Source organism: Akebia trifoliata, chromosome 4, assembly GCF_017979445.1.
Source record: "Akebia trifoliata isolate Shusen 1 chromosome 4, ASM1797944v1, whole genome shotgun sequence".
Taxonomy (NCBI): domain Eukaryota; kingdom Viridiplantae; phylum Streptophyta; class Magnoliopsida; order Ranunculales; family Lardizabalaceae; genus Akebia; species Akebia trifoliata.
Genome location: NC_141378.1, coordinates 14,600,250 through 14,663,874, shown reverse-complemented (window position 1 = coordinate 14,663,874; position 63,625 = coordinate 14,600,250). Strand labels below are relative to the sequence as shown.

General features: G+C 34.6%; 4 protein-coding genes across 5 annotated transcripts; 2 read left to right on the top strand and 2 right to left on the bottom strand.

Moving 5' to 3' along the window:
- Positions 1 to 4,958: 4,958 nt before the first annotated feature.
- LOC147404029 (acetyl-CoA carboxylase 1-like) lies at positions 4,959 to 24,092 on the bottom strand. Of its 2 annotated transcripts, XM_086439828.1 has the most exons (33): positions 23,660 to 24,092; positions 22,609 to 22,984; positions 21,896 to 22,102; positions 21,666 to 21,827; positions 20,950 to 21,042; positions 20,746 to 20,841; positions 20,403 to 20,576; positions 19,295 to 19,388; positions 19,013 to 19,200; positions 18,868 to 18,918; positions 18,739 to 18,778; positions 18,120 to 18,244; positions 17,907 to 18,023; positions 17,706 to 17,780; positions 17,548 to 17,604; positions 17,333 to 17,437; positions 16,107 to 16,193; positions 15,632 to 15,823; positions 15,363 to 15,551; positions 14,742 to 14,852; positions 14,560 to 14,655; positions 14,291 to 14,467; positions 13,850 to 13,927; positions 13,574 to 13,696; positions 12,008 to 12,277; positions 10,793 to 11,130; positions 9,599 to 9,836; positions 9,147 to 9,499; positions 8,399 to 8,612; positions 7,994 to 8,173; positions 5,733 to 7,886; positions 5,357 to 5,417; positions 4,959 to 5,225 (listed from the first exon to the last, which is right to left on the bottom strand). In XM_086439828.1, the coding sequence occupies exons 2-32, from the start codon at positions 22,954 to 22,956 to the stop codon at positions 5,361 to 5,363; spliced, it is 6,789 nt and encodes a 2,262-aa protein (XP_086295954.1). In that variant the 5' UTR covers positions 22,957 to 22,984; positions 23,660 to 24,092; the 3' UTR covers positions 4,959 to 5,225; positions 5,357 to 5,360. The 2 variants fall into 2 exon arrangements, with proteins under 2 accessions (XP_086295954.1, XP_086295953.1); XM_086439827.1 differs by having other exon boundaries at positions 4,959 to 5,417; positions 23,660 to 24,091.
- A 9,275-nt stretch (positions 24,093 to 33,367) lies between these two features.
- LOC147404028 (chlorophyll a-b binding protein CP24 10A, chloroplastic-like) lies at positions 33,368 to 36,774 on the top strand. Its single transcript, XM_086439825.1, has 2 exons — positions 33,368 to 33,697; positions 36,010 to 36,774. Exons 1-2 carry the CDS (start codon positions 33,459 to 33,461, stop codon positions 36,557 to 36,559), a joined length of 789 nt encoding a protein of 262 aa, XP_086295951.1. The 5' UTR covers positions 33,368 to 33,458; the 3' UTR covers positions 36,560 to 36,774.
- Positions 36,775 to 47,868: 11,094 nt separating this feature from the next.
- LOC147404027 (putative disease resistance protein At4g19050) lies at positions 47,869 to 50,778 on the top strand. Its single transcript, XM_086437635.1, has one exon. The coding sequence runs from the start codon at positions 47,869 to 47,871 to the stop codon at positions 50,776 to 50,778; it is 2,910 nt and encodes a 969-aa protein (XP_086293761.1).
- A 10,891-nt stretch (positions 50,779 to 61,669) lies between these two features.
- LOC147404026 (FCS-Like Zinc finger 6-like) lies at positions 61,670 to 62,962 on the bottom strand. The gene is made up of 2 exons (XM_086439824.1): positions 62,557 to 62,962; positions 61,670 to 62,005 (listed from the first exon to the last, which is right to left on the bottom strand). The coding sequence occupies exons 1-2, from the start codon at positions 62,889 to 62,891 to the stop codon at positions 61,888 to 61,890; spliced, it is 453 nt and encodes a 150-aa protein (XP_086295950.1). The 5' UTR covers positions 62,892 to 62,962; the 3' UTR covers positions 61,670 to 61,887.
- Between the last annotated feature and the right edge of the window lie 663 nt (positions 62,963 to 63,625).

Genomic DNA, 63,625 nt, shown 5'->3' with positions numbered 1-63,625 from the left:
CAAAGTGCATTAGCAAAGAATTGCTTGGCAAATAAGATGTTTTCTCTTGGTGTACCTTTGTTAGGAATAGTAGCCCCATAACTCTCCTCTTTTTGAGGACATGTGCCACCTTCATACATGGGTAAATATTTCAATGCCCCTATGTTTAAACTCGTGATATCCTTTGACATCAATCTTCTCCCATAGATTAAAACAAAGGGCATAAAATCCTTCATTTTTCTTTTTAATTAAAACCAATCATCTTCAACCCTTTTGATAAAATAATATGACGATACTGATGAGGATGATGATGATAATAATAATAATGTTCATGTTAACGATGAGGATGGGGGCATTGAAATCACTTTTCTTTTGTTTATAAGAGGAGACCAAATTAATTTTAAATGATTCTCATGTTTTAATTAAGCTCAAAAAAGGGAAAAGATTTAAAATTAGACATGCATCACCTAGATTGTATATAATACTACTAAATGTGTACCGTGTGTACCCGAGAAAGAGAACCTAACTCTTAATCTAATTTGTATGTCTCACGTTGTTTCATTGATTGATGGACACAAAGACATCTACAATGAGGCAATTGTGGCTTACGTGGCATGTATTGAGGTGTAGGAGGAGGGTTTCAATCCTCAGGGTGTCCATGATCTGGACTCGATAACTTTTAGCCCACATATTTAATTGTATCTAAATCTTATTTTACACACTCGATGAACTAAAGGTGATGACATGGAGGACCTGAACACAAAACTACTAAGTTTGGCCTCTCTCGACTCCTCGCCATCGAAACGAATGAAAGACATAGATAAACTTTTAAATATAATAAATGATGAACGTATGGTAGATCTTCTGTCCATCTTAAAGGAATCTTGAAATCTTTGAAGTCATCGTCCGCCACCAAAAGCGATATAGACCTGACCCGTGTAACATTTTTGAGACATTAATAATGCCCCTTGATCTTAGTTTAAAAAAAGGGAGATTGTTAGAATAAGTCATTGTAATGTGAAACTAAATGATGATAATGACAACCATACATTCATCACATGTGATTGTTAGAATAAGTCTCTGTTGAACTAAATTTTAACTTAGGTGTCAAGAGTATATAATAGAGACACTATACCAAAGTTTAAAAAAATAAAAAATGGAGAAGAAGATGAAGAGCACCACAGAAATCTATTTGATATAACTTTATCGGCAATGGTTACACACCAACAGTTGGTCTAATCATGTTATGGTGATTTAGACTTTCATAATGATTATTCCCATAAGAGGAGCAGTGTGTGGAGAACTAAAAGTGGGAAATGTATGGAAGAACGAAGAAGGAAACAAAAGAGCAAAAAGCATAGATAGATTTCATATTCAATGAACCTGGACGGGATTAAGGTATCTCTTATAGTGATTCACATTTTTATAATAATTATTCCCATGAGAGGAACATCAAGTGCGTCGAGAACATAAAGTGGGAGGTGTAAAGGTTCCTCCCTTTTTTTTTCCTTTTTCAATTTAATACATAATATAATGTGTTCTTTTAATATTATGCTGAATTTTAAATATTTTACTAAATTTTAAGCAGATTTTGATCTAAAGTTGGTTTTTCTTTTTAAAATAGTGGACACATTTTGTAATCGGTCATTGTTGATGGCTTTCATGTAATGGTGTTGTGAATTGAGGGAAGATTCAGCGAGATAGAGCTCAATGTAACCTTTTGTTACTTCAGTAAATCAAGTAAAGTAAGGTCCAACAACAACGCCTTATTTCAAACATTTGTTCAAAGTCAAATTTTCTATTAGTGAGAGTGAGTTCTTACATATGTTCACGATAAACTAAATAATGGCCCATTATAACAAAATCAGATTAGAGTTTTGAAAGTATTTTTGCTTTCTATTTTTTTCCTAACCTCAATAGATAAATCAAATTTATTTTCCCTTTTTTAGAATCCCTTACTATACTTAGGGAAGTTTATTAAATTTTCAAATTGAGAAGATAGCCAATGTTAAGAAATCATCAATGGTAGATTTAAGTTATTTTTATGAACAATTTTTAACCATTTTTAAGAAGTGAATGATGGTTGGTATTATAAAGAGTCCTTTTGAATAAGCAATATTCACTCCTCCCACTTGACTCCCAATTTGGTGTTAGATGACTAGAAATCATCAATCATATAGGTATTTTTATATTGTATGTCTAATCTATAGGTATGATTCTCAGTGTACATGCGACCACACTACCAATCTCAAGAACATCTTATTGGTGGAAAAGATGATATAGAAAAACTTCCGAACATTAATTAAAGGATGAACAAATAATGGATCTTCCACGGACCTTAAAAAGAGTTCCCAAATATCGATTTCATCATCAACAATTAAGAGTAACTTAGAATTACATAAGCATTGACACACAAATCATGTCCCTACATTGTATCTTGAAAAGAAAAATTATGAGAATTTGTTCTTTGACATGACCCTAAATTGTGATAATAATCATTAGACATTCATTAAATATAAAAAATTCAATATATTATCTGTCAATCACCTCACAAGTTATTAGTCACATTAATACTCTAAAATCATTTATAAAAGAAATACAAATAAAAATCTAATATTCAAAATTTTTCCTAAATCGAATAAATCAATATTCTATTAGATTGAAAATTAATTTGGACATTGGAATATAATTAACAGACAACCTAATTGAGTGAACAGAGAAATTAGAGCACAATTGATCATAACTTTACTCTCAATGACTAACCCAGTCGGGCATTTTTGTTGCTTTCACACACTAGCAATAAATCAAATGACATCTTTTTTCTAGTTAAACTTCTTCGAGCAACGAGAGAAGAGTCCTAATGATGAACAAAGATTTGATGTTTTGAATTCATGTGCTAAGATGATAAATCAATGGCATGACGTCATGTGCAACGTCATGTGCAAGTACTTAACCTGTTAGGAAATTTTCTCACCGCTAACCAATCCCTCTTATTTTTTTAATACATGTGGTGTCATGCCGTTGATTCATCAACTTAGCACATAAATTTCGAAACAACAAATCTTTGTTCCTCAATGGTGCTGGTCGCATGACATTTATGTCATTATTGACTAAAAAGATCCAATGACCACAGAATACTTCCATCCATTAATAAATTGTTGAAATCTAAGAATTAAAAAAGGAAACAAAAAGAACAAAGTAATGATGGATTTCACATTCATTGAACCTGGATGGAATTACGATATCACCAATGATGGTTAAGTCTTTTATGATAATTATTCCTAAAAGAATGGGAGCATCAAGTGCAAAAAAAGTGGGACTGTAAAGCTTCCTTCCTTTTCTTTTTAACTTTTTCCTTCTTTTTTTTTTTTTCATTTGAATATATAATTTATTTATTTGTTTTTGCTGAATTTGAAGGAGGTTCTGAGCTAAAGTTTGAATTATTTTTTATATATTAAATGGTAGACCATTTTGTAACAGTCAATGCATGGGCCACCATTGACGGTTCTTATGTAAAGCTGTGTTGGATTGAGGAAAGATTGGGTAGGATGGAGTCCAGCGTAGTCTTTGGTAAACCAAGTTACCAACTATTAAATAACGGGCCCAACAACCACAATAGAAGTATTAAATAGCCCATGGGACTGAGGCCAATCTGTTCAGGAGTCAAATGTCAGGCAGGCCTGGGCTTGGATTTTGGAATCACTGCCCAGTTGGAAATCACCCAGCCCAAAGTATTATTTTGGCAAAAAAAAAAATTGAATTAACATTAAATCGCCATCCTTAAATGGTTATTTTTCGTAATAATACTTATAATGCACCCTCCCCCCACTGAAAGTCCTCATTTTTCTATTTTTAAAATTTACAAATATTTTTAGTTTTCTTTTTAGTTTTTTCAAAGATTTTCTTTAATTGGTTGGGAATTTCTAGAGCTATAATATAAATATTTTTATTTAAAATACCCATGGGCCCAGATTAACTGGAAGCTCACACTCTTTACGGACATGGGTCACATGTTGAGTAAATAATTAAAAAGCCCATGGGCACATCTTGACAAGAAGCCCACACCCTTTAGGAACATGGATCACATTTAAGTTTAAGGATTTTAAATCATCAGCCCCAACTTGGCCCGGCCCAATTTACACCTCTTAAACCTTGTTGGTGATCTCCGGTTTCAATTTTTTTCAATGAAAGTGTTATTCTCCGGATCATTGAATTATTCTGAATAATTCACATATTTTAGGTCAAAAAAGAATAAAATATGGTTTTTACAAATTTTTATAAAACTCAATCGACAAAAATGTTACTGTAACTTATTGTATGTTGTTAGGTGTAATACAAGTTCGACTTTGAAGCAAAAAGATCAATCCACCTTATGTTCATAAATATAAATATAATTGGTTAAATACATTTCTAAATTCAGGTCAAGAAGTCTTCACTAGTGAGCTCAGAATTACAATTATGACCCAAGTATAAACATAAATATAGCAAAAACAAGAGGAAAGTAGAAAAATGGGGACATTTTGAATGGAGTTCACAAGATGGATATAAAAGTAAAATCACAAAAGTGATGGATGTTTTTGGGTAAAATTAAATTAATACCAAAATGGGTATATGCCCTTATAATAAATATTTTTAAAATGCCCCTCCTTAAAAAAATATAATAATAATTAATTAAATAAATAAAAGATGAGGGAATCCATAAAAGAGAAGAATACAACAGAAAGCAGAGGAACTCACAAGGAGACTTCATTCACTGGTATAACACCCATAAAAAGAGTTGCACAATTACAGTATAACGACCATTGCACCGTAGGGTGCAGCATCATTACAGCTATGACGGTCATTGGGAAAGCAAGTCATACTTAGGATTCAACTTTTGTTCAATCGAAGATCAATAACGATTTAATCACTATGATTCATTTGTATAAGATTCTTAGTAGTTTTAACACACTTGGTTTGGTGGAAGACGATAATCAAACTATTAATAATGCAATCTCAAAATCTTATTTATAAATAGAATAATAATCATCCATTACAGGTAACACTAGTATTACCCACCAAAAAAAAAACAGGTGACAGAATAATAAGCATGCAGGCAGTTCATGAACACAACATGCCCGTGGAGGACCCATTGCATCAAAACAATGGAGAGAGACCATACATGAAAATTTTCAAAATCACATGAGCACTACCAAAAAATTTACACTTGAGAAGGCCCCTTCACAGCACTTATAATTCAATTTTGCCTGCAAGAACATTATTAGGTTGGGAGGGTGTGGTTTCGATTGGATTCTATTTCTGAGAATTAGTTATATTCTACAGATGATGCCTAGTACTAAGAGCAATGGACCACATAAAACCAAGTTTTGTGCAGTACCTTATCAACCTAGAATTTTTCGAAGCTCCTCGATCAATTCTACTCGGCTTGATGGTTCCACCTGCATTAGAATCCAACATTCACTTCAAATGGTTCTCGGGGGTTTAGAAAGAAATGTCTAACCCACAAAAAAGAAAAAAGAATTTTTTTTTTTAAATTTAAAAAGAATCAGCATCCAGAACAGTGTCTACGTGGCATATTATGGTATGAGTTTAAGACACATTGGGCTCCTAAATAAGACGTTTTTCTATGTGGCACACAGCCCAATGTGTTTATTCTCCAATAAACATGTGTCGCGTAGACACCATATTTTGTTATACGAAGAGAAGACCGTTATGGATCACGCCTCAAAAAACAAAATCATCTGATGGTTTACCTTGCTGAGAAGAGCGGCAAGACCTTGAGGTAGAGCTCGTAAATCCGATATCGTTTGACCAAGATTTGATAGTTGAAGCAATACTTTTTGGACCCGTAACTCTTGCAACTGTTCCTCATAGTTCTTGGGATCATCCTTCCAAGTAAAGAAAGCCTTGTCATTGACCCATGCATTTTCTTGGTCTTCAGTAGGCTTGGAAGCCAAGAACCACTTCTTGATCAAGTCCATCGCTGATCTATGAGACAACGTATCTCCTGCAGCATCTCTTACGGTCCTGACCAATGACCCTTCAATGACTCTCCGATGTAGCCTCTTATAGAAGAAGAAACGCGAGGTTTCCCAATCCACAACTTCTCTGATTACCCCTTTTGCAGCCATCCTCAATGAAGTATCGTGCAACTCGGCAAATCGAGTGGCAATCTGAGTGTAAAGTGGCAATAGTTGTTTCTCACGGGATCTTATCTGCTGTTGCAGTGCTTCAATGGCTTGTGGGGCCCCACTGCTCCTGGCATCGTGAAGCCTTCCCTTGAGATTGATCAGCTGTTGATCGAGCCTACCCATGCACTCCAAAAGCTCCTTTGTCCGGAACTTGATCTCGATCATCCCTTCTGGCTCGAGAACATTTCCCTTAGCGGTCCTTTCGGCGTACATCTCAATATGATCTGGATTAATCTTGCTGTCCACGACAACCCACGCTCCCCCACGGAGCTCTCCCATCATAGGAATGTACACAAAAACAGGTTGTTTGTACGTGCGGAGATTCTCAACAATGGTTGATCCTGCTTGAAGGATCCCTTCGAAAAGGTCCCTTTGTCCACCAGAGAAGCCTCTCCAATTGGCCATGATAAAGAGTGGAAGCTCTTCTCTGTTGAAATCTAACAGCGCTTGAGATGTCTTGGTTGCAGAATCGGGGAACCATACTTGCCCTGCTTGAGGAACAACCCTCTCATGTGAATCAAGCTGACCAGGGTCTGCTGGGATAACTTGCATCATAGTTTGCGTTTCAACAGCAATAATTCCTACAGGGATGCCCCCGAGTTTTGCCCTTCCTGTTACAACTGTCCTCGCCCAACCATCAAGAGTCTCAACAAAGCTATCCTTATCAAAAATACCCCCAAACCATCTTCCATTATGATCCTGAATGCCACAAATAGCTGCACGAGGATCACAAGAGTTCTCAGGAAAGTACTCAACAAGCCTTTCGGGAGGGTCTGAAGGACTTGAAATGGGTAGGCATCCGCCTACAAAGGCAGGAACATAGCTAAGCCACTTCAAAATAGCCGAAACACCTTCAAGATCGTCTGATACTGTCAAATGAACAACCCCATTGGTTGCCATGATTTTAGGTCCACCAAGTTGCATGTGAGAGCTATATACTTCCCGCCCAAGAAGTTTGTTAAGTGCAGAGAAACCTGTCAGAATTATGGGCTGATCAAGCCGTTGGATGCACCTCATACCAAGCCGAGAAAGATAGGCACCGATGCCAACAGTACGACCTGTCACATAGGTTAATGTAAAGGTCTCTCTGTATGCTCTTGAATATGCACCGGCTATAGCTCCACTGCCTGTCAAGTTCTCAACCCCTAACCCATCTTCCTTCCCAACAATAGTGTCTATGACCCAACGGGTTTCTCCGGTTTCCAGCTTTAGCTCATGTGCTATCACAGATGATCCAATGCGTTCATTATCTTCGGGGGTTAAATAAACGTACTTAAACCCACGATCAGGGTTCGATTCATCCGACCATCCTACTCTAAAGCAACTTTTCACTTCTTCAGCTACCCCAATACGAGCACCAGAGTTTGCCGCCAAATAAATTAGAGGTAGTTTCTTATCACAAGCAAGATTTGATACTGCAAGGAAGAATGCGTCCTCTCTTGGGCCAAAGGAACCGGCTTTGAAGGTAACATCATTTGCTACTATCAGAATGGTTCTTCCGTTAGGGAACTCGGGAGTAGACATCTCCATACACCACGCCACCATACCCACGTCATTGAGTGCAGGTGGACGCTCCACTGAAACAAGAGGAGTGCCCCAAGAGCCTTGTTTGTTGGCAAACATGAGCTCGGTTACTTTGACAAGACCTTTGTCCTTTAGTTTATTAATACCCGGGAATTGGGTTGCCCATGACCGCTGCAAAGCTGTCTCAAATGCCTGCACACATGATTATTCTTACTTAGCAAAAAAGTATTAAAGTTGCAAAATCATAAATTCCACAGAAATGTTCTGTTGGCTGTAAAATGAAGGATCGTGGGTCCCACCAATGGGAAATCGTAGCAGTAAGTAGTGCTGCTTTTCCTTGCCAAAAGACGTTTCCGATCGAGGAGTCCCAAAGGTTGATAGCGTGCGGTCAATGGCACACCATGCAGAGGACCCAGCTTGGAAAAGGTCGAATGGTAAATCACTTCGTGTTTGATGGTATCCTCCACTTCTCTATATATCTGCAACATAATCTTACTGAGTTAGCATCAAAGAAAGCAAATTTATATGGCGATTACTATGTGGAAGTCCTGTAGTGCCTAGAAAATCTAGACCAATCAATTGGAGGTGGCCCACATCATAGCACATATAAATGCATAGACGCCACAAATGCAGTCTCGCTGCATGGCCCCACCAAGGCCTACAGTGCCTTAGTGTGAACCATCATAAATGGTTAGGAAACTTACGTGCACAGCGCACGTGTGACCAGTCACGTTTGTAACCACAACCCTCCAAGCACCGCTAGCAAGTCCAACTGATGGAATCAAAAGCTTCACTTCCCACTCACAAACACCTAGCCGATGCATTCTTACACCAACAGACTCATGGATCTCATGTGCCAGTTCTTCCAATAACATTCCAACCGTAGCTTCTTCTTGACCCGTAGCTACCTCAACATTCCTGACAACAATTACCCCAAAGTGAGATTCTCAAACGATACACTAAGTCATCTAGAAAGGGAAACTTAGTAGAACTAGGGATGTAACTTGGTTCGGATTGGTTCAGTTTGGGGCCAAATCGGAACCGAACCAACATAGGTTGGTTCCACTAAATAAGAACCGAACGAATGTCGGTTTGGTTCAGTTCTATGGGTTGCCAGTATCTATAAACCTAGTTGGAAGTAACATATTTTTAATGAAATGAACATGAATTTCGTATAATAAGTCATTAATCTATACATAAAAAAGGATCATTAATTTGTGTCTAAACGCCTAAAAAGTAGTAAGTCATTAAGGGTTTGGTTCGGTTCTATACAAGCCTTGAACTGAGTACTGAACTGAATTGATCAGCTCTCCATTTTCTAAACCCAAAACCAAACTGCAACGTGTTCCAAACTGAACCAAAGCAACTCAAAGCTATCGGTTTGGTTCGGTTCTCGGTTTGAACCAAACCAAGTTGAACCCCTAAGTAGAACAAGCATGCACATATAATTACCTTGGATAAGGCACAAGATCATCCAATTGTTGTTCCCGTAAGATACAAAGGTACATCTGTGCATGGTCAGACTTGACAGTGGCATTGTGCCCATGTAATTCCAACTCTTCTAGTGCGGCCATTACAGACTTCAAGATACTATTTGAAGTGAAGGACAAAGCACGCTGTGCTTGGTTTGTTCCCACGTCAAGCCCTTGATGCATCAAGAACCCATCGTTCATGGTGGGTTGTCTAAGGAGGGTTCGGAGAAACATCCTTTGAATAGGTTGCGGTTTGTCCACAACAGTGTATAAATGCCATTGACGATCTCGGGATGGGGTGTACTGTATACTTTCATACCCTTTGAGTTTGTCCTGTATTATTACAAATAACGATGAACATAAATAGATCAGCACAAGGTTGTGCAAAAAATTAGTACAAAAAATGGAAAATATGTGGCCATGATTACAAACCAGTTCAAGAAAAATGGACAGAGGAGGTTCCAAGTGACGTAGTAGAGGCTCTTCTGCATAATAGTTATTTTCAAGGGACCAATGGAAGGAGTGTCGCACGGGGGGCCGCCCTTCGTCCCTCTGTATGATGCAGCTGATAACCCCAACACCCGCAGAACGGAGAGCAGAGCCAACTTGTTTCTCTTTAAGTATCTTGGCTAATTTATTAATTCTTTCCTGAGCTTGATCCTCGTCACCACTGCAAAGAGTTCAGAAAATTTCTAGTGAAGGAGGGAAATGGCAGGTATTCAAGGTTCTCTTTAGATAGATCTGCGTGAGATACCCAAAAAAAACATATATAATAATAATTGAACGTAGATCTGGATCAAAAGTTACACCCTTTTTAAGTTCCAAGTTGCAACAACATTGATGCAGCTCGGCCAGAACTCATTATGATCACTTCGGAAAATATATTCCCTAACTACATCATAATCAACTCGGAAATGTTTTTTTCCCTAGAAATATCATAGTCAATGTCTATTTTCCCGAGCTACACCTATGGAATATCTATCTTTCCGAGCTACATCACATTCTATATCATTCAGAGCTCACAATCCCTCCATCATCGTATATGCTAGTAAATGGATTATGCTATTACTAGAACCCCCAAAAATCATTAGTTTTATAGTGCAAATGATATTATATCCGGGTATGGATTATCGGTAATACACTTTTTGAAAAGGGCAAAACTTTGAGGACATTTTGATCATAAAAGATTACTTTGAAACACTGAAAAAGAATAAAAATTATTTTCATTGATTTGAAGTGCTTTCAAGTATTCAGATTTGAAGGAGAAAAACCACATTTGCCAAATCCTATAATTGAGGAACAAGTCAAACTGAACCAATCTCTTACCCCAAAATCCTGAAGGGTTTTGTTAACATGAGCCCTAAGGGCATACATTAAGATGCATTAAATATACCTAAAAACCTACCAAAAATACCCTCAAATGCTTGTTTATGAGGTGTATTTAATGCATCTTAACATGTGCCCTTAGGACATACATTGACAAAACCAAATCCTAAATTATGTCCTATAACTTTATATATTGATCATTTTATTGAAAATAGTTCACTTCATTCTTCATAGATCTTGAAGTGAACAATTCAAGATTCATAGTTCTAGGAGTGTTGATGGTAGATTGTCCCCACATACCTATCCTGAAGGGTACTCATTTGGTTATTGATGCCCACCAATGCAACATGCAGCATATTACCAGGTCCAGCTGGTTCTAAGGATCCATTTGCCATCATTTCATGAAAACTATGATGGGTCTCCTTCAGTGCAGTACTAATCGCCATGGGCAAAAACTGAAGAGATTTGACAATAACCATGGCTCCCCAATTCCTCTCCCTATGTTTCTCTACCATTGGTTTATCAATTTGATCCTCAGACCTTTTCCTTCTTTCAATATGTTCTTCAGAGAACTCCCACGAAGCAATAAGACCGGATCTGTGCCACTGCATCCGAACACTCCCCTTCACAAGATATGGCTGAGAAGAGATAAGAGTTAGATTGGGGAAGGAATATTCAATGTAGGAATCAGCGACAGATATGAGGTAAAAACCACAAGAGTTAAGTCTAGCCTTACTAACTTAGTAAGATTTGATTTGAAAGCTTACTAAGGGTCATTTAGCTCACCTTGCGGCATCCAAAAACATGGTCCCATGCCACAAGGATGTAGAGGATGTGGACCCTTCAAAATTTTTATTTTTCACCATTAAATTTTAATTTTAAATTTGGGAGTTTAGTAGCTATCCATTTTCAAAAACTTGGATCAAGCCCAAAAAAAAATCTTTTTGGATCTGAGTCTTTCCATGAATTTTTATTTTTATATATAAGCAGAGTCATTCCATGAAATCCATAGCAACAAAGTAAGGGTTCGGGAATAATTCGGCAAGAGAAAGCCTTGGAAAAAGACCGAGAAAGTAGGGAAAACATCGGATAAATTAAAAAATAAAATAATTTTTTAACTACAAAAAATGTATTTCATATACTAAATGATAAATTACTTTTCAAAAAAAAAAAAAAAAAACTAAATGATAAAATAACGCTTAAAAAATGCTAAAAATAAAAATAATGTGAGTTTTTTTCAAAAAATCGTTGATTAAATCACAATTAATCGTGATTTTTTGATAAATTAAAGATTATTTAAAAAACTGAGCAATTTTTTGAAAAAATCATTATTTAATTTGAAAACTATTAAAATTGATTTAGTTGCGATTTTTTCAAAAAATCTCAGATTTTGTCACTATGATGAAATCTAGAGGGCTGGGGTGTTGGATTGCCAATTTGGTAATTCATTTGAGCTCAACGAACCCTTAGTAAGATTTGAAGTTAGTAAGAAAAGTGTTTCTCAAACCATAATACCTGGTACAGCCTGCGGATATAAGTCTCCACAACACGCCTTTGAAGTGTGTGGTCACTGTGATCGAACAAAGCCACAAGAGCGTCTTCAACTGCTAGAGAAGCACTTACTAGATCCTCCATCCTTTCATTAATGGCACTTTTTCTCCTCGGAGTATCTACGTGCTCACCTTCCTCAGTAAACATCTCTAGCTCTGATAGGCTCCTAGCTATGCTCGAACGGAGTTCACTCAGTTTGGTTTGTTCAAGCAATTGGCTTGCCTTAAGTGCCAGCTGTAGAAAACCAGATTCACAATGCAGTTGAGGTTCAGAACTTTCTTTTTCAATAAATTATGAGAGATGCTATTAGCACACCAACTTTTACTTATAACACACCAATCCATAAGATGAACAACAGGTCAATTTCAAAAGGATTGGTGTGTTGTAAGTAAAAGTTGGTGTGACAATAGAATTGCTCTAAATTATGATAGTTTACGAGGAATTGGAAAGGAACAACCACCAATACATACAAAATAAAAGAATGAGAAAACAATCCCATGCGCAGCAAATAAGGCAAAGATATCACTTTTCCACTGAACTACCGTTAAGCCATACTAGAAGGTAGCATATGGAAATGCAAATATAATAGAAGGGCTTATTTGTAATTTAAAATATTAATTGAAGGGTTTTTGAAGATTACATAATAAAAATGATATTTTTGTAGTTTTGAAAACTAACCAGGGTTGTAATTTGCAATTTTCTTGATTTTTTACCAAAATGACCCTAATTATATTAAGTTTAAATGTTATGGTGGGGCATTCTTCGACTTTCAAATTTTGGTGTCGAACCACTTCCATCCCACCTTCTATCATTATAATAGTAATGTGGCATGTGCAAATACACATGTATTTTGTAACTTAAAATATTGATTAAAGGGTTTTTGAAGACTATATAGTAAGAATGATAGTTTTTGTAATTTTGAAAACTAATCAACGTGATTACAAGGACGTAGAATTGCAATTTTACTATTTTTGACCAAAATGATCCTGATAATATTAGGTTTAAAGGGTTTTTGAAGACAAGGATAGTTTTTGTAATTTTGAAAACTAATAAACGTGATTACAGGGACGTAGAATTGCAATTTCCCTATTTTTGACCAAAATGATCCTAATAATATTAGGTTTAAAGGGTTTTTGAAGACTATATAGTAAAAATAATAGTTTTTGTAATTTTGAAAACTAATCAACGTGATTACAGGGACGTAGATTTGCAATTTCACTATTTTTTACCAAAATGATCTTGATAATATTAGGTTTAAAGGGTTTTTGAAGACTATATAGTAAGAAGGATAGTTTTTGTAATTTTGAAAACTAATCAACGTGATTAGAGGGACGTAGAATTGCAATTTCACTATTTTTTACCAAAATGATCCTGGTAATATTAGGTTTAAATGTGAAAGCGGGGACATTTTTGGTCATTCATATTTTGGTGTTGAACCACTCCTACTCCGCCTTCTCTCATTATAATAGTAAAGATATAAAGTAGTGACCTTTCAAAAGAATGGTCAACTCACTGAGTTGAGATCCAAACCTCGGAATAATTCGTATGGTTAAGAGCAGAGAAGCGAATCAATTTATCTCTATATGCTGCAGGATTGGGGTACACCAGGGCTTCCATCAGTCGCAGTACCAGCTTATTTTTATTCCTAACACCCTGAAAGGCAACAATCATGTATTTTTCATCAGCTCCATTAGTTTGAACATCTCTAAGGAGGCCTTCTTCATCACTAATACACATTATCAAAACAAATTCTTTGTCGATAACTAATTTGAAAACCTTGATCAATCAAAATTCCTTTGTAGATACCTGATGAGACAGAACTATGTCCACAATCTTCAGAAGATTTTTCTTATAATGGAGCCGAAGACGTTCAATTACATCAGCCTGAATGAAGCAAAAATATTAAAACGTAGATATCTCCACAAACCAAAATATGGTTCAAATTTTTCAGAGGCCCCAACGTAGGCCCTCACCCGGTCTCAATATGATCAAGCTTAAATACAAGCATGATCCATGAATATAGTCAATCAAGGAACCAACCTTAAACAATATCAACTAATAATGAACTTGCATGCATATAATCAAATATAATTTGCTTTCATGTTTTTCACCTTTTCATCATAATTTTTTTTACTTTTTTCTGTAAATTTTCCAAAATCCCTTGGAATGTCATTTTTAACAACCAAGGATAACAGGAACAAGGCATAATGATATTGTGTTTCTAATGGAAGTATGGGACAAACTTACTTGGATATTGTCACTAAATAATTCCTCAACTGATAGATATTCCTCGAAAAGAGATTGAACAATAATGCGAGCATGACTCTCTCGTCCACCCTCATAAGACTTAACGAGGGTCAATAGAGGTTCCACAAGCCTTTCCAGAGTTGCCTTGTCTTTATCGGGACAGGACAAGAGATATGCCTGAAAAAAGAAAAATATCAACCACAAATTCTTATGTATGTCCTTAAAAAAATAAATGAACAAAGATGGAAGAATGTAAAACAAGAACTAGCCTCGAGAATGCCTCGCAGTAATTTGGCTGGGAAATCAGCATTTTTCGGGGAGTGAGAACTTGAGATCCCTTCATACTCCTTGTATTTTGTGTCCAACTGAAAATTTCAAATTTTGGATTAGAACTTAGAAGCAAATATTGCAATATAAAATCAAAGAACAAGGGATTAGAGCTAGATTGAACCTCGTTTCTAAGATGTTTTGGAAGACGGGTTGCCAAAACAGCCATGCATTCTTGCCATTGAAGGAAAGGGAGTTCAGGACTATCAAGGCAGTTGAGTAAATCTTGCACAACCTAAAATGGATGTGAAACTTGTGATGATAACCAAGATCAATTTTCTTAAAGAAAACAAAGTGCTACACATTTTATCTCATGCAATCATAGTGGTCTTTCAATCTTTATCCAATGAAATCAACTTATTCAAGCATGAGCATCTACCAATCTATATGATAAAACACAATGGTGGGTCCAACTCTCTTTGTCTCAAGATTAATACCCCCTCTCCCCCTAAACAACATATCTCGAGGATATGTTTTATCTTTTTATCTTTTCTCTTCTTCCTCTTTTCAAAAATACCCCTAATAACTTTATTCTCTTTCTTCTTCTCTCCTTTTCTAATATTACCCCCTCCAACTTTATTGTCTTTCCTCTTCTCTCCCCTTTCTTAATAATAACTCTCCATCTCTATTATTTTTCTTCGTTTACTTACCACTTTAACCCCAAAGAGGATGGCTGTGCCTACAGTTGGTAAATATCATCCAAAACTCTACTTCTAGGATTGCAACAATGAAAGCAGGTTCTTACGTCATCGATGTTATGCTCATAGCCCGAAAGAATCATCCGTGCAGCATTTACACTTGCTGCACATCTCTGATGAACCTTTCCAGAAATGGCAGTTGGTGGCCCCAAGAGTGGGAAGGTTCCATGAAAGGGTTCAGCTTTTCTTACTGCTGAAGGATCATCAAGATCAAGCCTTGCTATAAGGTCACCAGCCTGCACCAAAAGTGACTAATTAATCCCAATCTTAGATAGGCGAATTAACATTAAGCCCACTTATACAGATGAAGATTTACCTGCATTGCTAGGCCTTCAGATATCTTGAAATGGATAACTCCCGAAGCGGGTAACAAAAGTGGCATACACATCTTCATAACCTCAACCTCAGCGTATGGCGTGTCACCATCCACATGACTACCATCTGGGACTAGAAAACGGAGTAGCTTGCAAGGTGTCTCTGCTATTAACTTAGATGGGTCATGATCGTTCTGGAAATAACACATATATCCATATCAGAAATAAGTTTCGGTCAGCCTAAACCATGGTTTAAAATATCGTATCGATTGAATGTTTCGGTTAATGAAAAAATCAATACGGTATCGGCCTATACATTTGATACAAACCTATACATACCCGATACATTCTCAAAACATTCAATATTTCGGGGCCAATGTTTCATATCGGGTCTTGGCCAATACTGATACATTCCGATATTTTAAACCATGGCCTAAACATCAAAATAATGGCAAGGAAAAAAATATTTGGCAGTACCTGTAATAAGCAAGTCCTTCCATCAATTAGGAGGCGAGTGCCAGCTGCCTCTTCCTCCGCATATATTACATGACTGTTTCCATCCAACTGCGACAAGAACAATAATCCATCAAAGTCTTGAACTCAGGAGAGAGAGAGAGAGAGAGAGAGATTTGTGTGATCATAAATTCTAGAACATCTGCTCTCTCAGTGGTTTAAGTGCATCAAATTTTGACTAAAAATGCTTGCTATGTTTTCATTTATAGACATTAGTTCACATTGTTTACAACTTTGTGTAATTTTAATAAACACAATGTTATCCGAATACATTGTGTAGCGTAATGTACTAAAACTTAGTTCAAAAGCCATATCACCAAACATATCGAATCAACAGCAGGCCCATTTTAGCAAATTGATTTGTTAGAATCGGTCGAAAAATGTTTCTATAAGATTACATTATGAGATGTTTAAATGTTTGGAAAGTACATTAACCATCATTGCATGAAGTAGAGGCTGAATTGACTAGTAAACATAGTTATATTTAGTAAGTTGTTAAAAATTCAAGGTATCTTCTATTTTTGTCCGCACAAGCTTAGATCTAGAAGATTTGAGCTTGCCAAGTCAGTAAAGCCTGTAGGATTTGATGCCACAGACATGGTTACGATAACCAACCAAATAACTAACCAATAACTTGTTTGCCTTCCAAACAATAGTTGGAATGAAACTGACATAACCCAAGAAAAAACAAACAATGCCAAATTTGAGCACACATACAAGAAGCAACAACAATTAAAATGATAAAGACAAAGATAGGACATAAGTAACAAGGACATGTCAGCATCCGATGCTAGTATGAGGTGTCTAACATGATGCCTTAGAAGCAGAAATACCAACACTTCTATACACAAGTATTGTAGCATAATATTTAGGTATATGTAACTCATAAGTGTTTCTAATAAAAATAAGGAAAGAAATATATGAAAGCAAAGGAAAACATTAATATACATCATAAACTAATTAAACTAGATTTCTAATATCAAACTGTGGCAGTGTTTAACAACATAATAAATTAGCCAATGAGGGAAAAATAACACCAACTCTCTTTTAGAAGTCAGTTTTTAAAAGAAGTCAATAAGGGGTTAAGTGTGATACTACCTTGAGTGTTAGGAAGTTCGTCCAACACGGCAAATATCCTAAAATTGTTGTGGTATTCTTACATAGGAGAATAGGATAAGACAAATGCTTACTTGCATTAGTAGACCACCATCCCGCAAAGTATGTATTTCTGCTTCGATCTCAGATTGGTTCATCCTCAATCTATTGCTTCTTGGTCCTCCCCTTACAATTTCAATCTAAGGACACCATTCCACAGAGTAAGTGAAGCACTAAAAAGTTTCATGAGCTGATAATCTTTAACACTCTTGAAAATGATAAAACGAACCCTTTATATAGAAACAATTACCGTGTATTTGCTTCCTTCTATGTTCAAAGTAACTTGAGAGTGGACAAGTGATATATGCTGCAATTATGAGGCTCATTCATTAACTAGTATGAATGACAAAATTTGAACCCAACAGCTAAACTTTGTTTCTAAGAAGGATATATGGTATGGCATAGTACCTTGGGTGGGATTTGCCCCTTTTCAAGATAACCCACATAATCAGAAACCATGGCTGCGCTGCTGGTTGAAGCTTTCTAAGGAGGACAAAAAGTGAACGGAAAATAACTTGAATAATTATGCTTACCCTTCAAAAATAATTATGTATCGCAAATGCATAGTAATCGTCTTCAGCCAATATAATTAAATCAACTTTTTCTTACATAAAGAGCCCCTCCAACCACTGAAAGGTACCAAGGAGGCCTTTCAGCTCTAACGCGCAAGGCAATTCTGCTGTCCAGCCAACCTGTATGGATTTTATTGTCTCGGTACTCTGAAGCCTGGAAAGATATTTTACTTGCATCAATCGTTCTTTCTAGATGAATGGAAACTCAATTGGGATGAAAGTTGACATTGTCAAAACATGAGAAGCTTACATTTAAAAGGTCTATTGTGTAATCAACATTTGTACGAATTTCTCCACGAATATGGATCTCCTTAAGCCCGAGAATCATATTTGCAATAGCTAAGGCTCTGGACTCCCCAAAAGCGAAAACATGTCCTGAGATAAAAAGTGTAGATGAATGTGTTCTTTAAAAATGTCTAAAAACAAGTAGCCATTTTTTAGAGCTGCTATTGGCACCCCAACTTTTACTTATTAACACCCCAATTCCTTAATATCAACTCCATTTAAAGATTAAAGCACCCCCTTCAAACATTACAAAGATTTGGCTCAAATTATAATCTCAACATTACAAAACATTATAACACTCGTTCAAACAATTTCAGTAATTGTTTACAATTATGATTAGACTCGCATAAAATCCTAAACCCAAAAAAAATGGTAATCTAGCAACTAAAAAACGAGAGAGCTTCTATTGGCACCCCAACTTTAACTTATTCTCAACTATTCATTTATTTTCTTTATTTTTAATTGGGGTGTAATAAGTAAAAGTTAGGGTGCCAATAGCGGCTCTTTTTTTTCCACTTATCAGCTAGTCACCGTCTACAATACCCAGACATATATAATTACTATTCTAGCCACCCAGTACTTACCAAACTGAGAATCTGAGAATTCATGAATGCCTCCTCCAGACTGCAAACCATAAATGCCCATCATGTTAGTGACTATTACATTCGAGAGTATGAGAGAAGGCATCCCATATAATACCTCAGAAGATATACCTTAACAGAGAAGTATGCCCATGCATTTGGCTTACTTTTGAAACTCAGTTCCTACAACAAGTCAAATCACTCCAATTAAGCTCACGATAAAAGCAGAAGATAGGAAAATAAATGGGATTTTCTCAAAAAATACAGCAAATCTAACCTGTACTCTCCCGCTAGTGGGCTTGAAACCATCATCTGGGTCTTCACTAGTTACACGCACAGCAACACAATGTCCTTTTGGCCTTACTGACTCAACCTTGTCGATATCAAATGGGGTGGCAACGATCGATGTTCTCCTCCAAGCATCATAACCTCCACCATGTGGAATTCCATAAAATCGTCTAATTTCTGATAAGGAGCGGGAGAAAAAATGACAATGTGATGAACACAAAGATTGACGCTAAAAATGAGCTAGAACAGGAAATTGTCAACAAGACCATACCAGGAATTTGCCATAGAGGAATTCCCATCCCAACTGAAACTTGAGCTGCCGGAAGATTTATTTCAGCTATCCACTCAGTGACGGGATGTTCCACCTAAAATGTAACTAAAAATGTGAGTAATAATCAGAAAATAACACATAAAGGCTACAAACAAGGGTCACTTGGCCGTTTCTCTCATTGTCTCACACAAGTGATTTATAGCATCACTACCCATTAACTGGGTCGAACCACAATGTGACTTACATACATGTGTGTGTTGTCAATATATATATATATGGAAGTCATTATTCATTTCAACAATATGTTGGTGAACAGGAAAAGTTGATCGAAGTAATAAAATTTCATGTCGCAATTGAAATATTTCAACAAACAATAAAATTTGACCAAAATATTCTTTTTTTAAATATTAATTAAGTTTACAAAATAACAATAAGTATAAATTGTTTGTCAAAATGACTTGTAAATCACACATAATATTCATTCATCAAGAGAAATAAATTATGATTGGCCTGGTTTATACACCATTTTATTTTGATGTATTCCAAGTATATTGGCATGTTCGTATAAGCACATGCATATAATCGTCAATATTGTAATTGGTTGGATGCATCAGCAATTTATTCATACATATTTAGAAAAAAAAAAACTACAAGTATATTAATGTGTGAATGTAGTATTATTAATTTGTTCATTTAATAATGTATTTTTACATATTAAGTGTATTTATGTACTAAATGACATGCTTACGAGCACCAAATTGTGCAAGTTTAAGTTCAAGCCTAACTCTCCAAATTGTACCAGAATATTATGAATGCTATTTATCCTGTTTATTTTATTCCAAATGGTTGTCTATTGTACTATGATGAGAAATGAGTGTATTCTCATGCATGTTCACACAATTCCTAAAATTTGAGTGTATATTCTTTTAAAGATTCTGATAACTTCCAAAGTTTTTACAGAATTTTTAGGGATAAAAAAATTTCCAAAAATATGGATCAAAGTCAAATTGAAAAGCTTAGAACTACCATACCTTCCAGTATCTGAGTCATGTATTATAAAAAAAAATTGTGCAACTTTCTCTGATTACAAGCACAAAGTACCACCAACCTGTAACCGTGGGTTGAGTTCCAAAAAGAAGTACTCTCCAGTGTCCATACTATAAAGATACTCAACAGTAGCAGCTCCAACATAATTCACACACTTAGCAAGCCTTCTCGCTGCCTGCTCTAGCTTCTTCACTGTCTCCAGTGGCGCTACTGTAATTGGACCCTCCTCAATAATCTATTGGATATAAAAAAAAACAAATGCAAATTCCACATCGTGATATATCCTCATTTACTATAAGAGAGAAAAAACAAAGAACCCAAATTCCAAATAGAAACAATAATTATTCAAATGAAATAAGAAGAAAAGTTGTTAGCAAAGTCATCCAAATTTAGGAAGAATTTACCTTTTGATGCCGTCTCTGAACGCTGCAATCACGGCTGTGCAAAGCTGCAACATTGCCATATTGATCGCAAAGTAACTGGACTTCTAAGTGCCGGCTCTAATTGAAGAAAACACATAACTGTCATGATAAAGTTCACACTCCGGAAATTATGGAGAAAATGCACTTCAAATTAAACAAATTGGAGAGTAGAAATTTCATATTCACCTGAGAAGCAACCTTCATTATAAAAATTGGAGAACCAGGAACCTCGCCCTGGACTTGCTTGAACAAAGCCTTCACTTCATCGTCATTATGAACCTACAAAGTTAGAAAGTAGAATAAAGTTAAATTAATAAGGAGCATTAAACCCAAAGAGAATTTAGACCATGTTTCTCAGAAGTACATGAAATAAACATTCATGTGCACTACCAATCAAAAGGTACTTGTCTTTAATTTTTTTTTTGTTGAGTGTATATTTTCCTCTACTCTCAAGTGTGTGTCATACCCCAATTAAGCCCCATGACCCTCTTATATTCATAGTTCTCCCCCTTTTCAACAGATCGATCTTTTGGAGTAGTTGGTTGATTAAGATGATATCAAAGCGCTAGGTTCATACAGGACACGGGTTCGATTCTTTCCACCCTTATGAGTGAGGGGAAATGTTGAGTGTATATTTTCCTCTACTCTTGGGTGTGTCATACCCCAATTAAGTCCCATGTCCCTCTATATTCATAGTTCTCCCCCTTTCTAACAGATCGGTCTTTTGGAGTAGTTGGTTAGTTAACATTTTTTATGGGTAAACTAGACTTGAACCCACAGCCTCAAAGTTGTTTTGCAATGTGTCAAACCAAGCAATGGGTCCAAGCCCAAAAAGTACTCGTCTTTATATTTACAAATTCCAAAATATATTCTTTAGTGATCAGAAAATGTAAAAGACCAACCTTTCTTATGCCTTTACCACCGCCACCCCAAGATGCCTTGATCATTGCAGGGTAACCCACCACCTGACAGCTGGCCACCGCCTCCTCCGTGGTATGAACGCAGGCTTCTCGATAGACATCATCAGGGATGGACTCCAAACAACTTTCCGGAGGAATTTGAACCTAAGCGAGAACAGTTTTAATTATTACATACCAAGTACCTAAACAAAACAAAATATATGAAAATTTACATGTGAACCACTCCATGGGAGGGTTGGTACTCCAGCCGCTTGAGCGATCAGAGATGACCCAATTTTGTCTCCTAGTGCTGCCATAGATGAGGCCGGGGGACCAAGAAATATAATTCCCTTTGCATTCAGTGTATCGGGCAGCTCCGGGTTCTCAGATGCGTGGCCCCATCCAGGCCAAACTGCATCAACGTGTGTTATCTCTGCCATCTGCAAATCACCCAAAAGTCACAATTAAGCATAATAAATTATACAACATGGGTTATCTTTGTTCAATATTTAAATTAACTTATTAAACTCTCAAACCAACAGGGGTCATGTGCAAGCAAACATAGCTAATGAGCAAGCATAATTAACAAATTCAGAACAAGTGCTCAAAGACTAGATAAAGATTTTGCCAAATTCTGGGGGGAAGGGCGAGAGGTGGCAACTTATTATTATTATTTTTTATAGGTAAGCTGGACTTGAACCCATGACCCCAAAGTTGCTTTGCAATGTGTCAAACCAACTGAACTATGGTTCTAAGCCCAAAAGGCGGCAACTTATTGGGCACAAATGGATGTAAAAATTCCCTCATTTGAGGGTTTCTTTACCCTCCAAGTAGTTTTTTAATTTAATTTTTTTCTTATTTCCATTCCTTTCTAATAGAATTCTTATATATCAAAGAAAAAAAAAAAGGAGGGGGGGGGGGGGGGGGGGGGTGAACAAATACAAACCTCTACAATAAGCTGCACATTAGCATAGTTATTGTTGTTGGTTCCACCAGGAACTTCGACAAACTGATCAGCAATTCTCATGTGTTCGGCATTGATTCTCACGTCCTCTGGGGTTGCCATGGCCACCAACAAGATCACCTTCTCAGTTCCAAAGGTTTCAGAAGCCCACGTTCTAACACTACGCATGAACTTCACGGCAGCCATCCCATTGTTTGCAATTAAGATGCTGTGGATAGGCTTTTTCCCTCCAAGTGCGTAGCAGAAATCGTCAACTTCAGACATCGAAACAGGGTTTCGGCTTGGAATTGCTCCATTTATAAACCCATTCCCGCGCCAAAAGCCAGACATGCTTGGGCTACTTAAGATGTCAGACACGCTGTAAACAATCAACAAATCTAAATAGTTGTTTCCAGTACTAAATCTGGTCATAATTATTGAAAATTTGAAGACTAAATCAGATTTATTTTCTTCCATACCACATAATTGGGGCGTTATGCAGTTTAATATTACCCAATTTAACTCTAAACTCAAAAAAATGAATATTGATCAAGCATTCCAGGAATTACCCATTCAAAACAACCTCAGACAAGTCAACCGAGATTTGATATTGGAAGTAAAATTAGAACTTAATCAATCTAACAAGCAGAGAGAAGGACCATAAAGAATCAAAAGCAAATATATATATAAAATTAAACAAGATGAAAGGACCATAAAGAATCAAGAGCAAACAAAACAACAGAAAACTGAAATTCAAACAAAGCTATAAGAATTAGAGCAAATATAAACCAACTAAAACAGAATTCTTCCAAATAGCAATTCAGATCTCCAAATCCACATGAGACAAAGACTAGAGTAGAAATTGCAAACACCCAAAGAACCAAAATCAAATCAGGGTCAGAATAAAATTCCATGCTTTGTTTTACAATATAGTCAACAATACCCAAATCTAAAAATCAAAACTTTAATTAAAAAAACCAGGAAAAAATAAATACAAGGAGCAGAATTAGAATGAAAATGAACAAAGGGGGGTGGGGGGATTCAGTTAACTGACCTCAGAGAAGAGCAAGAGAACCCAGAATCTCAAGAACCCAAATTAGATATCTTTCTTATCTCCTCTATTGTTGTTGCGAGGAAGCACTATTGAGTTAAGAGAGAGGCAAAGGACCCAAAGATGTTAGCTGTGTAAAAGCTAGATATGGGCTTGGAGAGAGAGAGAGAGATGGGAGTTTAACGGCTTTAATGGGACGTGCACGTGTTAGTCACCAATTCTTCCTTGTATTAGTTCCCAGCTAACCCCTTCCCTTCCCTTTCTCTTTCTAAATATCTTTCAAGTCTAAAAAAATTTGAATGAGAAACAAAGAACCAAATCTCATGGCCAATAAAGTTCCACAATTTGTTTCTTAGGTGGGGTGTGGCGTGTTCTTGACTGTGTGTTGGTGGTGTTGTCGACCGACCCTTCTTTCCTTCTTTGAAGAGAGAGAGAGAGAGAGAGACAGAGACAGACAGGTTGCTTGCCCAAAGTCACCATCTGCCTCATTGAAGTTATATATATTACAATTTCGTTTTAATCTTCTTCAACGTAAAAATTTCACGCACACCGATAGAGATGGGGGTTGGGCATTTAGTACACAACAAACATCGGAGTTTTGTGGGACCCATACAACATACTTTTCCGAGTAATCTGAAATCCCACTTTTTTATTTTTCAAAGCTCCAATCTGTCTTCTATATCATTTTTGTCCATCAAGTTTTTTCCCCTCCCATGTCACACCTTAATTGTACTTCTCAAACAGCCCTTTGCAACATGAATTAGAGCTAAATTGGTCCAAATCAACTACCTTGAGCACATTGAATTTTTCATATACATATAGGATAGGTTTACAAGATAAATTTGTAGATAACAGGCTAGACAAAGTTTGTCTATGAGAATATTAATGTCCAAGATCATATGGGGATGTTTGAACTGTCCATCAATTTTTTTCAATCATACCTCTTATCATTTTGTTTTTTATATTTTTAATGAAAAACATAAGATTATATTAATCTTTTACATAATAAATATATTTATTATATTGACATTGATTATCAAAATATTTATAACAACAAAAAAATTATCTAAATCAAGATATTTAAATACTTTCAGCATTTATTATGTAGACGATCAATACACTCATTTATTTTTCACTACAAGATAAAATTTGGAGAGATATTATTGAAAAAAAATGATGGACAATGCTATGGTCCTCATGAAGTATTGGACATTAGCATTCCCCGTGTGTATCTATATATATATATATATATATATATGTTCGGCACCCTACAATTTATCCTATGTTTTGCCTTATGTGTCAGGAGATTATTCTCACAAAAAATCAATCCATTTCGAAATTTCTAACTCTATCAAAAATGATTACAAAAAATGGATGGTCCATAATTCTTCAACTTGTAAACATAGGGCAAGAAGTTTCGCATTCTCACCAAAAATCAGTCCATTCTAAAACTTCTAACCTATATAGGACAAAACATAGGGCAAATAGTAGGATGCCAAATATTTTCCTATATATATATATATATTCTATTAAAAATTTAGGTAATATTAAACACATTCTTTGTTTTTTCATGGGGTTGAATCTGTTTAATACCTTCAAATAAGTTAGCCACACTGGTCCATTTCATGTTCCACTATGGGTTTAGGGGGTATTACATTTTTCTACCTTCTTAGGTGAGTTATCTATTGATATATTATCTTCACAAGAAATGGCGTTCGAAAGAGAGTTATGATTTCTTGTGTTTTTTTTTTTCAAGAATTAACTGTCACAACTCAACTCTTTTGGCTTTGGAATAGTTTTGAGAGAGTAACTTTTACAGTAATTCCTTGATAAGTATTTCCCATGCTTTAGTTTAGATGGCTGACCCTGTAAACAATGAATGAATTACCACAATCAAGAAGTTTATATAATTTTTTTGTGATTTTAAACCAAATTTTTAATTCAACAAGCCACCTACACTTTCCCAAGAATTTCTCAATTTTATAGCTCTTCAACATTTTGAGAGAATGCAAAAACAGTAACTCAATTAAACTTTGAGTAAGATCAATGTCTCCAAGAACAAGTTTTGTTTGATGAATGAAAAGAGTCTTAAGCTATAAAGGGGGTAGTTAGGGAAATAAAATTAACTTACGATTCAAATAGACTTCAAAAGGTAGTATATTCTTGGGACAAAAATGAATGTATTCAAATAGTTGAGGGACAAAATGGGTTTTCCACTTCCATTTTCTATGTGTCTTGAAGGTGCGTACTTGATTAATGAAAAGGAGATATTTAATTTGCATGGGTTTGGTTATGGTTGGGAGTTTGGTTAATCCATGCCTTTCTCACCTCTCTCTTTTTCTCTCAGCCGTTAGGGAGGCTTAGATTCAATTATTATAAGAAATTGCTCATGGAAACTTCATAGCATTGAAGATGTAATTAAGGTGATTAGATAATTATTATTTGAGTTAGGTTGGACGATTTGAAAAAATAGGTACCTTAAGAGCTTGTCAATTTGTTTATTTTGATTTGAAGGCTCATATGTATCTATATCTTGATTTCAATCAAATTAGAGTTTCCCGTACTAATAGGCACATGCATCTCTTTGAGGCCAAGGGATGGAAGAGGAAAGATAATAAAATTTTGAAGGGTATTATTGAAAATAAAGAGAAGAGGAAAGACAATAAAATTAAAATTTATACTTGAAAACTTGACTTAAGCTGAATGTCCAACGAGTCAATTTAGTTAAAAACTCTTGAATTGTTAAATTTACAAATATTTAAAAATAATTAGAGTTGTTAAACGAATTTAGTGCATTTTACTTGAACAAGTTGATGAGTTGACTCTGATTTTTCGAATTGATTCCATTGAGACTTTGGAGATAGAGAGTCCTCGGAATAATCGAGTCAAATCAACTTAGGCCGAGTTTGTCATGACAAGTTGGGTTTCACAGGACAAGTGTCCAACAACTTGAAACCATAATTGTGAAGTATGCCACCCTTGGCTCATCCTTGGAATCATAACTATGTCCGTCCCCTCTATTTATAAAGCTGATGTATGGCCTTATCATGGTTGTTCAACGACATTTATTGTGTAGTTATGGACTTGTGTGCTGTCCATGAGAGTCATTGGCTGTGCTCGTCGAGGATGCATGTTATGGGTCGGTCCACCATCGTCTATTATCTCTAGAGGGTACTTAGTTTTCTTCCAAGTCTAGGCTTCCTTCTTAGAGATGACACATGACACTGTCAAATTAATCTTAAGGTACTAAACTCATTAGTCGAATTGAGCAAGGAAGTAAGATCTCAAAAAATAAAAAATAAAAAATAAAAAAGACTGGTCCTAGGTGGACCTGAATAAACTTATGGAGAAGAAACAAATTAACATGATTGAAGAGTAAATTTAGAAGAATCTTTACAAGTTTTACATAGGTATTGTTGGTACAAAACCTTATTTATACCCAATGAGTGTTGGACTTACTGACCAGGGTCTCCCTCCAAAAAGAGAGAGATTGTGAGTTCAAATCCTCTTGTTAGTCATCCATAGAGATTTATCTGACTGACCTGTATATGTCGTTTGTGAGTATTGCATTTACCCAAGTGATTTGGACAAGATATGATGCTTTAAGAGGTTAATTGCCGTCCTGATAGTCAAGCCTACATGTCCGGACACCCCCATCATTAAAGAAAAATGTTATTTATAATTTGAATATTGTATTGTGAATTTTGCAATCCACGTCATGTTCACAAAAATTGACATATGGCTAAATAGACATGTGTCAACTACATCCTAAGTTTGTTCATTTCATACGTACATGTGTCTAGCTGATGTTATCTTCCTTGATAGGCTAATCACTTGTGCAGAATGACATCAACATACCACATCTAGTCAATCATTTTTGTTAATGTCCATTGTTGCCCATATGAACTTCCTTCTTGGGATGGTTATGTCTTGATTGAGTCAAGTCTGTCCATCCAGACCCTTGCTTTTATATCTGGGGTGCTTACGTCATCTCGAGAGAAGCCTCTCATCTTTAGATTTGTTTGATCTCAATCCCGAGATCTTGTGTTCTTCATGAAAATTGTAGTGAATTTTTTCTGTCTCCCATGGGTAGCACCTAAGTTTGCACTCGTAATGTGCTTTTTATGCCTTAGATGTTGAAAAGAACTTCTATGCAATAAATTGTCATTTTCTATTTTATTTTATTTCTTTTAAGAAACTGGACATGCTTCCACAAGAAGTGCAAAGTAATGGAAGCAACCCGCTTCCATGCTTTTACGAGAGGCACATTCATTTTCAAAAAATAATTAATTTCCCTTCTATATCCTCAATGTTTTAACAAATACTCTTGTTTTTTTTTCTTCTCAAAACAAGTCATCTTTTACCACTTGGGTAAAAAAAGTTACCCTCGTCTTCAGTCTTAATATTTATCCATTTATATCTTCAAGTCTTAAGAATAAGATCAGATTTTTGAAATTTTAAGTAGAAAAATCAATGATTTTCATTAATATGAGGTTGAAACCGATGGATTGAAGATGATTACTTTGGATAAAACAAATATTGGGTTTTCTTTAAGATGAAGTTGAAATGATGGATTAAAGATGAGGAACATGAAACTGACTTATTTGGAAGAGAAAAAACGTCAAGGATTCACGATTCAAGATTGAAAATGAGGATATTTAAGTAACAATGAAATTTTAGATAGAAAAATCAAGAATTAAGGTGAGGTTGAAAATAATGGATTAAAGATGCGGGAATTCAGGTCAAATTTAATTAGTCAACCTAGTTTTTGTTTTGTGATATAAATAATTTATTTTTATTTTTACCTATATAAAATAAGATTTCTTGAAAGGGACATCTACTAACCCACCTTATAATTACCACAAATTATAATTATTAAAATATTAATAGAACTATAAGCAGGTTTGAATCTCTGTTACTTGGTTCTTTGGTTCACATTGTGGTTTGTGGTTGGTGCAAAGATAATTTCGCTCCTTGGTTCGCTAGTTCAATTATTCTCTTACGTGCTAACATGATATACGAACAACTATAATATTAATAAAAATTAAGAATTAAATAGAAAAAATGCATTGACTTGGAATGATGAAGTGGCACAATTGCAATTAAAAAAAAAAAAGAGATTCTATTGCCACACCAATTCCATTTCATCTATTATTCCAATTTAGAATTTTCAAATTAGCTTGTTAGCTCCCTTCTTGCAACCAAACCAATTCTTGGCTTCATTAATCAAATATTGTCGTGATGAACATGCTTAGGACCTACAACTCTTACAAATATTTAGCCCATCCATCGTGAAATCTATTCCCGTTTTATATTGTATATAAATGGATCATTTGTAGAATAAGGGTATTTGACGCAATTAAGTTAAAATCATAATAGAATCATGGAATTGGAGTGTTGATGCATTTCACTAGGGGAAGTTGATGTTTTCTCCTCTTGGGGTAAATCACTTCATGCGGAAATTCATTTTCAGGGTAAAAATACAATCATACACTTGAAAATTACATTTACTAGAGTAAATCATTTTTATGCCCACTTTCCATGTGCAATCATACATATTGAGCATGTTTGACAGGTACTGGCGACCAACACCTAATTCTTACTATTATTTTAAAAATCTTTCAGTCCTTTTAATGCATTTAATACAATTCAACTCCCACACCTACCCCATGATCTCACTCCAAAAGTAAACCATGATCTCTTATTCCACCACCAAATTCCATGATGATTTATTTAATGCAAGTATTGAAGTAACATTAAAATGTAGATCAATTGTACATTATGACGTGGTGGTGCACATATAACCATAAATGATTTTCACCAAGATATAAGTAAAAAGTGGTTATGTGTGCACCATTACATTAGAATGTCAGAATCGACGTACATTTCAATGTTGCTCCAGCACGACTCTTTATTTAATCAAGTAGTTGAGAACTTGAGATCCATGTTTTTAAATTATGGGTTTTGATGGGGTGAGAATTTCATTGGAAAAAGAGAGAACAAAATTTAATGATTAACAATTTCAAATTTCAGAATTTTATATCTTAGTTCAAAATTTAAAATCTTCAAAATAAAATTAAAATTGTACCTCATTTACAGTTTTATATATTTTTATTTTTAATCTTGAAAAAAGAATACTAAGAATAAAACTCTTATTAGAAAACTCTAAAGACTTGAAGAAATGGAGTAGGTTTGACACATAGGTTAGAAAAATAAACAAATAGCTAGAAGAATAAGAACGAGTCAGTTAGAGGTTGGTAGAATTATTAATCAACTAAGACTTGTGAAAAGCCTCTTTAAGCGAATTGTAAACCATCGGGAGATTTTTTTAATAATAGTCTACAATATAGACTTGAATGAGAGATTAGGATATTTTGTTTACCTTCCATCATCAATACGACTTTATCCCTAATAAAAAATTATGCTATTGTTCTTCATAGTTCATATAAATCCTAAGAGGACTTTTATGACCACATCCAAGGTCAACATAATTATATTCTTGCACAGGTGTCAAAGCCACGACCAACTCCAATTTTACGATTATATTGATTCTCACCTCCTGTTCTTCTCCATTACATTCTATGTTTTTTCCTTGACTTTTAAATTTCAATCTTCCTCAACACCATAAATATATTCAATCCACCGATTTTCATGTTTTAATTTATCGTTCATATTCTCATAGGAGATATCATAACAGACTTAATTAAGTAGGCCACCAACTCTGGGAGACTAATATAAGCGATATGTGACAATAATAGACTTCACAAACATACGGTAACCACCACCAAAAAAATATTAATGTTTTCTACAACTTCAACCTTTCAATCAGTAAGATCGATGGTTGATACTAAATATAATCAATTGCATGATCCTTATTTAAAGCAAAGTACAATAATAAGAGGTGTTAATATATTAGTTGAGCCAACTAAGTTGGTTTTTTTTTTTCTTTCATGAGATGAGCTAACCTTGATTTTTTCTTTTTTTATATAATTACTTGGGCGACCTAGAGTTGAGGGAGAGCTGTCCACAGCTGGATTTCACTTTTTTTATAAAGCCCATCTAATTGAGCTTGGAATTTATTCAAGAGTCCACTAGATAATTGGGCCCACCTTGTTGTAGAGATCGTTAACCTTAAAATTAGGTTCATCAACAGATAACATCGAACTGGACTCTGGATTTAATGACCCAATCCAGCATGTTGTTGGATTCGTTATATATACAGATCCAATCCCAATCTAATTGTTAATGGATCAAATTTATATCCAATAAATTCATATTGGATATGGACATGATCTGACTATTTTGGGGTTGGTTTTAGATTTGAAACCAATCCACTTTGAATCCTATCCATTGACAGCCCTTTTAAACACCAAGAATCGTTATTGTTGGGTGAGATGGATTTGATTTGTGGTTGGTGAAGGACCATACCGAATGTTTAGGAGAACTTTATTTAGCCAAAGCTGAAGGAAATGTGCACCTCTGTCCTGCGTAGAAAATCGGAAGTGCACTCCTACACATGTAGGCTTTCAGAGCTGGTTGTTGATCCTCTCATATTACATTGATCCTCAGTCTTCCTTGACCTTGATTTAGTCTGCTTCCCCATGAACTGCTAATGCGAACTGTAGTTGGTTGAGATGTTTCTCTTGTCTCTGATACGGGAGCCTCTTTTTCTGTAAGTGAGAGCACTAGCACCGTCCAAACTAACCCCAATAAGCTCCTCGGGAAGGGTAGGTCAAGTGTTTGAAAACCCACAAAGTTATGAATTCCTTAGGGCCACCCTCCAAGGTCTAGTTGATCCTCGACTCAACCAGTTGCATGTAGGACTTTCCGAGGGGGTGGTGTATTTGACACGGTTATCAAAAAAAAAAAAAACACTAGCACTGTCCAAACTATTCTTGGTAGGTGGATTTTTCTTATGCTAAGCCCAAGTTACCGAAACGGATAAAAGGTTAGGTTAGACCCTTTAATGGAGTAATGTGTTAGTTGTTCTTTCCTTTGAAGACGGATTCAACAAGATACAGAATAGATGCGATTGTGCTCTAAAACTTGTCATCCACTTCCAGGAAATGTTTGAAACATAGAACTTACAATAATACAAAGCCACATTGTTAGAAGATTGAAGCCCATTATTCTAGCTGGCCCACTAAAAACCACGATTTTTGTTTCGGAGCCCAAATTTGATGAACCCAGGCACCCAAAACCATTATGTTTACCTCCGCACCAAAAATGCCTTGTGCCACACTTTCTAAAGAATATTTGATACACCTCCTGGTTGACCTAAGCACCCAAAATCATTTTGATTGGTATTTTCTAACTATTATATTATTATAACAAAATTACTTTAGAAAAAAAATTCAAATCCAATGATTAGAAATTGCTCCTGAAAAATAAGTTGATAAAAAACATTGATCTAGCTGATTTTTGATGTGTAAGCCCAATTGGGGGTACCAAGAGTCTATCCGATTTCGATTTTCAACTCGTTGTTGTCAATACAATTACATAGGTTTGGAAGGAAGAGATCCTCACCAAATTGTCGTGTTGCTTTACAGGTTACAAAACCAATCAAACATAATCATTTGATTGATATCTAGAAAGGATAAAAATATAGAAGAAATATTCATCGTACATGTTTCACCTTGGGATATGTATTAGATAGTTTAGTAATTAGATCTAAATCCTGAGGGGTTGGCTCAATGGTAATTTCAAACCAATAAGTGGTGAAAGTCTGTAGGTGGTGAATTCGATACCTAGCATGAGTAATAATTCCTCAAGGTCACCAGTGAAGGCACACCCTCACTTACCTGATACGTATGATGTGCGGGCGTTGCACGTGCCCCAAGACTAGTCCTTGGATAAGACCATGATTTATGGACTGGGCAAATCCTAGATATATGTTCAGTCCGTTGTCTACAAGGATACCCGGTTATAAAAATATAAAAAAAGTAAGTAGATCTTATACATTACTAGATCCCTCATACATATAGAAATAGTAAGGACGATAAATTTTGAAAATTGGACAACATTGAGTTAACCAAGAAACTCTTGCTTAACAGAATATGAAATTCGAATAAATGAATAAAAGTATGATCGCAAAAAATCTAAGATGGAGAAAATTTTCAAATTATAATGTAAGGTATACTGCCTCGCCCACAAATTTCAATTTTAAAATTTAAAATCTTAAACTAGGTCACACATGGACTATCACATTGTCAACCTAACACTACAACCTTATAGATTTTATGAAAAAACTCATAGTAAAAGATATATATTTTTTGAACTTATCTATGGAATTGAAAATGGATGACTAGTAAGTACCTAAACTAGATTTTAGTCCTATGCAACCCCGAGGCATTGGTTCATGTTGTTTAGTGCCACATGGTGATTCTATCAGCATATTTCCATTTTCCACTCTAGGCAGGAGAGAGAAATTTTTTCTCTTATTGTTATTATTGCTGATGTCATTTGTGCCACGTGTAAAATTACTATTGGATTGTGAGAAAAAAAAATCAATCTGGATAAGTGGCCCAAAACCATGGCCAAGATTACTTGACGAACTTACACCTTAAAACTAGAGGCCAAGACATTGTCCACGTGGATGAGGACAAGGCAAAGATTCGGATGGAACTGAGTATCCCATTGGTCCGAAATCTATCCATGAGTGATCAAAGATTTCATCTCTAGATTTGTTTCTCAAAGCCCTTTCAATTATAACTAGTGTTCATAAAGAACAGAAGAAAGCCCAAACATCTAAAATTGCTAATTAAATAAAAAAAAACAAAACAATATTATTAGTAGAGGAGAGATGGCTGTGGCTGCAACTTCAGCTGTAGTACTTAAAGGCTTTGTTGGGTCTCCCTTCTTGTCTGGCAATAAGAAGAGTAGCCAGACCTTGGTGTCGTCCACCATCGGATCTAGAGTGGGTGGTGGTCGCTCTCTTCGTAGACTTGTCGTGGTTGCTGCCGCGGCTGCTGGTAAGAAGTCTTGGATTCCCGGCGTTAAAGCAGGAGGCAACCTCGTCGACCCCGAATGGCTCGATGGCTCGTAAGTCCCACCATTGCCATTTTTCACTTCAATGCATGTGATCATCAAAAGTTGGTTTAAACATTATTCGGTACGAAACGAACCAGTTCACTGTATGTTCATGTTCGTTTAATTTTAGGGTGAATTATCATTTCATGAGCTGAAAATGAGTTATTTATGATTCCGGCTAACTGTTCATTTTAATTTTCAAAACATGAATAATCACGTTTTTATTAAAAAAAAGATTCAGAATGATAACAAATACGACGGTTTTAAAGTACTTATTTCCTAGGCTTAAAGTGACAATTTCGAATTAGTCATTTTAAACCTATGAAATAGTCACTTTAAAAATCTTTGAATTCGTTATCGTTCACGTTTTGGTAATTAAAATGAAGTGAGTCGGAATCGTAAATTTGTCAAAAATTGATCACTTTTCCATAAACCCTTAATTTTATCATTGGATACGGGAACTTATTTTTTGAAAAAATTGATCAATTATGGTACTTCATCATTGCAAATCTATAAAAAATAAACAATCTATTTAATTCTAAGAATTTTTTAATATTATATATAGTTGTAGTTAAATCATATAACAAGCCAAGGAGTCATATCCGTACAGATCTGCAAATTTGGCTCAGTCCAACTTGATTGTTTGAAGTTCTTAATTTATTAGTATGTATTTATATTTTGATAATTATGTTTTTTTATTCTTATTATTAGGTAGATTAGTAGAAGCCCAGTCACAAACTCACAATCTTATTTTATATAGACAATAAATATTTAAATCATTAAAATATTAATTATTTAGTATCATTAAACATAAAATTATGTTGACTAATAAAAATGACCTAAATACCTTATCTTAAACCTTTAATCAAAATCCCTTATTTTTTCTTCGCAAATCCACTCATATTCAAGTTCTTTGTAGATTATTAGCTTTCTTGGTGAATTATTTTCTCTTATTCTACTTCATCTTCATTTCATTATTTTGAATCTCACCTTAATCTCTTATTTTTCTACCAAAAATTCCATTGTTACTTAAGAGTCCTCATTTTCAACATTTAACCGAAAATCCTTGAGTTTTTTCTTTTAAACGAGTCGTCTTCACGCTTCTCATCTTTAATCCATCATTTTCAATATCATCTTAACAAAAAACCCTGGATTTTTCTACCTAAATCAGTTATCTTCAATATATCGTTTTAAAGCTCATTTTAACAAAAACCCTTGATTTTTTTACTCAAAATTCCATCATTTTCTACTTTTCCAAAATTCCTATCTTTTTCTTGAGGCTTGAGGTTTAAGTAGATAAAAATTAAGATTGGAGACATGGATAACAAAATTTGCCAAGTAGTAGAAGATGACTTGTTTTGGGAAGTAAAAAACAAGGATTTTTGACTAAAGGTTAAAGATGAGGGTATTTATGGTATTTTATTAGTCAATAAGAGAAGAATGAGGTCACCAATGCGGGGATACTCCCTAAATCAACAAAAAAAAAAAAAAAAACAAAAAAAAGAGAAGAACGAGGTGAAAGAACACAAGTCATTGATTTGAAAACTTAGGGACATATATAAGATATTCACCAAAACATGGCGATCTATGTCTAAATCACCCTAAAAGCATATTGTTAAAGGTTTACGACAACAATAAAAATCATGATTCAACGATGAATTGATAAGTTTAAGGTATTTTCAAAGCCCAATTTCTTTCGAGACCAAGATGACTACCCCAAGTCATCTTGATCTTAGACGAGTTTTTGAAGTATGATCACATATATCAAATATTAGATCAACATCAACTAAAATGGATTAGGTTAGATTGGGATGGGTCCAAATTAATGCTAAGATCCCCTAAGATAATGTCCTAGCCTATGATTGTTAAATAAATCAGCTAATCTTGGAGCAATTATTACCACAAAAAAGCTTAGGCCTCGAGCCCTCAACAAACCTGCAATGTTTTATAAATAGAACCTATGATTGGCCCAAAAATTTGTCTAGTTGGTGGGATTGCTTGTGGTCTAACTCTGGTTCAATTTGGTTGGTCTAGCTCTGATTGATTTATATTTGTTAAAAATATGAACATTTTTCCTAAGTTACTTTTATTTATTTTCATTAAAAAAAATAACAACACGTTCACATGATTGTCGGTTAGCCAAATATCATTACAAAATCCTGTTGCTGATTTTTAAAATGCCAGTTATACGATTATTGGGACAGTCTTGGGCATTTTATTTTGGGCCAAGGGACCATAATGGGCCATTATGGGCTAATCTAATGACATGTATCACTAACTTCTCTTGTTTAACTCTGTTTTTATTCATTTTGATGACGATACAGGCTTCCAGGTGACTATGGGTTCGACCCATTGGGCCTGGGTAAGGACCCAGCCTTTCTCAAGTGGTACAGAGAGGCTGAGCTGATCCATGGTCGATGGGCAATGGCAGCGGTTCTTGGCATCTTCGTAGGACAGGCTTGGAGCGGTGTGCCATGGTTCGAGGCCGGTGCTGACCCGAGGGCAATTGCACCATTCTCCTTTGGATCCCTATTAGGTACCCAACTCCTTCTCATGGGTTGGGTTGAGAGCAAACGGTGGGTGGACTTCTTCAGCCCAGAATCTCAGTCCGTGGAGTGGGCGACACCATGGTCCAAGACCGCGGAGAATTTTGCTAATGCAACAGGTGAACAAGGTTACCCAGGTGGTAAATTCTTCGACCCATTGGGCTTCGCTGGCACGATGAATAATGGTGTGTATGTCCCTGACGAAGAGAAGCTCGAGAGACTGAAGTTGGCCGAGATCAAACATGCCCGACTTGCTATGTTAGCCATGCTTATTTTCTATTTCGAGGCTGGGCAAGGGAAAACACCCCTTGGAGCTCTTGGCTTGTAAACTTGTTTCATATGTGAATTAGATCGAGATCCATTGTCAGAAGAAAACTAAAAAACTATTTAACTTAAAATATCGTGAACCCTTACGTGTTGGTCAATTATGTGTTCTATAAGACTGTTACCTTGGCTTAGCCCAAATACTAAGGGACCATGACTGTGTAGCCATTGGAATGAAGTGAGACAGTATCAAATTATATGTTTGAAGATTAGTTTTTATGCTGCTTCTGTTCTTCATCCTCTAGTAAAAAAATTATTGAGGAAATTAAAATTGATGCAAATGGTAAAGAATAAGAATTTAAAAAGTGTACAAGTAGTTTATTTTGTATGTTTGCTAGGAAGTAGAACATATAGGCCTCTGTTGGAGAAGTGAACCTCACCCAATTGTAAATGAGTAACGATTTTTTTCTTTTAAAAATAAAAATAATTTAATGGTGTTAGATATATTGTGTCCCACACGGTAATTATCCACTTGTAATTTATTCTCAATTTTTATGCATGAAGGGCAATATGTTATTTAACCCCCAAGGTGTTTGTCTCAATGATAAAACTAGTGACAGGTGTTTGCCTCCTCTAGTTATGTATTCGAAATTGGGTGGCCTCTTGACTTATCTTATTACACGTTAGAAAACTTCTACAGAGTCGAAGCATACAACTTAGGGATTAGTCCCTTTCTAAAGGGTGTGGGGTAACCATAAAAGAAAGGGGGGAGGGCAATATGTTATTTAGAAAAAGAGTCGTGATTTTCTGACTCCCCCCTTTGACATACTCCCCCATACTCTTTTGACGTGGCATGTGCTAAAACCATAGATTTCCTCGGGATACACAACTATAATCCACATAAATATGTTTAATTGTGCATCCTAAGGAAAAAAAAATCTATGATTCTAACACATGCCACGTAAAAAGAGTATGGGGGAGTATTTATAAAGGGAAAGTTTGAAAATCATTATTCTAAAAAATAAGTCACTAGAAGTACAAACATTACTCTTCATACCACGTTTCCAGACAAGTAAATAGAGATTGTGACTGCTAGAGATACATTAACACAAGAGTTATGATCTAGAACGGTGTCCCATTGCTATAGCAACACCGTGACAGGTTTTTGTTGGTGTTTAAACACATCGGACTGCATGCCATGCAGCAAACATCTTGATTAGGAGTCGGATGTGTTTTAGACTAAAATGTGTCACATAGACACCGTTCCTGTTCTTTAGGAATGAGACACCTTACCTGATCCCGATTCTTAACATAATTGATGGTACATTATATCACAATTAGCATGATTTTAGCTAGTATCAATTAGGGATTAGGATTGAAAGTGGCAGGTTATGGTGAGCATTCATTTTAGTTTTATGGACAATTAGAAATATCTGAACTTGTTTGGTATCAATTAGAGATATGTAAGGTACTAGCTTACTATGTTGGTGTGCTCAAATGGCAAATCTGTGAGGCTTGAAATTGTCATCATCCCTTGGTTTCTGTTGCTGACAAAACTTGTGTGCACGCACAGTGTGCTCATGTTTTAGCCACTACCCATCATCATCCCTCTTAGAGGTCTAATCTTATGTCACCATCACAACTCGTGCCCTTTTCCACTGATGTCCTCCATTAACAAGATTTGATGCCATTGCCACCAAACGAGATCTTCATGATTTAAGTATCTTCTTGCCAAGGGATTCCTCCCTTTCATGACCTTAAAGATATTAAGGGCTTAACTTTTTGCTCCATTAATCACTAGGTGCATGTTATTGGACTATATTGATTCACTTTGGATCATTTGGTTGTTAAGAGTACCAGGATATGAAACCATGTAATAAGTTGTACACCAAATCATGTTTTATAAATATTATAAGATATGGATTAGATTTGTTAGAAATTGAGTATATCTCTCTGTTTAGAATTTGTTTTATTATTTGCTATATAAACTCTATTGAATTCTTGTAATCATTATCAAGATAAATAAATATATTTTCGTGTCTTTAAATGTGTGAGAGCTAATACCAGATCTCGTTAATTTTTTGTTCTATTAATCACAAGGTGTTTTTGGTATATTGATTGGGTTTGGATTTTTTGGTATTAGAGTTAACACTACATCTCAAGTTCATACCTCAAAAAGAGCAATTTGGGGAAATGGATGCTTAGGATCCAAAAGAGAAGGGTAGTAGATTGGAAACCACCATAGAATCAATATAGAGGGCATCGGCGGAAGGGTAACTTGGGGGCAAGTTGTAAGGAAGAAATATCAAGGGCCTAAGAAGATATCAGAGTGTGTCGTTGTGGATGTCAGATAATGGTCTTCTACCTTCTCTTCTATTCTCATTTTCGGAGTCGAGTATTCATAATCCACTTTAATTAGTTCTACCCATCACATTTTTTTTATTTGAATTATTTGCTATGCCTTCTTTCTAAAAATCTTTTAGAGTAGTGATAATATGACGCCCCTCTCTGACATATGCTCCCCCTACAGCCTCAACACTTAATCGTATATGATATGCCTCGAGATACACATAAAAGGATTTATGATTATGTGTATCCCAAGGCAAATGATGATCTATGTAATAAGTAGAGTATCTAATTCTTTAGAGAGCTACTATTGGCACCCCAAATTTTACTAATTACATCCCAATTTCTTAAATTATATGTCATGCCCACTTAAAAATTAAAATACAACATTCAAACATTACAAAGGTTTGACTTAAATTATTATCTCAAGATTACAAAACATTATAATACTCGTTCAAATAAGTTCAACAGTTGTTTACAGTTATGATTAGGCCCATATAAAATCTTAAACCCAAAAAAATAGAAATCTAACAAAAAAATAAAATGAGAGAGAGAACTTCTATTAACACCCTAACTTTATTTATTCTTAATCATTTACTTATTTTCTTTATTTTTAATTGGAGTATAATAAGTAAAATTTGTGGTGCCAATAGCATCTCTCATTCTTTAAAGTGAGCAAGGATGATAGAGTAAGGAAGGAAAAAAGAACCATGAAATTAATTAAGAGTATAATCTTTCACTTATAATTTGCTCAAGGCTTGTCCTTACAAATATGCAAGGTATCTCTAGTGCTTCAAATTCACGAAGGAATGAGCATTCGTCCTTAGTATTGTCCTCTTCACTTTTATCTTCTTTTTTTGTTTAGTTAAAGTTATTCCTTAGAAAACCTCTACTCAAAGCAAACTTGTATTCTTCCTCCCATCTCAGCCGTTGGTTAAAATTGATCAGTGGGCCCAGTGTAGTTGTTAGACTCACTTGGCAATTTCAGAGCTGTCAGGATCAAACTTATTTGGTCTAGAGGAGAGGAGGAAGAAAATCTTTTTTTTTTTTTTTTTTTCCTACCTAAAACCTAAGGCCTAAGATACAAGTTTCCTAGGGATCAGTTTCCATGGGGAATCCCTACTGATGCATATATATGGTAAGTAAGAGTTAATTAAAAGATATAATGAGATCAAGAATATAATCTAATCGATCACCTTCAAATTTCAATATGGTTTCTTAAAGAAGCCCATGATGGACAATGCACGAAACCAACTTTTAATTGGACTATATTTTACTCAATTGTAGTCAATTGGTTCACTAATAAGAGTTGCCGACAAACATTTGATTTAATCATACTCCTCCATGATTTACTGAATATTTGAGACACCCCCCCATGTTAAGTTTTAAACTAATGACGTTCCCCTTTAACATTTGTCTTCTCTACGTGACTGACAAACAAAAAAAAAATTGATCTAATTGCACTCATCTTTGATGCTCCTTCCAAGAAAAATCCATCATCGTCAAGCTCTTCAATTTTTAGTGTAGATTATTCGTTAACAATTAAATCTCCTCTAGCTAATGTTTTAAAAATCGAATTGATAGTCAAATCAAAATTTGGTTCAAATGGCCATATCAGGGCTGATCAGGGGTCAATTTGGTTGGATCAATTTGTATTTATAATTTTTAAATATATAAAAATAAGAAATAAATAAAGGAAATGAAAAAGGAAATTTACAGACCTTTTCATTAATCGACATAAAAATTACAAAAGTATTATAGATTTTCTTGAAACTATTCTATTTTCTTCAAATCTACAAAAAATTTTAACTTCTTTTCTTTAAAAATCACGACAAAAATAATTTTTAGTAATAAAAATATTTTAGTTTTGAAGAACCAATTCATGAGAAGCAACAATTTGTGTAGTTGAACAATTACTATATATATATATACACATATGAGTAGTGTTCGGAGGCCCTAAAATGATACTCAAAACCAATTGGCAATGAGTAGAGTAGCTCAGGAGATTACAAGGAGTGTTCGATGTGGGACTAAACTTAGCATGCCCTCACACGCGTGGTCTAGACTTGACCAAAACACACGGTGACATGAACTGAATGACATGAAGAAGAGAAAGACCCACTTTAATACCATGATAAATTTAAGGGGTGAGGGAAAAAACAAAAATAACCCCCACCCCAACCCACATGCGCGCGCGCACACACACACACACACAAATCTCTCTTCTCAATTTTAATCCATTTCTTTTTGTGCATTTAAAATCTTCAGTTTGTGTCAATAATATCATTTTTAAACACTTAATTCAGTATATAATTGAAGTTAAAATCTCTTTATCTAATATATATATATATATAAACACTTGAAATTAAAAAAAATGTTATCTTTAAAAGACTGCTGCCTAACAAGTTGTTGGGGAAGTATTCGTGGATTGAAAGAGTGCGTCAAAATCAAACTTTTTTATTTATTTATTGTCATTTTTTATATTTAAATTTCAACTTGACTGTTGGTCAAAACAGTGACTGAGAAGGAAGACCTAAAGTTGCATTTAATGGGGGGAAGGCGCAACAATTTAGGTTGTCAATCGATCTAAAACGGGATTCATATTTAGGGCCAGGTTCAGGTTTGGGCTTGGCCTGATTACTCCCTTAAGAAAATGAGTTTCCAAAAATTCTCACAACACAATGGACTCCCCTACTGCGTTGAGACGGACCCAGACGGCTATGTATGTACCTATATGTTCTTTCTCTGAATAATACTGGTCCATTTCCAGCCCGGCCCATTGATGCCCTTTTAACACTAGAGTAGGGTCAAAACATTTTATGAAGTGGGTAGGTGGGTGATCTCTATTCTCTATCATAAGTAAGGTATCTAAGACTTTAATAAATAGAGGGAAGGAAAAGAGAAATAGAGACTCATGAGATAAATTAAGAATATAATCTTTCACTTTTAATTTGCTCAAACTATTCTCCTTGCTAATGCAAATAAGGTATCTCTAAAACTTGAAATTCAAGAAGGAATAAATGCTCCTCTTCTCCTTACTATTGTCCTCTTCTCTTTTTCTTTTTCTTTTTATTTTATAAAAGATATTCCTAAGGGAATCCTTAGAAAAAATTATAGGAAAAATTACTTTTTTTTTTTATAATTGTAATATATTAATAAAAAAGGAGAGAAACAACAATCAAGGAGGTCGAGATGGCCTCTAAAAGAAACCAAACAAGGAAAAGAAAAATAAAAAATCACAAAAAAGTGTTCCATCTAAAAACGAAGTCTTCAAAAGTATAGACTAACAGATCCCCAAGTAGAAAATATATCCTTGAAAATACTTTTTATAACTTCAGTTATAATAATTATTAGAAAAAATACCAGTATTGCCCTTAATATGTTAAATTATTAAAAATACTTAGGGTGTCATCTATGATGCCTATGCTTAGGGGTCTCATGTAACCAGTGGAATCCCTAGCAAAATTTGATATGTGAAGAGGATGCAACATATAGCTGCTTGAGCTGATCCTTTCCCAAATCTCCAGCTTTGGATACTAATCAAGCAATGTTTAAGAGATCAACAATCACTATTCTAACGTTAAAATTCAAATTTGGCCTATATTTTATTTTATTCTTATCTTTTTGTTTTCTTTCAAAGTGGATCGGTACTTTTGGAGTTTGAGCCATTAATGAGTTGGAGAGAGGACTGGTCACGTGTGGCTATGAATTGCACTTCTCATCTCCCAAATGCAAGGTAGCAACACATTAAGAAGAAATGCATTTGGACCATTAATGAGGTGGAGAGTGGACTAGTTGTTTGAGCAATCGCTATGGGCGCAAAATCTGTTTTTATGGAAAAAAAAAAAACAACTTTGAGTTTCTGTTTATATTTATTTTGATGTCAATGGAGATAGGAGCAGAAGGCTCTTAGAGCTCTTCGTATGCATTTAGTTATTTTAGGATTCTGACTACTAATTTAGATATTTTAATTAAGAAACATCCCCCCCCCCCCCCCCCCCCCCAAATAGAATCTTAGATCAATTGCCTAAGGATACAAAATAATTTTTTTTATGATTATGTGTATCCCGAGGAAATGGTCTATGGTTTTGTGATGGAGGCGAGGGGGGCATGTGTTGGAAACTCACTACACTTTAATTAAGGGTCTTGTTGATGCATTTCTTAAGGTTACACGTTAAAGTACAACAACTACACTTTGGAAATTGGATTTTATGCCAAAAATGCCCTTAAAAATATTTTTTTTTATCAAAAACAAATGCTTATTCTTAAGGTGTATTTATTGCACTTTAACATGTGCCCTTAGGGCACACGTTAATAAAACCCCTTTAATTAAAAGAGAGTATTTTTTATAATAATTAGACGGAGTTCCAAGAGTAATGTTTAAAAAATTGGGCCTTGAATGGTCCATATATATATTTTCTAAATGGGGATCTGTTGGTCCTTATTTTTTTTAAATTTGGCTTTAAAAGTCATTTTCCCTAGTAAATTTGGAAAACCTCTGTGTTAGAAAGAATTTGAATCCTTTGATGGATTGGATTCTAGTCCAAGAAGAGAATCTGGGCCCTACTCCTATCGTTATAAGTATGGAACGGCCTCCTCTAGATTTTATCTAAAAATTCTCAAAGGTGCCAAGGATTTTTCTCTGGGAACCCTTATAGAGAAAACGGACTCCATCATCAAGGCTATAGCTGATCCATAGAAAAGAAAAGTTTAGGAGGACGTGAGTTTATACAGTTATTTTCAGACTGATGGAATACTTTTTCTTTCCATTCAATCCCACGAAAGGTATGTAATGGTTCATATCTAAATAATTGAATTTAGCATTTACACCGATGGAATTGTTTTTGAACATATGAGTTCACTTTCATGAGTCTATCTATCTATATATATATATATATGTGGGTCCCTATCCGTGGCCAACATTTTGGCAAACACTTTTTCAAAACATGGGTTAGAGGTCTTGGAATGGGCTGATTTTTGGTGAGGATGATCTCTACGGTGAGGAGATCATCTTCACCAAAAATCAGCTCATTCCAAAACTTCTAGCCCCATTTTACAAGTTGAAAAATCGTGAACCGTCCATTTTTTGTAAACCATTTTTGATGAGGTTAGAAGTTTTGGAATGGGTTGATTTTTGGTGATGATGATCTCCTCACCATAGAGATCATCCTCACCAAAAATCAGCCCATTCCAAGACCTCTAACCCATGTTTTGAAAAATGTGTTTGCCAAAATGTTTGCCAAACTGTTGGCCACTGATCGCTACTCTATATGGGTCCCTATCCATGGCCAACAGTTTGGCAAACATTTTGGCAAACACTTTTTCAAAACATGGGTTAGAGGTCTTGGAATGGGCTGATTTTTGGTGAGGATGATCTCTACGGTGAGGAGATCATCTTCACCAAAAATCAGCTCATTCTAAAGACAGTCAAACATTTTTCAAAGTAGGGGTTAGAAGTTTCTTAATGGGCTGATTTTTGTGAGGATGATATCTATGGTGAAAAGATCATCATCACAAAAAATCAGTTCATTCCAAAACTTCTAACCCTAATTACAAGTTGAAGAATCATAGGGTTTGAAATTTCGGAATGGATTAATATTTTATTTTAGAATTTCTAACCTATACATTGAAAAAATGTTTGACACAATGTTTAGCTCTCTTTGAGACCTTGAATGCCACTCATATATATATAATCCAATTTGAAACTTCTAACCCCATCAAAAGTTAGAATTCTGGATTGTCATTTTTTACCATTGATTTGTAAATTACTTTTGATGAGGTTAAAAATTTCAGATTTGACTGATCTTTTATGAGGATGGTCTACTCATCATAGAGATCACAAAAAATTAGGATAATTATATATATATATATATATATATATATATATATATATATATTATATATATATATATATAATATATATATATATATATTATATATATATATATTTATTCAATCCAATTGATACTAGAATCATTCATGAATGAAATTAACGATTGATTTCTGCTTATAGTTATTTGCTCAATCTCTTCTCCTTGCTAATGCAAGGAATCTCTGTAACTTCAATTTCACGAAGGAATGAATACTACTCCTCCTCGCTGTTGTTGGTTTTTCTTTTGCATTTTATAAGAGATACTCCTACGGATTCCCTAGAAAATTTCTATCCCAAAGGAAACCTGTATTCTTGTTTTTGCCATCTCAGCTGTTCATTAAAATTGATTAGTGGGCCCTGTGTGATTGAATGACTCTCACGTGCCAATTTCTGAACAATCAATATAAAACTTATTTTGTCTATAGTGGAGGTAGGAAACTTTTATTTCTTTCCTTTACCTGAGGGGATAAGATCATGATTATTAGGTGATATAGACACACACCTCCACAATTTGCTGTATATTTGAGATAAACCCTTGTGTTTTCAAACTGATGGCATCCCCTTTTTGACATTTGTCTTCTTGGAGAAACAAACGTAAAATTACCAAACTGCACTCTTCTTTAACCTGATCTAGTGAAAAAACCTTCAACCTTTGGGGCAGATTTTTTTTAACCTATTAGACCTCCTCTAGCTTTAATCTATCATCTTGAACCTCTTTAAAAAATAAATAATAATAAATAAATGAATAAAAGAAAAACCATTGATTTTTCTATCCAAAAATCTAGTTGTCACCATTAGGGTTGTGAATCATATAAGTTAATAAGGATAAGGTGGAATTTTTGTTCATTTTTCACTTCATTCGTACATCTAAATCTGACCAAAAGTTAAAATATAGAAGACCAAAAACTTCATATTATATATATATATATATATATATCTATCTGTAGTAGTAAACTATATCGTACACAATATTTACAAAACCTAATGCAGATATACCTCTAAGCTCCCATATCTTTTCCTTTTCAATATTCATTATTGTTTTCTTTAATTGATATTATTAGGGTTCAATACCATCATTTTATTAAAATCAAGTTTATGTATCAATCGATCTCTAACCAATGTTATTAAAGAAAATAAATTAGTTTCACCGATTTTGGGTTTTCTGCATTAGCAAACTTGGTCCAATCCGTTATACTGTTTTTGGTTAATAATCAGTTCCTTTCCCCAAATGATTTTACCAATTTGGGGTTTCTATGGAAATAAAATTTTTAAAAAAATGATATTTAATCAGTTGATATTGATTTTAGGGAAAAAAGAATTGAAATTACCTAGATTTCATGACCAATGGCTTATTTGGATCATTGGATCCAAAAACCCATTGAACATCCTTACCCTCAATCTCGAGAGTGATCAAATTTGCTCATAGTCCACCACTGTTTTTACATGTGGCATTGATGCCATAAGCAATAATAAGAGAATTTTCTTGCACATAGTAAAAAACCGAAATTACTTGATAAGATCATTTTGTGGCATTAAGAAACATGATCCAATACAATAGTGTTGTAGAGGATGAAATTCTATGAATTTCAAAAAAAATTATTATTCACCGTTGTATTTCAATTTTTAACACCATTGATCAAGCTCGAAAAATATTGTTGTTTTTACCATGAAATTTAGAAGGTTGTAGTGTTCAATTGCCAATATGATAATCCATGTGGATCACACGATATTTTTTAAGATTTGAAATCTAAATATTAAAATTTTTGAGCAATGGACATGCCGTTAGGCGAGAGAAATTTCTCTCTTATCACTTACGTCATCAGCACCACATGTCAACTAGGTGTTGGGCTGTGAGCAAACAATCATTCTCAATCCGAAGGAGTGATTTTTTGCTCACGGTCCAACAACTATTGAACATGTGGTGCTAATAATGTAAGTGATAAGAGAGAAATTTCTCTCCTAATAGCACATCCACAACCCAGATATCTTAATTTTTAGATTTCAAATCTTAAAATGAATTATATGATCCACATGGATTATCATATTAGCAATTGAACAATGTAGCTTTCTAGATTTCATGAAAAAACTCATGGTAAAAATAAAATAAAAAATTGGCTACCGAGCATCAAAATATAAAATTAAAATACAATGATGAAAAATAATTTTTTTTTCTAAAATTCTTAGAATTTCATCCTCTACGACACTGTTGTAAAGGATCATGTTTTTGAATACCACAAAGTGATCCTATAAGGAAATTTCCTTTTTTTATTATGGGTAGAAGGCAGAAAAATTATTTTATTATTGCTTACGTACCTTTCAAAAAAAATCCAAAAAATTCAACTATTACTTATGTCATCAGCGCCCCATATAAAAATGGTGTTGGGCTTTGAGCAAATTTGCTCACAGCACTGTGAGCAAAACAATCACTCCTTCCGAAGTAACCATTCTTCTTTCTTTTGATATTAAAACTTAAAAGAACAGGGTTTCTGATGATATTTTGGTAAAAATTCCAAAGTGTATTTATAACGTGTGCCCCGTTAACAAGACCCTTGAACTAAACCCCGTTATTTTATTTATTTTCATCAGGTACCTTCCCCCATTTTATAAATATTTGAAATGCATCCCTCCATTTTAAAATCGAAGTCATAGCCCCTATTGACTTTGGTCTTTTCTTATAATCTGATCGAAAATAATTATAATGCCATTATCTTCAACTTCAAGGTAAAAACTCTCTTTTTTTTTTTCTTCGCACAACTGGCTAGTCATGTTGCAAGTGCTTTAGTCTCTATGATAAAAGATGAACAATGATGAATGCACGCGGTCTTAGTACGGGGTTGGGTACACAGTTGATGTGGCAAAGGCACAGAACCACACATCTTTTCCCTATGTATCCCAATGAAAACAATATATGGTCATGTGCCCTTACCACGCCAGTTGATACCAACACCGCGTGCATCCATCACGACTCATAAAAAATATATATTTATTATTTTGGAGTATAGTAAACATATTCATATTCTAAGATACCAACTCGGTTTACTACAGAGCAATTCAAAGTCAAAGCTGAACTCTTTGAGTCGGTTTACAATATCGATTCGGCCACGAAACAAACTTTGAAATTGTTTGAAAATGAGGAAACTGGAATTATTTCGATTATGGGATGGAAAGAAATAGGATTGGGCAGAGTGAGGATTGCCAAATGCATTGTGAAGAGTGTGATGGATCATTCGTTATTCGACATTGTGATCTGGATTTCATTGCCTCAGGATGATTGGAGCTCGATCAGAAAAATCCAAATGGTAATCACTGAGAAATTGGGATTAAATCAATCACTTCCAAATGCGCAGCAGAACTGGGATGAGAAGTTTGTTGGAAGAAATATATATGCTTCCTTATTGAATAAAAAGTTCTTGTTGGTATTGGAGGATCCTCCATCGACAGGCTTCAATTTTTTGTCGGTTGGTGTTCCACATCCCAACAACGTAAGTAATGCAAGCAAGTTCTTAATCATGACTACATCAGACGATCTTAACAAAGTGATGCAGACTGATAAGGTAATCCAGTTGGTACCTAACAATTTTTCCGATTTCTTGAACTTGTTCAAGGAAGAGTGCTTAGACGTGGTTGATTCTCCAAGGTTTCATGGCCATGTCACTCAGGACTCCGTCCTAGATTGTCTCACAATATGTATGTTTTTGTTTGGTGAGCGTGGAGGTTCGAATGTTGATTTGATTTATTGTTGGTTGGGAGAGGGATTAATTAACAATCACTTGGACGACATAGTTGAGGAGTGGAAGATTGGGCAGGACTTATTAACAGAGTTCACAAGACGGGGCTTGCTAACATCATCATCTTATGAAGAAGAAAATCAGCTGACATATTATGTGATAAACAGTCATGTACGAGATTGGGCATTACGTCGTCGCAGTGATGAGCAACATATAACGCCACCATTTCGAAAGTTTGGTTCTCGCACTATTTTCTTCGGGGATGGAGATCTGAAGTTGGAAGATGAACAACTGAACTGGATTTCCTTGGCCAAGAATGACTTAAAGGAGATCCATCATTCACCGAGATGCCCCAAAGTCTCAATGATCTTGTTTCCACTTTGTGCCCAACTGGCCTTCCTCCAAAATGATTTATTTAGTGAAATGGAGGGCCTTCGAGTGTTAAACCTCTCAGGTACATCTATCTCATCTTTGCCTACCTCCCTCGCCCGCTTGACCCAAAACCTCCGAGTATTGAACTTACGAAATTGCCGCAACCTTAAGGATTTTCCTCATCCCATTCAAGATTTAGAGAATCTCGAAGTACTTGATCTTTCAGGTACTTCACTTGCTTTTGATAACCAACAATCGTCTTCCTCAGCCTTCTCCCTTGAGCGCATGCGTAGAATTCGACTCCTCAATCTTTCTAACAATCCCCATCTCTCCTCACTCCCATCATCCTTTTTTTCAAACTTGAGCACTCTCCAACAACTCGACCTCTCCAATGCTTGTTCCTTGCTAACCCTTCCCTCTTCCCTCTCCCACTGTATCAACCTCAGGTCTCTCATACTAAGAGGTTGTTCTAGTTTGAAGGTTGTGGTTTGTCACCTACCTTTATTACGGGCACTCGAATCACTCGACTTATCAGGTTGCAAGGTCATAGAAGACATCTCTTCCTTTGGGCAATTTAATCATCCAAGCCTTCAATTCCTCAACCTTTCTGGAATCACAACCCGGATAATTAAACTTTCGTTAAGAGGTTATCGAAAGTTGAAGACGATAGAGTTGGAAGGTGTCACGATCATTGAGGAACTTGATCTTTCGTATACGAATATCAAACGGTTCCCCCACGAAGTCTGCGATTGGGGAACATCTTTGAAACGTTTGTATCTTCTAGGCACAGATAACCTAAGCGAAATCAATTGGAAAAAAATCCATCAACTACCAGAAGAGCTTCTTATCTGGGATCAGTGCGGCATTGATTCTTATAATAATTCAGCAATTGAGTCCCTAAAGAAACTTGGTGGAGCTTTCATATCAGTAAGTAGCTCTGAAATTTTTTCGCCTCCCAAAATGTTTGAAACGTATGAAATCTTCCGTGTCTTGCGACGATTCCATGTCAGCATCTGTCCTTGTTCTGAACAAGGAACAAGCAAGGGGGGCAATGTTGTTTCTTTCCAAAGGGAACAATTCTTGTACAAAGATATTTATTCCAAGTCCTCTTTCTCCTCCTCTTTTCGTTCCTCCACGCTCACCCCTACCAAACATTTTTCTCATTTTGTTAGTACAAACAGACAAGGAGGGCATTTGGAGATTAATGATCAGAATAATATTTTTCCCCTGGATCTTTCTAATGTTTCCATGTCGACACGGTTTTTTTCTCTATTCAACAACAGATTTGGTGAATCACTTTCAGATTTTTATATATTCGAATTGGAAGAATGTTGGATTGAAAGATGCCATGAAATGAAGACTATTTTTGATTCAAGGACACACCCTTACAACAACAGCTTTCTGAATTTACGAAATATTTGGGTATCTAATCTTGCAAAGGTAACCACCATACATAGGGGAGGCTCATCATGGCTCTGGAAGGAATTTCGTAGACTAAAACATATACGTTTGGAGTACTGTCCAAAGCTCTTGAGCGTCTTTTCCCAAGGTCATGATGGGATTTGCCCTTTGGTAAGCCTAGAATCGTTGGAAATAAGATTTTGTGCTAGATTTGAGGAGGTGATGGAAAATGATACAAAATTGATGGATCCTGATAAAGGAGAAATAATCGAAGGTGTATCTTCCCCATTCCCGCGGTTGCATACTTTGTGTCTTTGGGAGCTTTCGAAACTAAAGAGTATCGTTGGTCCTAATATGTACTTGCCAGAATTGAAGAAGCTTAAAGTGAGAGGGTGTCCCAAGTTGCATAAACTCCCTCTTCGTCTCGTCGATCTTGGAAAAACTGATGAAAAAATATGTATCCAGGGGGAGGTGGAGTGGTGGAACCGCCTTCAAGATGACCAAGGTATAAAGAACCACATCAACTTTCTTGGATTTACACCTCACAACAAATATGCACGCTGACCCAAACAACCTAACTCATTCTCTTCTCTTCTCTCTCTCTTTCTTTCCATAGCTTGGATTTATTTGCTATCATGTAGTGTATCAATGTACTTTGTGTAAATAATGGAAAATTCTAGTCTCAATTCTCAAAACCACTTTGGTGCACACGTACAATTTAGATGAGATGACATTCCTAGGGATTCCCATGGAAACTTGCATTCCTCTCTTGGGAACTTGCATTAATAGTAATTTTTACACCATCTCAACTGTACATTAATTGATATCCTCGTTTGAGAATTGAAATATAGTTTCTTCATTATTTGTCAATAATTACTATTAATGTGTGTCTCATGTAATTAAAGAACTTTGTGGAATTAATAATTGGTTATTTGTTAATAATCACTAATAGTTATTTTCTATATTAATATATGTGGATGGAAATGGAATTGGATAGCCGTCTAAAATATTTAAAAATCTATGGTTTTGTGCACATGCTTTGAGTCAGTTTATCGTTGTTGAAAAGAATAATACTAAATTGAATAAGAAAGACATAAAACTAACATAGAATGTGCATAGAACCATAGATTGTTTTCTTGTAAAATGCTAAAGAAATAACTTGAAATAACATTTGAAGTGGCACTGAGAGTGTCTTTGACTGTACTGAAAACCATATATAGGTGTTTTTTTTGTGATACAAGATTACATGAAAAATAGGTAAATTTGATGTCAAGGTTTGTTGAATTTAGCCGAATTTGACTAAATTCAACAGACTTGACGTCGAATTTACCCCCTTTTCATGCAGTGCGAGTGATTTACACTCTAGAAAAATAGGTCATTAGAAGTACAAACATTACTCTAGATACCACGTTCCCAAACGAGTAAATAGAGATTGGGACTGCTAGAAATACATTAACACGAGAGTTATGATCCAGAACGGTGTCCCATTCCTATAGCATCATTGTGACAGATTTTTGTTGGTGTTTAAACACATCGGACTGCATGTCATGTAGCAAACAACTTGATTAGGAGTCCGATGTGTTATAGACTAAAATGTGCAATGTAGACACCGTTCCTGTTCTATAGGAACTAGACACCTTACCTGATCCTGATTCTTAACATAATTGATGGTACATTTTGTCACAATTAACATGATTTTAGCTAGTATCAATTAGGGATTTGGATCGACATGGGCTGGTTATGGTGAGCATTCATTTTAGTTTTATGGACAATTAGAAATATCTGAACTTGTTTGGTATCAATTAGAGATTTGTAAGGTGCTAGCTTACTATGTTGGTGTGCTCAAATGGCAAATCTGTGAGGTTTGAAATCATCATCGTCCCTTTGGTTGCTGTTGCTGACAAAACTTGTGTGCACCAATGGGTGCACAGTGTTGCTCATGTTTCAGCCACTACCCATCATCATCCTTCTTAGAGGTCTAATCCTATGTCACCATCACAACTCGTGCCCTTTTCCATTGATGTCATCCATTGACAAGATTTGATGCCATTACCACCAAACTAGATCTTCATGATTTATGTATCTTCTTGCCAAGAGATTCCTCCCTTTCATGACCTTAAAGATATTGAGGGCTTAACTGTTTGCTCCATTAATCACTAGGTGCAAGTTATTGGACTATATTGATTCACTTTGGATCATTTGGTTGTTAAGAGTATTCGGATATGACACCATGTAATAAGTTGTACACCTGTACGCCAAATCATGTTTTATAGATATTATAAGATACGGATTAGATTTGTTAGAGATTGAGTATATCTCTCTTATTAGAATTTGCCTTATTATTTTCTATATAAATTCTATTGGATTCCTGTAATCATAATCAAGATAAATAAATACATTTTCATGGCTTTAAAAGTGTCAGAGCCAACACCACATTTGGTTTACTTTTTGTTCTATTAATCACTAGGTGCTTTTGGTATATTGGTTAGGTTTGGATTATTTGGTATCGAGCTAACACCACATCTCAGTTTCAAACCTCAAAGAGACCAATTTGGGGAAATGGATGCTTAGAATCCAAAAGAGAAGGGTAGTAGATTGGAAACCACTATAGAGTCAATATAGAGGGGCATCACTGGAAGGGTAACTTAGGGGCTAAGTTGTAAGGAAGAAATATCAAGGGCCTAAGAAGATATCAAAGTGTGTCGTTGTGGATGTCAGATAATGCTCTTCTACCTTCTCTTCTATTCTCATTTTCGGAGTCGAGTATTCACAATCCACTTTAATTAGTTCTACCCATCACATTTTTTTTTTTTATTTGAATTATTTGTTATGCCTTGTTTCTTAAAATCTTTTAGAGTCGTGATAATATGACGCCCCTCTCTTACATACATCCCCCTATGCTCTCATCATAAAACCGTATATCATATGCTTTGGGGTACACATGAAAAAGATTTATGATTATGTGTATCCCAAGGCAAATGATCTATGGTTATCATGTGATGGGGGCCTATGTCGGAGAGGGGCGTTAGAAAATCATTACACAATCTTCAAACAACTATGGGTACATGATCATAGGTGGTTCTTCGTCCATGACATTAATTTGCAAAGTGTTTCCTATTGATTTTTATTGGGATGTTAAGAGATATTAACCATCAATTATAATATGATGAATTATGTACATTATTTCATTGTTGGTGTATTTCATCACAATTTGTATGATCTTATTATCCCTATAAATTAGGTACCAATTAGCATTAAATGGGTCATTATACACCATACTATTGCCGTCGTATCTCATCACAATGGCAATTGTGTTAAAGAACCATTACTTTCTTTCTAAGGGACAATTGGGAGACAGCCTATACGTAGGAGCAAGGCTATATTTGCACCCACATTTTTTGCTCTCTTGTACCTTTGTTCCTCTCTTACCTCATAACTTCCTAACAGACCTTATATTCGGATTCTTCTCGTTACCGCGTTGATGTAACAATGGCTTCTAGTAGGCCTAGTTGACGCAGTTTCGGGTGATTCAGTTATGTGTATACTTATTTCAAGTAGGCTGTCAATGGATTGGATTAGACCCAACATCCGATTCAAATCCAATAACTTTAAATTTGAATTGAGGATTTGGGTTTCGATAAAGATCCAATTTGATAACCTATCATATCAGTTTCAGATCAATAATGTTCCAATGCAATAGTGCTGCTATCTGATAAAATGTGAGGATATATGTAAATTTTATTACATAATTTATTTTAAACATATGAAGTTTATGTTTCTTACATCGAACCGAATTTGAACCATTTCGAACCCAATCGGATTGTTATTGAATTGGATTGGACTGAGATCCGATAAAAATCCAATTGAATGCGTAATTGATTAGTCCCAGATCAATCAATCCCACCCAATCCAAACCATTCATTGACAACCCTAATTTACAGTGAACAACAACGACCCATCTTTCTTTTAGTAACTAATAAAAAAAAAAAAAATGTCAACGTTACAATATGTACTTGCACCAACCCATGGGTTGCCTAAGTGGTAAGGTTGAGCATGTGAAGTGTGGGTTAGGTGCACGTCACGGGTTCAATTCCCCTCTTGGGTTTTTCTCATGATTGAATTGGGGGACCATGGCGGTGGGTTGCTGTAGTAGTCCTCCCCGAGATTAGTTGTGGTGCGCGCGAGTTGGCTCGGACACTTGGTTAGCAAAAAAAAAACATGTACTTGCAATATATTTATGAATGAAATTAAATGGTGCTTTAGCATAAAACATCCCCACAATTATATTAAAATTTTAAAAAAGGTTTTAGCAATAAGACAAATTAACAAAAATAAATAAATAAATAATAGGAGATGAGATATTCGGGTCGAAGTGCCCCACATCCAAACAAGTAGGAAACACATACATCATGTATCAAGCAAGTGGTTGAGGTTGACTACAACCTTGCAATCGTGACACTTGAGAACTAATGGGTCTACCCATTACTTGTGTCCTTTTCAGTTATTTGAGAATTGTGAATATTATATTTTCAGGGACCACTAATCACAATCATTCATCTCTAATGCTTAAAATAATGACTGTAACAATATTTTTTGAAGGTTTTTTTGTTTTTTTATTTTTATTAATGTATGAAGAATAACTTGATTGGCTAATATCTCGAGGCATAAGTCGAGAGCTGCACATACATGAAATTTTTGAATAAATAATTAATACAAATAATTGTAACAATCATGATGTATTTCTACATCTAAAATTTTAAATCCACATAATCAAATTTTAAGTATTAATCCCCTATATTAGTAGTATGAAATATTATTGTTTCATATGTTAATAAGAAGGATATGGTTTATAGTAAATAACAATTTCATAGTCATTTCAAAAGTAAAATTAATTAGATAATTTTTCAATAACTTTCTATGAATAATACACAAGTTTATTTATAAATCAATTCAAATTCAACAATTTTCTTTGTGTATATTATAATTATATTTTTAAAATTTATTTATAAATATTTTAATTATTTTAAGAAGAAGAGGAAGAAGATAAATTTATATAGTATAAAAAAAGTGAAAAAAATTTGGAAATATAGAAAGGTTATAGTGTGTGAGGTGTATGACTCGGCTAAAAGGCATGTATGCCTCAAGGCTAGCTACATGCTTTGAACACCTATTGGTATGTATGCCTCAACAATTTTCATTTTTCTTCCTTATGCCTTGGGACATTTTCTATAAGGTAAGGTTCGAAGACATTGGGATCTCATACTCTTTTTTTTTTTTTTAATCAACGTATTCAAGTCTCACATGGCACCAAACTAATCTTCGGGACACCTGCAGTCTCCTCCACCTCACACGGGATCCTCATACTCTTGCTACTTAGACAAATGGTCTAATTTGGCTAACCAATGCTTGAACGATGATTAGACGATCTCAAAAATAGTTTGTCAATGTTTTTTATCCTACACCTATATGTACATCAAAGAAAGAGAGCTTATATTAACACTCCATTCTATATGTAGACAAATATTCAACTTCAAAGGGATTGGTGTGTTGTTAGTAAATGTTGGTGCATTGAGGCGGTGAGAGCTGATTTAGTATACTTGAATGAATAAAAGAAATTGCATTATACAGATTTGAAGGAGGAATAAGATACATTGGGATAAGGGTAATTTACCAAAATGTGCATCGAAAATTAAAAAATTATCAAAACAGTGCACTAGTCAACTTACTTATCAAAATGGTAAAATTCCGAATGAACATTAATTTTTATAATTTTCATATAAAAAATATCCTTTTTGTTTTATTTTACAAAATAGTACACATATCCCTCGTTTAAGTAAACAGATAAAAATATCACGGAGATGTGAGTAGAGTGATATTTGCTTTAAAAGAAAAGCATTACGCTGAAAGAATTTAGATGAAAAAACAGTGATCTGTCCATCTGTTTACTTAAATGGGGGGCATGTTGTATACTATTTAATAAAACAAATTTAAAAGGGCATTTTTTATATGAAAATTATTGTTCATTTTAAATTTTACCATTTTGTTAAATAAATTGAATGGTGCAATGTTTGATAAATTTTCAATTTTCGTGTACTATTTTGATAATTTTTCTTTTGGGATAAAAACATGTTCTACAAATACTTGAATCAAAGTTGAAACAATTTGAACCATTAGATATGATTTAAATTCTTGTCACTAGGATCAAATTATTTTATTTTCATGTACCATTTTGATAATTTTCTCTTGGGATAAAGAGGTGTTCAACAAATACTTGAATCAAACTTGAAAGAATTTAAACAATGAGATATGATTTAAATTCTTGTCAATGGGATCAAATTATTTTTTATTTGAATTTAAGAAAAGCTAAAGCAAGCATAGAATATGAGATATAGGTTCTTTTAGCACCTTAGGGTGAAAAGCTATAGCTACCTTTGTGATATTCTTGTTTTTTATATAATATTTTAAAAAAATGGATTCAAGATAACATGATTGATCAGAGATAAGATATTCTTGAGAACAAAAATATGATTCCCAAAAAAGACGAAAAAAAAACCCTTAACTTACCAATATATTATACATACAATCTCCCAAGTCACTGAGTTAACTCTATTCTTTGCACATCAGAGTTGAGGCGAATTCAAGCCTTTGTGGTTCTAGGAAGATTACAACTGTTGATGCTCAAAAGAGGAAACGCACACCAAAAGTGTGTTTGAGCCCCCATAGGGTCGGCTAGATGGTTATATCACGTCTCAAGAAGTTGAGGTCTTGAATTCGAATTAACCCTTTATCCCAGAAATTACCCAATGCATGTCGAGGGATGGGATTGTGCCCAAAGATTAGAGATAACTCGATGGGCATTGGGAGTTCCGAGTTAACTTAGTGAGTTGGTTCAAAACGATTTTAGGACTAAGTCACATCAAAATCTAATTCATGACCTCACGAATTTTATATCGGTGTATCACTGTACTTTATTAAGCATTTTTTTACGGTTAAATGGAAAAGGAACCCAAAAAAGGAAATTTAAGAGAAATCTCTGAAAAATAATGCTGTTTTTTTAAAGTCGGTTCCTTTAGTTTAGTCACCCAATTGGCAAATTGAGGAAACATTGATACCTCTTAAATATTCACTCAAATCTTACAAGATGTGCTGCTTTAGATAAAGTAAAAGAAAAAATCACACCATTTGACTAAGAAGAGAGAAAGAGAGAGAGAGAGTGTAACCATCAATCACTTTATTCTACGAAAATGAAAAAATTCCATCAACTATCACCAATTACAAAATGCTTGTTCTAACGCTTTGGTGTCGGTTAAATGATTCATATATTTCTTCGTTCCACTTTGTTTCAAGTCAAGTTTAATATTATTGAAAGTGAGTTTCATATATACTTTCACCATCTATTTCTACTTTAGTGTTAGAAATAGTATTGAGAAAAATTGATTTAAATTTTTTTTATTTAATAATAAATATTATCTTAATTTTGATTTGATGTTTTGACTATGTGATCATAGTGTTTATTCTCATTAAGGAAGTACGGGATTTTGTAATTTTCTCAAGTACTATTATAGGATAGTCAAGCAATTGCTTAAGTTCGAGGTGTTGGCTCAATGGCAATTTTAGACTGATAAACAATTAATGTCCATAGGTTGTGAGTTCGATATTCAATATAAACATTAATTCCTCAGAGACTACTCGTAAGGGTGCATCCTCACTTATCTGTTGTGCTTGATGTGCAGGTGTTGCACGTACCCCAAGACTAGTCTTTGAACAAGATCATGGTCTATGAATTGGGCAAAGTTCAAATATGAGCCCGGTCCACTAGCTACAGGGATATTTGATTATCAAAAAAATAAAAAATATATTGATATGATCTCATTGATGTGTTATATTTTACTAAAATGGTTATATATCATATGATCACTTTTGTTATTTACTTATGTATCTTTCATATGAATTTTAATTGAAATCAAGGCATAAAGGAAAATTCATTAATCTATCTATTGGCCATTCATTAGATAACCGTTTTTGGTAAAAGAAAATAATTATAAAATCAGTTGTATGACCATTTTTGTAAATATGAGAAAGAATATTGAATTAAGTAATTTGGAAAAAATACTTTTTATTATTATTTATATTTCTATTATTTGTTTCGAAAAAAATGTTGGATACTTAATTTTACAGACATTTTCTATAAAATCAATTATTAGAAACAATATATCCAAACCAGATTCTGGATTCTAAATGCTAATTTTTGATAATTATTTTCTATTTACTTGATTAGTAAAGGTAGCAAAACTTAATACAAAATCATCTCTATTACGGTCAAGCCACGTAAGATTTGGTAAGCCATCGTTGTACCGTATAATATAATATCCCATAATATACATCAATATTGCTACGAAAGAGAGAGAGAGAGAGAGAGAGAGAGATGGGAACCAAGTGAGTGGGCCCTAGTGACATACATGCTTATAGATGGCCCCACACACCACCAAATTTAATAGAGTCCGACTAGTCTTACTAAGTTAGTAAGGACTTCACCCTTGTGGCATCCAAAGACATGATCCGACTCTTCAGGATTATCAACTTTAAAATAAAAAATTTTCAAAAAGAATTATTTATTTTGCTCATTTGATGTTAGATTGGTGATGTGGGAATTTATTTGAAGAAAAGGACAGGCTTAAATTTTTTACTAAGTGAGTAAGCAAAATGTTTCTCAATTATATAACAATTCCAAAACAATTTCTTTCTACTTTATACGCTTAGGCCCACAGCTGACGTGGCAATTGATTCTCTCTACTAAATTACAGTTACTGGTCGTGTTCCGTACCACAAAACTGAATCTACTTAAATTATGCCGCCTTCGAACTCTTATTTATCTATTAGGGTTCGCCCGTGCCCACGGACATCCTCTTTAGCATTAACGGGTAAAATCGAAAAAAAAATTAAAATTAGAGTATTATTAAAAATTTTAAGGTAAGAGGAACGAAGATGAAATAAATAAAACGGATTTAAAAAAATATAATATCATTACAAATGATGAAAAAGAAAGACAATAAAATGAACTCTAGTAAAAAGTTATTGTTGGAATAAACGTAAAATGAATTATACAGTTATATTTTATTATATATATTAGAGTTCATCCGTGTTTCCTCTTCGAGATTAAGTATTAGAGGTTGAAAAAAAAATTAAGAATATTAATAAATAAATAAAAAATTGAGGTTAAGAGGTAAAAGATGAAAATCAATCATTTGGATTTAGAAAATAAAAGAAGAAATATGATAAAGTTAGAGTGGATTCAAAGAAATTATTGTTGGATGAAATGTTTTATCTTATAGATAATATTGAAGTAACGTTGTGGGGAGACATTTTTGATGTAGAAGTATAGGAATCATAAATGCTTGTCATTGAGATACGAGTGAAATCTCAATAAAAAGCATATATGATTCCTACACACTTTCACGCAAAAAATATCCCTCAAAATGTTAATCCTACACGACACTTATCCTAATTGAATGAAAGTTTGTCCACTACAAAAGTAGGTTTTATAGTTGTATTTTATTATATAGATTAGTGCTAAATAAAAATTATTTAATAATCTTAATTATTAATATTGAAAAATAATTCATAAATTATATGTGAATTTATTTAATAATATAATAAAAAGATATTCTATTGCCACACGAATATTTACTAATAACACACTAAGACGTGTTGGTGTGACAATAAAAGTTCTCTATGATAATTGATTAAAATATATACACAAATCAATTAGAACCAGACTGACTAAGAATCATTGAGCCACATGAATTACAACATTGGCAATCCAACACCACGACCTTTTGCATTTTATTGAAAACTCAAATTTAGGAGATTTTTTTTTTTTTTTTTTTTTGAACTTAATGAAAGGTGTTAAAAATGGACAAGTGTAGAACTCCCAAATTTAAAATTAAAATACAACAATGAAAAATAATTTTTCTTTGATTTTTTTTTCAAAATTATAATAATTATGTCATCTACAAGCCTGTAGCATCAAATTGTGTTTTGTGATGCAACAAGGTGGTGCAAGAAAATTTCCTTACCAACTTAGTGAGGGAATATTTTTTCATTCAATTATTAGAACGAAAAAAAAAATCACAACTGTTTTAGTTTATAAAAATTATTCAAATTTTATTTATTTCTCAAATTACTTTTCTAATAAAATAAATAGTACTAAAGCATTAAAATCAAACTGAGCTATAATCATAATTTTCTACCCATTATCCTTTATCTCATTACGATTAGGCAACCATCAACTCTGTCTACGAGCATCCGTCAATTGGACAAACTTTTTTTGTCTTTAATTTTCTCACTCTCTATCCATTCCTTATGAATTTTAAAAAAGTTTTTATTAATAGTGCAACCTGCAAACTTTTAAATTTGGCGTTTTTTATTACTAAATTCATGATTTACGTATATACTTAAATTATAAAAATTCAAATAAAATATATTCTTATTCAATTATAATATATCTAGTAGAAGTTTCAAACATTTTTTGAGTGGAATCCAATGTATATCCCTTGTCCATTTTTTAATTTTATTTATCTCGAAAATCATATATTGTTGTGCATGGAAATGTAATTTTTTGTTGTATGATTGTGGATTTTTTGTGAAATTCATTTTTTCGATGGAATAGAAAACATTTTCCCATCCCATCCCCCATGAAAATTATTTTCTCACTTCTGAATTTTTTTCCCACTAAAAAATAATTTATTTATTTTTTTAAATTATCCTAATTGCAATTAAATAGCAGAATGGAAAGAGAATTCCCATGACCATTTACCCAAGGAATTCATATTTCCTTTAAAAGAAATTCCCTGCAATCATACGAAACCCCTATAAATGGTAGGCACTTATCCCACACATCAGACTAAAAGATAAAAGGAATCACTAGAAAACGATTGGAATCTTAGAGAATCCCATATCTCACTCCCCAATTTAGACAAAAACCCATTTTTGGCTTTTCAATTCATTTACGATACAAGAGTTTCTATTAATACACCAACTTTTACTTATAACACATCAATTTATATGTAAACAATTGTTTATTTTCAACGAGGCACCGTCTTATAACTACATAAACATGAGTTGAAGGATTTTGCTCTCGTGGGGGCAATAACTACTGATTTTCTTATCAGTCGGTGTTATCTATCTCGCAATAACTCATGTATACTCAAAGAGTTTGAAAATTCTTGGGGGGGGTGGGGTTAAGTGCCCCCACTGCCCCAATGTAAATCCGCCCTCCGCCCAACTCCTACTAAACGGTGCCACTTAGATGCCATTCCCTACCATATTGGAAGGGGACACCTTACTTGATCCTCATTCATTTTCAAAAAAGATTGGTGTGTTATAAGTAAATTTTGGTGTGCCATCACAATTTCTCTAGTAGAATAATAATAAATTTGTTGGGGGAGAAAATACGTCAGGTAAAATTCTTCCATTAACATTGAACAAGATTTATATAATATTGGTTCCATATATGTGGAATATTAGTTCCAAATCCAAACGCAAGCTGATTGCATGAAAGATACTTACACCTCCATCTATACATTTTTCTTTTTCTTTTTTAATATTTATTTTATACTAAAGGATGGATGGATGGATGGATCTAGATTATGATTCTATGCTGCAGTAACCTTTTCACCCTTTGCTTGACTCTTTAGATCCAGCCGTCAATGCTAATGAACACTTCTCTTTCCTCTCATCATGATTCATTTGTAACTGCCGACACTCTAGACTACAAAAAGCTGTATCACCCCTGTAAATCAAAAATTTAACATAAACACGCTTCTTATTACCAATTACCAAAATATGAGGGACTATAATTAAATTATTTCTAAAAATAGTACTACACAGCAAATAATTGAAAGAAAAGGGAAAAAGCCAGAACAGAAAAGGAGAAGAGCAATTATATTTTCACACTAATATTCCTTTTGAATTTTTTTTTTAATACATATGGGTTGGTGTGTAATACGTAAAAGTTAGTGTGTTAATACTTAACAGCAGTTCTCACTTCTCAAAGGAAAATCGCATGAGAGAAAAAAAAAAAAAAAAACACGAAATCCCACGTTGAGGTCCAGTTTGGATCATAATTTTTGGGGAGAAAAAAAAGGAGATAATTGTACGATCTTCCTTTGGTAAATATTAAAATGGAGATCCAATGATCCCTAGTACAAACAGCCCCTTGAAATCTGATTAAAAATAGAAATAAATAAATAAATAAAGTTTCTAAAAAGAAAAAATGAAAATTTTAAACGACACCCATTGAAACGGTAAGATTGAACAAAGAAGAAGAGAAGAAAAGGGTACCTATAGATGTAAATATCCTGACCAGGACCCAAACTACGGTTACAGAGACCACAAGCCCTCAAGAACTGAGCCGTTTCGACGAAATCGCCTAATTTTTTTTTAGGGTTTCTGGGAGAAACAGAAGCCAAGAACCTTCGATCGAATACATCGGGAACAACACCGCCAACTGTGTTTCTTCTAACCATGCCTTCTGGGCCCACAAGTTTCTGCCGATCCTTGATAGGGTTTTGGGGATCTGACAGTGCTGGATCTTCCACGTGGTTTAGATCTAGAGTGAATTCGTTCATGCTCGTCGTTCTCCTCATCGAAGCACGTGGACGCTTCCCGAGCAACATCTTCTCTTCTCAGAGCGAGCGAGAGAGAGAGTGGGTTTGGGGTTTGGGGTTTGGAGGAGAAGAGTTGGGTTTGGAAGGAAAACCAGATAAAAAGAAATTTAGAAGAGTGAATCTGGAACGTCCATTAGTGAGCTTCGCATTGATTGTTTCCACGTCAGCACTCCACTTTTTTATTTATGTTTTTTTATTTGAGAAATGTTAGCATACTCCTCAAATGTAATAAATAAAACTGCAGCCTGACATGTGTATATCAGATCAGATCAAAGAAAAACCTTAGACGGTTAAGATCTGCTTATACAACTCTACAGCACGTTATGTAGAGGAGGATATTGGCATTCTTTATTTGTCTGTTTCGGCTTGCAGTTTCAAATAATCTTTTTCCTAAGTCTTCGGGGCAACGCTAGTTAGAAGTGAGAACTGGTCTAGGTTAAATGAAAGAGTCATTCTAACCTGACTTCATTCGACATTGCGCTCAACACTTCGCTCACGTGGCAGTATAATGATTTTCTCAAACCCCTCAACCCCCCCCCCCTAAGTTTTACATCCCATCACAGAGATCATTTATCTCGGGATACGTAGAATTATAAATCTTTTTCTTATGTATCCCAAGGCAAATGATCTACAATTCTCTGATCGGGGCGTATGTTAGAGGGGGTCGTAGATTATCATGACTCCTCGAAATAAGGTTTTTCAATGTAAAATATTTTTTCTTCGTCAAGTTGGATTAATAATAT

Coding starts and splice junctions, on each gene's coding strand:
- LOC147404029 (XM_086439828.1), bottom strand. CDS start 22,956: ATGTCTGGCTTTTGGCGCGGGAATGGGTTTATAAATGGAGCAATTCCA. Junction 18,779..18,867: donor GGGCATACTTCTCTGTTAAG/GTATATCTTCTG, acceptor TATGGTTTGCAG/TCTGGAGGAGGCATTCATGA. Junction 9,837..10,792: donor ATGAGTACCCTTCAGGATAG/GTATGTGGGGAC, acceptor AACTCTTTGCAG/TGGTGACGAGGATCAAGCTC.
- LOC147404028 (XM_086439825.1), top strand. CDS start 33,459: ATGGCTGTGGCTGCAACTTCAGCTGTAGTACTTAAAGGCTTTGTTGGG. Junction 33,698..36,009: donor CCCGAATGGCTCGATGGCTC/GTAAGTCCCACC, acceptor ATGACGATACAG/GCTTCCAGGTGACTATGGGT.
- LOC147404027 (XM_086437635.1), top strand. CDS start 47,869: ATGGGATGGAAAGAAATAGGATTGGGCAGAGTGAGGATTGCCAAATGC.
- LOC147404026 (XM_086439824.1), bottom strand. CDS start 62,891: ATGTTGCTCGGGAAGCGTCCACGTGCTTCGATGAGGAGAACGACGAGC. Junction 62,006..62,556: donor CAGGATATTTACATCTATAG/GTACCCTTTTCT, acceptor TTTGATTTACAG/GGGTGATACAGCTTTTTGTA.